We start from the raw sequence: 72089 nt of genomic DNA, 5'->3' as shown, positions 1-72089 counted from the left end.
ACCAGCTTCATAAGTCATAACCAGCTTCACACTTTTTTTTGGTTACTAAATGATTCCATATATGTGTTATTTTATAGTTTTGATGTTTTCACTATTATTCTACAATGTAAAAAATAGTACAAATAATGAAGAACCCTTGAATGAGTAGGAGTGTACAAACTTTTGACTAGTATTGTATATATACAGTGTGTGTATGTGCGTGTGTGGAGGGGCTCCTGAGGACTGTCTGATGACTGCGTCACTGATCGAACACAGACGATGTCCCCTGCAATGTTTGTGCATCATAAAAAATGTGTTTCTCCTTTTCCAGGAACTAAATACTGGCAAAGATTGAATCCAGGGTGCTGGCACAGTAGTTCAGTTGAAATATACATCTTGGAGTATATTGACTGTTAAATGTTCTCATCGTTGTTTGAATGCTGAGATGAGAGAGAGTTTTAATCTTGGAGGAACAGAGGAGAAAGAGAAAAGAGGAGGAAGCCAGAGATGAGAGGAGGCCAGATACAGTGGCTTGCGAAAGTAATCCCCCTCCCTGGCATTTTTCCTATGTTGTTACCTTACAACCTGGAATTAAAATAGATTTTTGGGGGGGTCTGTATCATTGGATTTACACAACATGCCTACCACTTTGAAGACGCAAAATATTTTTTTATTGTGAAACAAACAAGAAATAAGATAGAAACACAGAAAACTTGAGCGTGCATAACTATTCACCCCCCCAAAATCAATACCTTGTAGAGACACCTTTTGCAGAAATTACAGCTGCAAGTCTCTTGGGGTATTTCTTTATAAGCTTGGCACATTTAGCCACTGGGATTTTTGCCCATTCTTCAAGGCAAAACTGTTCCAGCTCCTTCAAGTTGTTGGGTTTGCACCAGACATAGCGTTTTCCTTGATGGCCAAAAAGCTCAATTTTAGTCTCATCTGACCAGAGTACCTTCTTCCATATGTTTGGGGAGTCTCCCACATGCATTTTGGTGAACACCAAACGTGTTTGCTTATTTTTTTCTTTAAGCAATGGCTTTTTTTCTGGCCACTCTTCCTAAAGCCCAGCTCTGTGGAGTGTAAGGCTTAAAGTGTTCCTATGGACAGATACTCCAATCTCCGCTGTGGAGCTTTGCAGCTCCTTCAGGGTTATCTTTGGCCTCTTTGTTTCCTCTCTGATTAATGCCCTCCTTGCCTGGTCCATGAGTTTTGGTGGGCGGCCCTCTCTTGGCAGGTTTGTTGTGGTGCCATATCCTTTCAATTTTTTAATAATGGATTTAATAGTGCTCCTTGGGATGTTCAAAGTTTCGGATATTATTCTATAACCTATCCCTGATCTGTACTTCTCCACAACTTTGTCCCTGACCTGTTTGGAGAGCTCCTTGGACTTTATGGTGCCGCTTGCTTGGTGGTGCCCCTTGCTTTGTGGTGTTGCAGACTCTGGGGCCTTTCAGAACAGGTGTATCTATACGGAGATCATGTGACAGATCATGTGACACTTAGATTGCACACAGGTGGACTTTATGTAACTAATTATGTGACTTCTGAAGGTAATTGGTTGCAACAGATCTTATTTATGGGCTTCATAGCAAAGGGGGTGAATACATATGAATACATATTTCCATTGTATTTAGTATTTATTTTATGAAGTAATTTTTTTTTCATTTTACTTCACCAATTTGGACTATTTTGTGTATGTCCATTACATGAAATCCAAATAAAAATCCATTTAAATTACAGGTTGTAATGCAACGAAATAGAAAAAATGCCAAGGGGATGAATACTTTTGCAAGGCTCTGTATAAGAGGGGAAGGCCAGAGATTTGAGGAGGAGGCCAGAGATGAGAGGAGGAGGCCAGGGCCACTGGCAGAAATGAGGAGCTGATTTTCTCTGGCCCTGGGCCAGAGACAGAAGACACTCATACACACTCACTCACACACATTCACACGTACACACACACACACACACACACACACACACACACACACACACACACACACACACACACACACACACACACACACACACACACACACACACACACACACACACACACACACACACACACACACGTACACACACTCACTTGAAACTTGTGAGAGACACCAGCCAGCCAGAGAATCCACGGCTTGGGAGTGAAGGCAGCAAGACGCTGTGCATCCCCCATCTTCCCTCCTTTCCTTCCCTCCTTTCCTTCCCTCCTCCTCCTCCTCCTCCTCCCCCCCCATCCTCCTCCTCCCCCACCTCCCCTCCAACTCTTTGAGTCAGTCACGGCTGTCAGGCAGCATCAGAGGGTTTAATGGCAGAAGTCCATTGTGACTAGCAGTCTCCTGAGCTGATGCAGCAAATCACAGAATGAGTGTTCCAAACAAGAAAACTCTGATCCCCTAATCCTGAAAGAAGCAGAGATGGAGGGAGGGAAGAAGAGATGGAGGGAGAGAAGGACAGATTGAGAGGGGAGGATAGATGGAGGGAGAGAAGGAGAGTTGGAGGGAGAGGAGAGATAGAGGGAGGGAGGGAGGGAGGGAGGGAGGGAGGGAGGGGAGGGAGGGGAGGGAGGGAGGGAGGGAGGGAGGGAGGGAGGGAGGGAGGGGGAGGAGAGATGGAGGGAGAGAAGGAGAGATGGAGGGGGGAGGATAGATGGAGGGAGAGAAGGAGAGTTGGAGGGGGAGGAGAGATGGAGGGAGGGAGGGAGGGAGGGAGGGAGGGAGGGAGGGAGGGAGGGAGGGAGGGAGGGAGGGAGGGAGGGAGGGAGGGAGGGAGGGAGGGAGGGAGGGAGGGAGGGAGGGAGGGAGGGAGGGGGAGGAGAGATGGAGGGAGGGAAGGAGAGATGGAGGGGGAAAGGAGAGTTGGAGGGGGAGGAGAGATGGAGGGAGGGAATGAGAGATGGGGGAGGATAGATGGAAGGAGAGAAGGAAAGATGGAGGGGGGAGGATAGATGGAGGGAGAGAAGGAGAGTTGGAGGGGGAGGAGAGATGAAGGGAGGGAGAGTTGGAGGGGAAAAGGAGAGATGGAGGGGGAAGGAGAGTTGGAGGGGAGGAGAGATGGAGGGAGGGAAGGAGAGATGGAGGGGGAGGATAGATGGAGGGAGAGAAGGAGAGATGGAGGGGGAGGATAGATGAGGGAGAGAAGGAGAGCTGGAGGGAGGGAAGGAGAGTTGGAGGGGGAGGAGAGATGGAGGGAGGGAGGGAGGGAGGGAGGGAGGGAGGGAGGGAGGGAGGGAGGGAGGGAGGGAGGGAGGGAGGGAGGGAGGGAGGGAGGGAGGGAGGGAGGGAGGGAGGGAGGGAGGGAGAGTTGGAGGGGGAGGAGAGATGGAGGGAGGGAAGGAGAGATGGAGGGGGAAAGGAGAGTTGGAGGGGGAGGAGAGATGGAGGGAGGGAATGAGAGATGGGGGAGGATAGATGGAAGGAGAGAAGGAAAGATGGAGGGGGAGGATATATGGAGGGAGAGAAGGAGAGTTGGAGGGGGAGGAGAGATGGAGGGAGGGAGGGAGAGTTGGAGGGGAAAAGGAGAGATGGAGGGAGGGAAGGAGAGTTGGAGGGGAGGAGAGATGGAGGGAGGGAAGGAGAGATGGAGGGGGAGGATAGATGGAGGGAGAGAAGGAGAGATGGAGGGGGAGGATAGATGAGGGAGAGAAGAAGAGCTGGAGGGAGGGAAGGAGAGATGGAAGGGGGAAGGAGAGTTGGAGTGGGAGGTGAGATGGAGGGAGGATAGATGGAGGGAGGGAGAGAAGGAGAGATGGAGGGGGGAGGATAGATGGATGTAGGGAAGGAAAGATGGAAGGAGGGAAGGAGCGATGGAGGGAGAGAAGGAGAGATGGAGGGAGAGAAGGTGAGATGGAGGCAGGGAGGGGGAAGGAGAGATGGAGGGAGAGAAAGAGAAATAGAGGAAGGGAAGGAGAGAGGAACGGAGGGATGGTGCGATGAAGACCATCTATAATTCTGGAAGAGGAAGTATTTCCACCTAGTGGGGGTGTCTAGTGGGTGTGCCTAGTGGGTGTGTGTGCCATTGGCGTTGAATGTTAGCCCTCCTCCTATAACAACAACAAAACTACTTGTGGAATTACAAGAGCAACACTGCACTCATTTTCAACGACTGTTATTTGCACACCATTACTCTGTCCCAAACTACTTACACATCTATGTAGTACTGTAAAGCTGCAGTAACTCTCTGTAGTACTAATCACTGTAAAGCTGCAGTAACTCTCTGTAGTACTAATCAGTGTAAAGCTGCAGTAACTCTATGTAGTACTAATCAGTGTAAAGCTGTAGTAACTCTCTGTAGTACTAATCACAGTAAAGCTGCAGTAACTCTATGTAGTACTAATCACTGTAAAGCTTCAGTAACTCTATGTTCTACTAATCCCTGTAAAGCTGCAGTAACTCTCTGTAGTACTAATCAGTGTAAAGCTGCAGTAACTCTATGTAGTACTAATCCCTGTAAAGCTGCAGTAACTCTCTGTAGTACTAATCAGTGTAAAGCTGCAGTAACTCTCTGTAGTCCTAATCAGTGTAAAGCTGCAGTAACTCTCTGTAGTACTAATCAGTGTAAAGCTGCAGTAACTCTCTGTAGTACTAATCACTGTAAAGCTGCAGTAACTCTATGTAGTACTAATCAGTGTAAAGCTGCAGTAACTCTCTGTAGTACTAATCAGTGTAAAGCTGCAGTAACTCTATGTAGTACTAATCCCTGTAAAGCTGCAGTAACTCTCTGTAGTACTAATCAGTGTAAAGCTGCAGTAACTCTCTGTAGTACTAATCTGTGTAAAGCTGCAGTAACTCTCTGTAGTACTAATCACTGTAAAGCTGCAGTAACTCTATGTAGTACTAATCAGTGTAAAGCTGCAGTAACTCTATGTAGTACTAATCAGTGTAAAGCTGCAGTAACTCTATGTAGTACTAATCACTGTAAAGCTGCAGTAACTCTATGTAGTACTAATCACTGTAAAGCTGCAGTAACTCTCTGTAGTACTAATCAGTGTAAAGCTGCAGTAACTCTATGTAGTACTAATCCCTGTAAAGCTGCAGTAACTCTCTGTAGTACTAATCCCTGTAAAGCTGCAGTAACTCTATGTAGTACTAAACCCTGTAAAGCTGCAGTAACTCTCTATAGTACTAATCACTGTAAAGCTGCAGTAACTCTCTGCAGTACTAATCACAGTAAAGCTGCAGTAACTCTATGTAGTACTAATCAGTGTAAAGCTGCAGTAACTCTATGTAGTACTAATCAGTGTAAAGCTGCAGTAACTCTATGTAGTACTAATCACTGTAAAGCTGCAGTAACTCTATGTAGTACTAATCACTCTAAAGCTGCAGTAACTTGCCCATGCACCATGAGTGGTGGTTGAATGACTGAACCCTAACTCTGCTCGCCTCAGTCATCCTGTAGATGTATATGGGCCGCTGGGAGTGTGTGTGTGTGTGTGTGTGTGTGTGTGTGTGTGTGTGTGTGTGTGTGTGTGTGTGTGTGTGTGTGTGTGTGTGTGTGTGTGTGAGAGAGAGATCAGGCCCAGCTTGAAGGCATTAAGGCCTGATGCAGCATGGATGTCTGCTAGTCACTCTTCTAGTGAGGCCTCCACAACCTCCAACCGCTGACCTCCAACCGCTGACCTCCAACCGCTGACCTCCAACCTCTGACCTCCAACCTCTGACCTCCAACCGCTGACCTCCAACTGCTGTTCTCCAACCGCTGAACTCCAACCGCTGAACTCCAACCGCTGACCTCCAACCGCTGATCTCCAACCGCTGACCTCCAACCGCTGACCTCCAACCGCTGACCTCCAACCGCTGACCTCCAACCGCTGTTCTCCAACCGCTGACCTCCAACCGCTGTTCTCCAACCGCTGATCTCCAACCGCTGACCTCCAACCTCTGACCTCCAACCGCTGACCTCCAACCGCTGACCTCCAACCGCTGTTCTCCAACCGCTGACCTCCAACCGCTGTTCTCCAACCGCTGACCTCCAACCGCTGACCTCCAACCTCTGACCTCCAACCGCTGACCTCCAACTGCTGACCTCCAACCGCTGACCTCCAACCGACACACACATACAGTACGTACATGATACAGTACATACATTACACACACACACACACACACACACACACACACACACACACGCACACACACGCACACACACGCACACACACGCACACACACGCACACACACGCACACACACGCACACACACACTGGCAAAATGACAGCATTTAAACACATTCAGTACACAGATTTCAACATGGCTGGAGCAAGATGATTGCTTTGTCTCGTCAGGATTGCATGGACTTCGGAGAATTTCAGAGGGAGAATTTAACAGCTGCTGCATTCTCCAAATATGTCACTTTCCCCCTCCCATATTGTCTCACTGCTGGGCTGAGTGGATGCCTTACTGCCTCAGATATAAACCATAGAGCAAGGCCCACTGCTGGGCTGAGTGGATGCCTTACTGCCTCAGATATAAACCATAGAGCAAGGCCCACTGCCGGGCTGAGTGGAGGCCTTACTGCCTCAGATATAAACCATAGAGCAAGGCCCACTGCTGGGCTGAGTGGATGCCTTACTGCCTCAGATATAAACCATAGAGCAAGGCCCACTGCCGGGCTGAGTGGATGCCTTACTGCCTCAGATATAAACCATAGAGCAAGGCCCACTGCCGGGCTGAGTGGATGCCTTACTGCCTCAGATATAAACCATAGAGCAAGGCCCACTGCCGGGCTGAGTGGATGCCTTACTGCCTCAGATATAAACCATAGAGCAAGGCCCACTGCCGGGCTGAGTGGATGCCTTACTGCCTCAGATATAAACCATAGAGCAAGGCCCACTGCCGGGCTGAGTGGATGCCTTACTGCCTCAGATATAAACCATAGAGCAAGGCCCACTGCCGGGCTGAGTGGATGCCTTACTGCCTCAGATATAAACCATAGAGCAAGGCCCACTGCCGGGCTGAGTGGATGCCTTACTGCCTCAGATATAAACCATAGAGCAAGGCCCACTGCCGGGCTGAGTGGAGGCCTTTCTGCCTCAGATATAAACCATAGAGCAAGGCCCACTGCTGGGCTGAGTGGATGCCTTACTGCCTCAGATATAAACCATAGAGCAAGGCCCACTGCTGGGCTGAGTGGAGGCCTTACTGCCTCAGATATAAACCATAGAGCAAGGCCCACTGCTGGGCTGAGTGGAGGCCTTACTGCCTCAGATATAAACCATAGAGCAAGGCCCACTGCCGGGCTGAGTACCAGTATCTTTAGCTAACATTCCACTCCTTGCCACTCCTTGTCATTGTCCAGTGTGTGTGTGTGTGTGTGTGTGTGTGTGTGTGTGTGTGTGTGTGTGTGTGTGTGTGTGTGTGTGTGTGTGTGTGTGTGTGTGTGTGTGTGTTTGTGTGTGTGTGTGTGTCAGCAGTACAAGGTGTCAGGAGGGATATAATACCATACCTTTCATTAGAGATGCCTGGCACTTACACATATACCCTTTTTACATTATCCTGGCCAACTGAGTTTATAGAGCATCTCAGATTAGGAATGCTTATTCTAGGATCAGATCCCCCAGTCCAGTCATTACAATTGAGAAGGCTAAACTGATCTAGGGTCAGGTCCCCCAGTCCAGTTATTACAATGGAAAAGGCTAAGCTGATCTAGGATCAGGTCCCCCAGTCCAGTTATTACAATGGAAAAGGCAAAAGAGATCTAGGATCAGATCCCCCAGTCCAGTCATTACAATGGAAAAGGCTAAACTGATCTAGGATCAGGTCCCCCAGTCCAGTTATTACAATGGAAAAGGCAATAGAGATCTAGGATCAGATCCCCCAGTCCAGTCATTACAATGGAAAAGGCTAAACTGATCTAGGATCAGATCCCCCAGTCCAGTTATTACAATGGAAAAGGCAAAACTGACTCTAGGATCAGGTCCCCCAGTCCAGTTATTACAATGGAAAAGACTAAACTAATCTAGGATCAGATCCCCCTGTCCAGTTATTACAATGGAAAAGGCTAAACTTATTCTAGGATCAGGTCCCCCAGTCCAGTTATTACAATGGAAAAGGCTAAACTAATCTAGGATCAGATCCCCCAGTCCAGTCATTACAATGGAAAAGGCTAAACTGATTCTAGGATCAGGTCACCCAGTCCAGTTATTACAATGGAAAAGGCAAAACAGTAAAATAATAATATTAATAATAACAATAATGTAAAAGGCTAATTAAAGTGATCACTCCTACTCAGAGACGCTTGATACAGTAAATATGGCCCCTGACCCGTAATGTGCTGGCCCAGATGATATCTTTCACATTGGCTTTTTCGGCACAGAACCAGCAACTAGAGTGGATGCATTAGCAGGTCGGCTCGGCTCGGCTCAGCTCAGCTCAGGTCAGCACAGCATTGGCTCGGCTCGGTTTAGCTCAGCTCAGTAGTGTGAAAGGGTATTACACTAAACAAAAATGTAAACACAACTTGCAACAATTTCAAAGACTTTAGTCTTTGAACTGAGTTACAGTTCATATGAGGAAATTAGTCAATTGAAATAATTTCATTAGGCCCTAATCTATGGATTTCACATGACTGGGAATACATATATGCATCTGTTGGTCACAGATACCTTAAAAAAAAAAAGTAGGGGCGTGGATCAGAAAACCAGTCAGTATTTGGTGTGACCACCATTTGCCTCATGCAGTGCCACCACACATGGAGGCGGCATATGGTAGAGAAATGAACATTCAATTATCTGGTAAAAGCTCTGGTGGACATTCCTGCAGTCAGCATGCCAATTGCACGCTCCCTCAAAACATAAGACATTTGTGCACATTTTAGAGTGGCCTTTTATTGTCCCAAGCACAAGGTGCACCTGTGTAATGATCATGCTATTTAATCAACTTCTTGATATTCCACACCTATCAGGCGGATGGATTATCTTGGCAAAGGAGAAATGCTCACTAACAGGGATGTAAACAAATTTGTGCAAAAAATGTAAGAAATACCTTTTTTTGCATATGGAAAATTTCGGGCATATTTTATTTCAGCTCATGAAACATGGGACCAACACTTTACATGTTGTGCTTATATTTTTGTTCAGTGTAGACAGACAGACTGACAGTGTTCTAGTTTATCTAGAGGAATGTGATAAATGATGGTAGCTGCATTCTGGCCAGCTGTTTCTTACAGACGGACTGACAGGCTGTGAGGTCATGGAGGAGAGCTGAGGTTGTTGACAGGTGGTCTGTCTGTCTGTCTGTCTGTCTGTCTGTCTGTCTGTCTGTCTGTCTGTCTGTCTGTCTGTCTGTCTGTCTGCCTGCCTTCCTGTCTGCCTGCCCTCCTCCATCCCTGTCTACCTGCCTGCCTGTCTGTCTATTTGTCTGCCCTCCTCCCTCCCTCCCTCCCTCCCTCCCTCCCTCCCTCCCTCGTGCATCCCTGCATCCCTCCATCCCTCCCTGTGATATCAGTCTTGCTCTATCTTATGAGTGCATTCCAGAACACACACACATGCACGTACACACGAAAGCACACACAAACTATCTTCTATCTTCTGAGTGCCACATACCACAGAGTTATTGACATGCTTGAGGATTCTAGTCTATCTGTCAGAGATAAGATTTAATGAAACTATGGACTTACTCTGGAGATAAAGCAGACTGTTAGGTGTTACAGGGGTTAGCCTACAGCAATACACCTGTTGTTGTTCATCAACCTGGGGGGTTAGAGTAGAGTAGAGTAGAATAGAGTAGAGTAGAGTACAGTAGAATACATTTGAGTGCAATACAGTATAGTATAGTATAGTAGAGTAGAGTAGAGTAAAGTAGAGTACAGTAGAGTAGAGTATAATAGAGTAGAGTAGAGTAGAGTAGAGTAGAGTAGAGTAGAGTAGAGTAGAGTACAGTACAGTACAGTACAGTAGAGTACAGTAGAGAACAGTAGAGTAGAGTAGAACAGAATACAGTAGAGTAGGGTACAGTAGAGTAGAGTAGAATAGAGTAGAGTAGAGTAGAATAAATTAGAGTACAGTACAGTAGAGTAGAGTAGAGTAGAGTAGAGTAGAGTAGAGTAGAGTACAGTAAAGTAGAGTAGAGTAGAGTACAGTAAAGTAGAGTAGAGTACAGTAGAGTAGAGTATAATAGAGTAGAGTAGAGTAGAGTATAGTATAGTAGAGTACAGTACAGTACAGTACAGTACAGTAGGGTACAGTAGAGTAGAATTTATCATCCCTATTGAACATACTATTCTCCGTCTTCAATTTGATTGTTTATTTAGATATTAGAGTACCTGAGGATTAATTAGAAACATCTTTTGACTTGTTTGGAGGAAATTTACCAGTAACTTTTTGGATTCGTTTGTACTGTATGCAAGTTGAACAAGTGGATTACTGAATCAAGTGCACCAACTAAACAGACATTTTTGGGATATAAAGAAGGACTTTGTCGAACAAAACAACCATTTGTTGTGTAGCTGGGACCCTTGGGATTGCAAACAGAGGAAGATCTTCAAAGGTAAGTGATTTATTTTATCGCTATTTGTGATTTTGTGACGCCTGTGCTGGTTTGGAAAAGTATTTTGATGTGGAGCGCTGTCCTCAGATAATTGCATGGTATGCTTTCGCCGTAAAGCCTTTTTGAAATCTGACAACATGGTTGGATTAATAAGAAGCTAAGCTTTGAAATGATGTAAGACACTTGTATGTTCATGAATGTTTAATATTACAATTTTGTCATTTGAATTTGGTGCGCTCCAGCTTCACCGGATGTTGTCGATTTTGATCCCGCTAGCGGGATCCAAGCCCTATTAATCAATATTGGCGTTCAGCAGATATACAGTGCCTTCAAAAAGTATCCATACCCCTTAACTTCTTCAAAAAGTTGTTGTTTTACAGCCTTAAATTCTAAATTGATTAAATATATGTTTTTCTCACTCATCTACACACAATACCCCATAATGACAAAGCAAAAACATGTTTTTATAAAATGGTTAAAAAATGTAATACAGAAATATCTCATTTACATAAGTATTCACATCCGAGTCAATACTTTGTAAAAGCACCTTTGGCAACTATTACAGCTGTGAGTCTTTCTGGGTAAGTCTCTAAGCGCTTTCTACACCTGGATTGTGCAACATTTGCACAGTAAACTTTCCATTATTCTTCAAGCTCTTTTCAATTGTTTGTTGACCATTGCTAGACGACCATTTTCAGGTCTTGCCATAGATTTTCAAGTAGATGCCTGTGCTTAGCTCCATTCTGTTTATTTTTCATCCTAAAAAACTCCCCAGTCCTTAACGATTACAAGCATACCCATAACATGATCCCTATGCTTGAAAATATGGAGAGTGGTACTCAGTAATGTGTTGTATTAGATTTGCCCCAAACATAACACTTTGTATTCGGGACAAAAAGTGAATTGCTTTGCCACTTGTTTTGCAGTTTTACTTTAGTGCTTTGTTGCAAACAGGATGAATAGTTTTATTCTGTACAGACTTCCTTCTTTTCACTCTGTCTTATCCATCCTCAGTTTTCTCCTCTCGCAGCCATTAAACTCTGCAACTCTTTTAAAGTCACCATTGGCCTCATTGTGAAATCCCTGAGTGGTTTCCATCCTATCCGGCCACAGAGGAAGGATAGGAAGGACACCTGTATCTTTGTAGCGACTGAGGATATTGATACACCACCCAAAGTGTAATTAATAACTTCACCATGCTCAAAGAGATATTCAATGTCTACTTTATTTTGACCAACCAATATGTGCCCTTCTTTGCGAGTCATTTGAAAACCTTCCTGGTGTTTGTGGTTTTAATCTGTGTTTGAAATTCACTGCTTGACTGAGGGAACTTACAGATAATTGTATGTGTGGGGTACAGAGATGAGGTAGTCATTCAAAAATCATGTTAAACACTATTATTGCACACAGAGTGAGTCCATGAAATATACAGAGCCTTGCAAAAGTATTCATCCCACTTGGCATTTTTTATATTTCGTTGCATTACAACCTGTAATTTAAATTGATTTTTATTTGGATTTCATGTAATGGACATACACAAAATAGTCCAAATTGGTGAAGTGAAATGAAAAAAATTAAGTTTGTGCATGTGTATTCACCCCCTTTGCTATGAAGCCCCTAAATGAGATCTTGTGCAACCAATTACCTTCAGAAGTCACATAATTAGTTAAATAAAGTCCACCTGTGTGCAGTCTGTGTCACATGATCTGTCACATGATCTCAGTATATATACACCTGTTCTGAAAGGCCCCAGAGTCTGCAACACCATAAAGCAAGGGGCACCACCAAGCAAGCGGCACCATGAAGACCAAGGAGCTCTCCAAACAGGTCAGGGACAAAGTTGTGGAGAAGTACAGATCAGGGATAGGATATAAAATAATATCCGAAACTTTGAACATCCCACAGAGCACCATTAAACCCATTATTTAAACATTTTAAGAATATGACACCACAACAAACCTGCCAAGAGAGGGCCGCCCATCAAAACTCACGGATCATGCAAGGAGGGCATTAATCAGAGAGGCAACAAAGAGACCAAAGATAACCCTCAAGGAGCTGCAAAGCTTCACAGCGGAAATTGGGGTATCTGTCCATAGGACCACTTTAAGCCTTACACTCCATAGAGCTGGGCTTTAGGAAGAGTGGCCAGAAAAAAAGCCATTGCTTAAAGAAAAAAATAAGCAAACACATTTGGTGTTCGCCAAAAAAGGCATGTGGGAGACTCTGGTCAGATGAGACTAAAATGTAGCTTTTTGGCCATCAAGGAAAACACTATGTCTGGCGCAAACCCAACACCTCTCATCACCCCGAGAACCACATTCCCACAGTGAAGCATGGTGGTGGCAGCATCATGCTGTGGGGATGTTTTTCCTCGGCAGGAACTGGGAAACTGGTCAGAATTGAAGGAATGATGGATGGTGCTAAATTCAGGGAAATTCTTGAGGGAAACCTGTTTCAGTCTTCAAGAGATTTGAGACTGGGACGGAGGTTCACCTTCCAGCAGAACAATGACCCTAAGCATACTGCTAAAGCAACACTCAAGTGGTTTAAGGGGAAACATTTCAATGTCTTGGAATGGCCTAGTCAAAGCCCAGACCTCAATCCAATTGAGAATCTGTGGTATGACTTAAAGATTGCTGTACACCAGCGGAACCCATCTAACTTGAAGGAGCTGGAACAGTTTTGCCTTGAAGAATGGGCAAAAATCCCAATGGCTAGATGTGCCAAGTTTATTGAGACATACCCAAAGAGACTTGCAACTGTAATTGCTGCAAAAGGTGGCTCTACAAAGTATTGACTTTGGGGGGAGAATAGTTATGCATTCTCAAGTTTTCTTTTTTTTTGTCTTATTTCTTGTTTGTTTCACAATCAAAAATATTTTGCATCGTCAAAGTGGTAGGCATGTTATGTAAATCAAATGACTCAAACCCCCCAAAAATCTATTTTTATTCCAGGTTGTAAGGCAACAAAATAGGAAAAATGTGAAGGGGGTGGATACTTTCGCAAGCCATTTTATTATGTGACTTGTTAAGGTCATTTTTACTCCTGAACTTATTTAGGCGTTTCCATAACAAAGGAGTTGAATACTTATTGACTCACATTTCAGCTTTTCATTTATTAATTCGTACACATTTCAAAATACATAATTCTATTTTGACATGATTGGGTATTGTGTGCAGGCCAGTGACAAAAAATAAATAAATGTAATCCATTTAAATTCAGGCTGTAACACAACACAATGTGGAAAAAGTCAAGGGGTGTGAATACTTTCTGAAGACTCTGTAGCTGAACAAACAGAAAACAATCTGATTCATTTTTGACTGGGATTCAAGTCCTTCTTTCTCACACACACAGACACACAGACACACACACACGCCTGTTTTCTCCTTTCACCACATACAGTGAACGGTCCGGGAGAAACCAGAAAAGCTACTTCTTCTCATAACTTTGAGGTGTTTAAGGATAGGCTTTGACAGAACACACACACACACTCACACACACACAGTCACATCCTGCCAGCGGTGCAATCCCGTTTACTGGTGCTTTCTCAGCTTGGGGCTGACTGTGGGCACAGTGACTCCCTCACAGTCACAGCAGGAGACAGCAGGACAACAACAGCTACCCTGAAATAACAACCTCCCCCCTCTCTCTCTGTCCCCCTCTCTCTCTCTGTCCCCCTCTCTCTCTGTCCCCCTCTCTCTCTCTGTCCCCCCTCTCTCTCTGTCCCCCTCTCTCTCTCTGTCCCCCTCTCTCTCTCTGTCCCCCCTCTCTCTCTGTCCCCCTCTCTCTCTCTGTCCCCCTCTCTCTCTCTGTCCCCGCCTCTCTCTCTGTCCCCCTCTCTCTCTGTCCCCCTCTCTCTCTCTGTCCCCCTCTCTCTCTCTGTCCCCCCTCTCTCTCTGTCCCCCTCTCTCTCTCTGTCCCCCTCTCTCTCTCTCTGTCCCCCTCTCTCTCTCTGTCCCCCTCTCTCTCTCTGTCCCCCTCTCTCTCTCTGTCAACCTCTCTCTCTCTGTCCCCCTCTCTCTCTCTGTCCCCCACTCTCCCGCTTTCTTTTTCTACTCCCCTCTCTCTCTCTCTCTCCCTCTCTATCTGTCCCTCTATCTGTCCCTCTCTCTGTCCCTCTCTCTGTCCCCCCCCCCCCTCTCTCTCTCTCTCTCTCTCTCTCTCTCTCTCTCTCTCTCTCTCTCTCTCTCTCTCTCTCTCTCTCTCTCTTTCCACACTCTCGCTCTGTCCTTCCTCTCTTTTCTCTTTCCTTCTCTCTCACACCTCCCCCAAACTGATCTGTTCCCCCTCTCCCCCTCCCTCTCACTACTCACAGCTAGTCAGAACTACATTGTTTTCCCCCCTGTCCTGTCCAGGCTACATCATATTAACCAAAACATGCCTACCTTCTCATGTATCCCTCATCACTACTCAATAGGAAGTCTGTGCTGCTCTGACAAGTTTCAGTCTACAACTACCAACAGGTAGTCATTAACTAGTTCTCTTTCTGTGCGTACTTATCCTTCTTGGTTTCTGTTTTTCCCTCGCTCTTGCCCAATTCTCCTACTTCCCTGCTCTCCTGCTCCTTCCCCCGCTCTCCCCTCCTTCCCTCTCTCTCCTCTCCTTCCCCTGTCTCCCCTCCTTCCCTCTCTCTACTCCTCCTTCCCTCTCTCTCCCCCTCCTTCCCTCTCTACCTCTCCTTCCCTCTCTCTCCCTCTCCTTCCCTCTCTCTCCCTCTCCTTCCCTTTCTCTCCCCCTCCTTCCCTCTCTCTCCCCTCCTTCTCCCTCTCTCCCCCTCATTCTCCCTCTCCTTCCCTCTCTCTCCTCCTCTCTACCTCTCCTTCCCACTCCTCCTTTCCTCTCTCTCCCCTCCTTCCCCCTCTCTCCCCCTCCTTCCATCTCTCTCCCCTTCTTCCCACTCCTTCCCTCTCTCTCCTCCTCTCTCCCCCTCATTCCCTCTCTCTCCCCCTCATTCCCTCTCTCTCCCCCTCCTTCTCTCTCTCTCCCCTCCTTCCCCCTCACTCCCTCTCCTTCTCCCTGTTAGAGATATGTGACAGGTGAGGGTTAGGAGAAAACCTGCCTTTCAGCTGCAGTATGTCAGTCAGTCAAAGGGAAAAGAAAAAAACAAACACAGGGAACTGAATGGAGATAACACAACTGGAATAACAAGACAAGAGGAGGAGGACGGCTAACTACTGTCCCACTTTAAACCAGTGAACTACTGTCCCACTTTAAAACAACTAACTACTATCCCACTTTAAACCAGCTAACTACTGTCCCACTTTAAAACAACTAACTACTGTCCCACTTTAAACCAGCTAACTACTGTCCCACTTTAAAACAACTAACTACTGTCCCACTTTAAACCAGCTAACTACTGTCCCACTTTAAAACAACTAACTACTGTCCCACTTTAAACCAGTGAACTACTGTCCCACTTTAAAACAACTAACTACTATCCCACTTTAAACCAGCTAACTACTGTCCCACTTTAAAACAACTAACTACTGTCCCACTTTAAAACAACTAACTACTGTCCCACTTTAAACCAGCTAACTACTGTCCCACTTTAAAACAACTAACTACTGTCCCACTTTAAACCAGCTAACTACTGTCCCACTTTAAAACAACTAACTACTGTCCCACTTTAAACCAGCTAACCTCTGTCCCACTTTAAAACAACTAACTACTGTCCCACTTTAAACCAGCTAACCTCTGTCCCACTTTAAAACAACTAACTAATGTCCCACTTTAAACCAGCTAACCTCTGTCCCACTTTAAAACAACTATCTACTGTCCCACTTTAAACCAGCGAACTACTGTCCCACTTTAAAACAACTAACTACTGTCCAACTTTAAACCAGCTAACCTCTGTCCCACTTTAAACCAGCGAACTACTGTCCCACTTTAAACCAGCTAACTACTGTCCCACTTTAAAACAGCTAACCTCTGTCCCACTTTAAAACAGCTAACCTCTGTCCCATTTTAAACCAGCTAACCTCTGTCCCACTTTAAAACAACTAACTACTGTCCCACTTTAAAACAACTAACTAATGTCCCACTTTAAACCAGCTAACTACTGTCCCACTTTAAACCAGCTAACTGCTGGCCCACTTTAAACCAGCTAACTACTGTCCCACTTTAAAACAACTAACTACCGTCCCACTTTAAACCAACTATCTACTGTCCCACTTTAAAACAACTAACTACTGTCCCACTTTAAACCAGCTAACTACTGCCCCACTTTAAACCAACTAACTACTGTCCCATTTTAAACCAACTAACTACTGTCCCACTTCAAAACAACTAACTACTGTCCCACTTTAAACCAACTAACTACTGTTCCACTTTAAACCAACTAATTACTGTCCCACTTTAAACCAACTAACTACTGTCCCACTTTAAACCAACTAACTACTGTCCAACTTTAAACCAACTAACTACTGTCCCACTTTAAACCAACTAACTACTGTCCCACTTTAAACCAGCAAATAGTTAAAGTACAAAAGGGAAAATAAATAAACATAAATATAGGTTGTATTTACAATGGTGTTTGTTCTTCACTGGTTTCTTGTGTCAACAGCTCACAAATATTGCTGCTGTGATGGCACACTGTGGTATTTCACCCAATAAATATGGGAATTGATCAATATTGGGTTGTTTTTTGAATTTTTTATGGGTCTGTGCAATCTGAGGGATATATGTGTCTCTAATATGGTCATACACTTGGCAGGAGGTTAGGAAGTGCAGCTCAGTTTCCACCTAATTTTGTGGGCAGTGTGCACATAGCCTGTCTTCTCTTGAGAGCCAGTTCTGCCTACGGCAGCCTCTCTCAATTGCAAGGCTATGCTCACTGAGTCTGTACATAGTCAAAGCTTTCTGTAAGTTTGGGTCAGTCACAGTGGTCAGGTATTCTGCCACAGTGTACTCTCTGTTTAGGGCCAAATAACATTCCAGTTTGCTCAGTTTCTTTGTTAATTCTTTTCGATGTGTCAAGTAATTATCTTTTTGTTTTCTCATGATTTGGTTGGGTCTAATTATGTTGCTGTCCTGGGGCTGTGTCGGGTCTGTTTGTGTTTGTGAACAGAGCCCCAGGACCAGCTTGCTTACGGGTCTCTTCTCCAAGTTCAGCTCTCTGTAGGTGAGGGCTTTGTTAAGGAAGTTTTGGGAATCGCTTCCTTTTAGGTTATTGTAGAATTGAACAGCTCTTTTCTGGATTTTGTTAATTAGTGGGTATCGGCCTAATTCTGCTCTACATGCATTATTTGGTGTTTTACATTGTACACAGGGGACGTTTTTGCAGAATTCAATATGCAGAGTCTCAATTTAGTGTTTGTCCCATTTTGTGAATTCTTGGTTGGGGAACGGACCCCAGACCTCACAACCATAAAGGGCAATGGGTTCTATAACTGATTCAAGTGTTTTTAACCAGATCCTAATTGGTATGTTGAATTTTATGTTCCTTTTGATGGCGTAGAAGGCCCTTCTTGCCTTGTCTCTCAGATCGTTCACAGCTTTGTGGAAGTTACCTGTGATGCTGATGTTTAGGCCGAGGTTTGTATAGTTTTTCATGTGTTCTAGGGCAACTTTGTCTAGATGGAATTTGTATTTGTGGTCCTGGCAACAGGACCATTTTTGGAACACCATTATTTTTGTTTTACTAAGAGTAACCGTCAGAGCTGCAGACTGTTCTAGTGCCCTCGCCAAGTCGTTGATATATACAGTTGAAGTCGGAAGTTTACATACACCTTAGCCAAGGACATTTAAACTGTTTTTCACAATTCCTGACATTTAATCCTAGTCATAATTCCCTGTTTTAGGTCAGTTAGGATCACCACTTTATTTTAAGAATGTGAAATGTCAGAATAATAGTTGAGAGAATGATTTATTTCAGCTTTTATTTCTTTCATCACATGTCCAGTGGGTCAGAAGTTTACATACACTCACTTAGTATTTGGTAGCATTGCCTTTATATTGTTTAACTTGGGTCAAACATTTCGGATAGCCTTCAACAAGCTTCCAATAATACGTTGGGTGAATTTTGGCCCATTCCTCCTGACAGAGCTGGTGTAACTGAGTCAGGTTTGTAGGCCTCCTTGCTCGTACACAATTTTTCAGTTCTGCCCACACATTTTCTATAGGATTGAGGTCAGGGCTTTGTAATGGCCACTCCAATACCTTGACTTTGTTGTCCTTAAGCCATTTTGCCACAACTTTGGAAGTATGCTTGGGGTCATTGTCCATTTGGAAGACCCATTTGTGACCAAGTTTAAACTTCCTGACTTATGTCTTGAGACGTTTCTTCAATATATCCACATAATTTTCCTGCATCGTGATGCCATCTATTTTGTGAAGTGTACCAGCCCCTCCTGCAGCAAAGCACCCCCACAACATGATGCTTCTACCCCCGTGCTTCACGGTTGGGATGGTGGTCTTCGGCTTGCAAGCATCCCCCTTTTTCCTCCAAACATAACAATGATCATTATGGCCAAACACTTATATTTTTGTTTCATCAGACCAGAGGACATTTCTCCAAAAAGTACGATCTTTGTCCCCATGTGGAGTTGCAAACCGTAGTCTGGCTTTTTTATGCCAGTTTTGGAGCAGTGGCTTCTTCCTTGCTGAGCGGCCTTTCAGGTTATGTCGATATAAGACTCGTTTTACTGTGGATATAGATACTTTTGTACCTGTTTCCTCCAGCATCTTCACAAGGTCCTTTGCTGTTGTTCTGGGATTGATTTTCACTTTTCGCAACAAAGTACGTTCATCTCTAGGAGACAGAATGCATCTCCTTCCTGAGTGGTATGACGGCTGCGTGGTCCCATGGTGTTTATACTTGCGTACTATTGTTTATACAGATGAACGTGGTACCTTCAGGCGTTTGGAAATCGCTCCCAAGGATGAACCAGACTTGTGGAGGTCTACAATTTCTTTCTGAGGTCTTGGCTGATTTCTTTAGATTTTCCCATGATGTCAAGCAAAGAGGAACTGAGTTTTAAGGTAGGCCTTGAAATACATCCACAGGTACACCTCCAATTGACTCAAATGATGTCAATTAGGCTATCTGAAGCTTCTAAAGCCATGACATAATTTTCTGGAATTTTCCAAGCTGTTTAAAGGCACAGTCAACTTAGTGTATGTAAACTTCTGACCCACTGGAATTGTGATACAGTGAATTATAAGTGAAATAATCTGTCTGTAAACAATTGTTGGAAAAATTACTTGTGTCATGCACAAAGTAGATGTCCTAACCGACATGCCAAAACCATAGTTTGTTAACAAGAAATTTGGGGAGTGGTTGACAAACGAGTTTTTATGTCTCCAACCAAAGTGTATGTAAACTTCCGACTTCAACTGTACATGTCGGTCTCTCACTCTTTCTAACCTCGGTTTCACACATTCATAATAGTTGTTAAAGCTATACAGGTGTCAGTGTGGCTGTGGAGGCAGGTGTCATTGTTGTGGGGTTGACTCCCAGACAGCGTGTCCCAACATGCATCATGGTTACATTACAACAGCTAGGGTCTAGTCAGTATGCCCTGACAACATGCTGCAACAATGTAGCAAGACCAATACAAATACTGTATTAATATAGAGGACACACACACACACACACACACACACACACACACACACACACACACACACACACACACACACACACACACACACACACACACACACACACACACACACACACACACACACACACACACACACACACACACATGTCCAAAGAAATCAGAGATTAAAAGTACCCTTTTCTCAAATAGCTCAAGTTTCCTTTTCTCAAATAGCTCTAGTTCCCTTGTCTCAAATAGCTCTAGTTTCCTTGTCTCAAATAGCTCTAGTTTCCTTTTCTCAAATAGCTCAAGTTTCCTTGTCTCAAATAGCTCTAGTTCCCTTGTCTCAAATAGCTCTAGTTCCCTTGTCTCAAATAGCTCTAGTTTCCTTTTCTCAAATAGCTCAAGTTTCCTTGTCTCAAATAGCTCTAGTTCCCTTGTCTCAAATAGCTCTAGTTCCCTTGTCTCAAATACCTCAAGTTTCCTTGTCTCAAATAGCTCAAGTTTCCTTGTCTCAAATAGCTCTAGTTCCCTTGTCTCAAATAGCTCTAGTTTCCTTTTCTCAAATAGCTCAAGTTTCCTTGTCTCAAATAGCTCTAGTTCCCTTGTCTCAAATAGCTCTAGTTCCCTTGTCTCAAATACCTCAAGTTTCCTTGTCTCAAATAGCTCAAGTTTCCTTGTCTCAAATAGCTCTAGTTCCCTTGTCTCAAATAGCTCTAGTTCCCTTGTCTCAAACAGCTCTAGTTTCCTGTCCAACGGGTTTCAGATAAAAAATATACATGATTGTGTGTGTGTGTGTGTGTGTGTGTGTGTGTGTGTGTGTGTGTGTGTGTGTGTGTGTGTGTGTGTGTGTGTGTGTGTGTGTGTGTGTGTGTGTGTGTGTGTGTGTGTGTAGTTCAGTGGAAAAACACAGTTATATCTTGTTTCAAAAGAAAAACTTCCCAGAGGACTATATTTATGACAGCCCATCAAATGTAACAGAACAATATAGTTGTACACACATATATTTATGACAGCCCATCAAATGTAACAACAATATGGTTGTACCCACATATGTCATCATAACGAATGACTGACAACAAATATCAAGTGGAATTGGAATGATGAGGGGCACTTTTGGAAAGGAAAACTGTGAGATAATGAACCACAGATTACTCAGTCAATTTACCCATACTTTCAATTTCTACATTTTAGTCATTCAGCAGACGCTCTTATCCAGAGCGATTTACAGTAGTGAATGCATACATTTCATTAATTTAATGAATTTTTTTGTTTTTTTGTACTGGCCCCCCATGGGAATCGAACCCCCAACCCTGGCGTTGCACACACCATGCTGGCGTTGCAAATACCATGCTCTACCAACTGAGCCACAGGGAAGACTATAGTAAGTAGATAGTAGCCTCGGTGAGATTTTGTAATTGTAGAAACACACTTCCAAGATCTATCCGAGAAGGCATTGCGCAGGCGTGCGGGTGTGCTTGGTGAAGGGGAGTGACGTGGAGAAGACCTCAGAGCAGAGAAATTCACTCTGAACTTCCACTAGAGGAATTCAAGAAGCCCCTGGCCGTTGTACGTTACGATATGGTGGATGGTTCTAAGTGAACTAACGCTTTTTCCACGGTTCTACTGGCTTTTACGGGAAGAAAACATTCGAAGACATTTCAACAGACGACCAGAACCGATGGGGACGTTATGTCGTTGGAGTTACGCGGGTGGATTCGGTTGTTTTAGTTGAGAAGAAGGAAAGTGTTGCGCTCGGAGCAACAGCGGTGGGATTAAACATGCTGACACCGACTTTAGCATACTTGTTATCGGTTCTCCTGCTGTGTCGGATAGCGTTCTCTCAATACTCCAGCGACCAGTGTAGTTGGAAGGGCAGGTGAGAGTTCTTCTTTATAACTTTCATTATTTCATGAACTGCTTGCTCATAATGGTCGAATTGAAGAGGAGCTGTGCAGACCAACTATTTGTAGGCTACCATTTAGATTTGAATGCTTGGTTTTGTGGAAATTAAAGTTACAGAACGGTCAGTGTTTTTATCCAAGGCCGACTGGTTTAGAGATTGTTAAAATGTAATAAACTAAATAGAGAATGAGTTATCTATTCTCTCCAGAGAGGTGAATTACACAAATGTTTCCCTCTTACTGAATGGTCACCTTGAGTCAGGTCTGAGGAATGCTACTTCTGTCAAGGACTCCAAGCGCGGAGATGTTTTTGTCTTTATTTTATGTTCACAACATGATCATGGTTTTGAGATTATTACTTTAAAACGAAATGAAATTATATTTTAAAGCATCCATATTCAACTGAAATGGACCCTTTTTTTCAACCGAAGCGTTCTAATAAGGAACACTTTTAGGATCACGTTTAATGTTGATACATTTGAATGATCAAGTGGAAATGTCTACATTGTTTCATGAATGAACACAGTGATAGCCTAGCCACCCAGCATCAGTAAAAGTACAGTTTGAGGTGGCTCCTCACAACGTCTATAACAGGCTACCTTGTATACATTTCTACATCTCAACTGAGCACACAAGGCAACTTTTCCCTTTCGGTTCTTACTTCCCTTCACTTGTTCTAAAATTCTAGTCACTCTTTTTAGAAGCATCACCATGGCTTAAATAGTGACATAGTAAGAGGCTTTAGTACTTGATTTTGGCAACTCATGAAGTTTGACACTTTGTTAATGCCTCTAATATTTTATTTATTTATTTTATTTAACCTTTATTTAACTAGGCAAGTCAGTTAAGAACAAATTCTTATTTACAATGACGGCCTACCAAAAGGCAAAAGGTCTCCTGTGGGGTTGGGATTAAAATTCAAATAAATTAAATAAAAATATAGGACCAAACACACATCACATCAAGAGAGACAACACAACAGTACATAAAGAGAGACCTAAGACAACAACATAGCATGGCAGAAACACATGACAACACATGACATTATGCTCAATGTAGGTATTAAATTACTGCTGGGGGTAGGTCGTCATTGTAAATAACAATTTGTTCTTAACTGACTTGCCTAGTTAAATAAATACAAATAAATGCTGATGTTATAGAGGTAAAAACATTATTTGTCATCATAAATAATTTATTACAGACAATCTAGTGGGTTAAATCATCTATTACAGACAATCTAGTGGGTTAAATCATCTATTACAGACAATCTAGATGGTTAAATCATCTATTACAGACAATCTAGTGGGTTAAAACATCTATTACAGACGATCTAGTGGGTTAAATCATCTATTACAGACAATCTAGTGGGTTAAAAATCATGTATTACAGACAATCTAGAGGGTTAAATCATCTATTACAGACAATCTAGAGGGTTAAATCATCTATTACAGACAATCTAGTGGGTTAAATCATCTATTACAGACAATCTAGAGGGTTAAATCATCTATTACAGACAATCTAGTGGGTTATAAATCATCTATTACAGACAATCTAGTGGGTTAAATCATCTATTACAGACAATCTAGAGGGTTAAATCATCTATTACAGACAATCTAGAGGGTTAAATCATCTATTACAGACAATCTAGTGGGTTAAATCATCTATTACAGACAATCTAGAGGATTAAATCATCTATTACAGACAATCTAGTGGGTTAAATCATCTATTACAGACAATATAGAGGGTTAAATCATCTATTACAGACAATCTAGAGGGTTAAATCATCTATTACAGACAATATAGAGGGTTAAATCATCTATTACAGACAATCTAGTGGGTTAAATCATCTATTACAGACAATCTAGAGGATTAAATCATCTATTACAGACAATCTAGTGGGTTAAATCATCTATTACAGACAATATAGAGGGTTATAAATCATCTATTACAGACAATCTCATTTTGTTTACCTGTTGGCCCCAGGCTGGAACTCAGGTCCTGTACGTACCTAACTGACCAGCTCTGCCCATTCTCCGTCATTTACCAGTTGTTGTCTTACCTCTCCTGATCAACACCTGTGATTGCTTTATGTCTCTCTCTAACGTCAATATGCCTTGTCTACTGCTGTCTTGGCTAGTTTTTATTGTTTTATTTCACTGTAGAGCCCTCAAACCCCCTCAAAATGCCTTAGATAGCTCTTTCGTCCCACTCCACACACATGCGGAGACCACACCTAGGTTAACTGATGCCTCCAGAGACTAAACCTCTCTCATCGTCACCCAACGCATAGGTTTACCTCCACTGCACTCACATCCTACCATACCATTGTCTGTACATTATGCCTTGAATCTATTCTACCACACCATAAATCTGCTCCTTTTATTCTCTGTTCAGAATGCACTAGACAACCAGTTCTTATAGCCTTTAGCCATACCCTTATCCTACTCCTCCTCTGTTCCTCTCGTGATGTAGAGGTTAACCCAGGCCCTGTAGCCCCCAGTACTACATCTATTCCCCAGGCGCTCTCATTTGTTGACTTCTGTTACCGTAAAAGCCTTGGTTTCATGCATGTTAACATCAGAAGCCTCCTCCCTAAGTTTGTTTTTTCCACTGCTTTAGCACACTCTGCCAACCCTTATGTCCTAGCCGTGTCTGAATCCTGGCTTAGGAAGGCCACCAAAAATTCAGAAATGTCCATCCCCAACTACGTTTTCCGCCAAGATAGAACTGCCAAAGGGGGTGGAGTTAGCCTGCAGAGTTTGGTCATGCTATCCAGGTCTGTGCCCAAACAGTTTGAGCTTTTACTTTTAAAAATCCACCTTTCCAGAAATAAGTCTCTCACTGTTGCTGCTTGTTATAGACCCCCCTCAACCCCCAGCTGTTGCCATGGACACCATATGTAAATGAACCACCCGCCGTTTATCTTCAGAGTTTGTACTGTTAGGTGACCTAAACTGGGATATGCTTAACACCCCGGCCGTCCGACAAATTAAGCTAGATGCCCTCAATATCACAAAAATTATCATGGAACCTACCAGGTACAACCCTAAATCCGTTAAACATGGGCACCCTCATAGATATCATCCTAACCAACTTGCCCTCCAAATACACCTCTGCTGTCTTCAACCAGGATCTCAGCGATCACTGCCTCATTGCTTGCGTCCGTAATGGGTCCGCGGTCAAACGACCACCCCTCATCACTGTCAAACGCTCCGGTAAAGCACTTCAGCGATCAGACCTTTCTAATCGACCTGGCCGGGTATCCTGGAAGGATATTGACCTCATTCCATCAGTAAAGGATGCCTGGTTATTCTTTAAAAGTGCTTTCCTCACCATCTTAAATAAGCATGCCCCATAAATTTTTTTTTTTAAACTAATAACAGATATAGCCTGTGGTTCACTCCAGACCTGACTGCCCTTGTATGCATCCAGTATACACAGGCAGTTAGGAAAGCAAAGGCTAGCTTTTTCAAACAGAAATTTGCATCCTGTAGCATAAACTCCAAAAAGTTCTGGGACACTGTAAAGTCCATGGAGAATAAGAGCACCTCCTCCCAGCTGCCGACTGCAACACTGTCACCACCGATAAAACTACGATAATCGAGAATTTCAATAAGCATTTTTCTACGGCTGGCCATGCTTTCCACCTGGCTACCCCTACCCCGGTCAACAGCTCTGCACCCCCCACAGCAACTTGCCCCAACCTCCCCCACTTCTCCTTCATCCAAATCCAGAAAGCTGATGTTCTGAAAGAGCTGCGAAATCTGGACCCCTACAAATCAGCTGGGCTAGACAATCTGGACCCTCTCTTTCTAAAATTATCCGCCGCAATTGTTGCAACCAATATTACTAGCCTGTTCAACCTCTCTTTCGTATCATCTGAGATCCCTAAAGATTGGAAAGCTGCCGCGGTCATCCCCCTCTTCAAAGGGGGAGACACCCTAAACCCAAACTGCTACAGACCTATATCTATCCTACCCTGCCTTTCCAAAGTCTTCGAAAGCCAAGATAACAAACAGATCACCGACCATTTTGAATCCCACCAGACCTTCTCCGCTATGCAATCTGGTTTCCGAGCTGGTCATGGGTGCACCTCAGCCACGCTCAAGGTCCTAAACGATATCATAACCACCATCAATAAAGGACAATACTGTGCAGCCATATTCATCGACCTGGCCAAGGCTTTTGACTCTGTCAATCACAGCATTCTTATCGGCAGACTCAACAGCCTTGGTTTCTCAAATGACTGCCTCGCCTGGTTCACCAACTACTTCTCAGACACAGTTCAGTGTGTCAAATTGGAGGGCCTGTTGTCCGGACCTCTGGCAGTCTCTATGGGGGTGGCACAGGGTTCAATTCTCCGGGCCGACTCTTTTCTCTGTATACATCAATGATATCACTCTTGCTGCTGGTGATTCTCTGATCCACCTCTACGCAGACAACACCATTCTGTATACTTCTGGCCCTTCTTTGGACACTGTGTTAACAACCCTCCAGACGAGCTTCAATGCCATACAACTCTCCTTCCGTGGCCTCCAACTGCTCTTAAATGCAAGTAAAACTAAATGCATGCTCTTCAACCAATCGCTGCCCGCACCTGCCTGCCGGTCTAGCATCACTACTCTGGACGGTTCGGAATATGTGGACAACTACAAATACCTAGGTGTCTGGTTAGACTGTAAACTCTCCTTCCAGACTCACATTAAGCATCTCCAATCCAAAATTAAATCTAGACTCGGCTTCCTATATCGCAACAAAGCATCCTTCACTCATGCTGCCAAACATACCCTCGTAAAACTGACCATCCTACCAATCCTCGACTTCGGCGATGTCATTTACAAAATAGCCTCCAACATTCTACTCAGCAAATTGGATGCAGTCTATCACAGTGCCATCCGTTTTGTCACCAAAGCCCCATATACTACCCACCATTGCGACCTGTATGCTCTCGTTGGTTGGCCCTCGCTTCATATTCGTCACCAAACCCACAGGTTCCAGGTCATCTATAAGTCTTTGCTAGGTAAAGCCCTGCCTTATCGCAGCTCACTGGTCACCATAGCAACACCCACCCGTAGCACGCGCTCCAGCAGGTATATTTCACTGGTCACCCCCAAAGCCAACACCTGCTTTGGCCGCCTTTCCTTCCAGTTCTCTGCTGCCAATGACTGGAACGAATTGCAAAAATCACTGAAGCTGGAGGCAGCTTACAGATCATTGCACCTGTACATAGCCCATCTGTAAATAACCCACCCAACTACCTCATCCCCATATTGTTATTTATTGTTTTGCTCCTTTTCACCCCAGTATCTGTACTTGCACATTCATCTTCTGCTCATCTATCCCTCCAGTGTTTAATTGCTAAATTGTAATTATTTCGCCACTATGGCCTATTTATTGCCTTACCTCCCTAATCTTACTCATTTGCACACACTGTATATAGACTTTTCTATTGTGTTATTGACTTTACATTTGTTTATGTGTAACTCTGTGCAGTTTGTGTTGCACTGCTTTGCTTTATCTTGGCAAGGTCACAGTTGTAAATGAGAACTTGTTCTCAACTGGCCTACCTGGTTAAATAAATAAATAAAACCTAGTGGGTGAAATTGGGTGAAGTGCAGTGGCATGAAGAGAAAGTTGTTTCCTCTTCTAAGCCAGCCGAGGAGTTGTCTTAATAAGCAGTTACTTTGAGCCTGTACCAATGAATCTGTTGCTCATTACCTCTCCTCTCAGCTAATCTCTTCTAATTACATGCAGACTAGAGACGGTGGAAGAGTTAAACTGAGTTAATTAAAGAGAATGTGGTGAGGAGAGGAGAGGCTGGTTGGGTTATGATGACCAACATGTGCCCTCCTTTGGTCCTCACTTCAATGGGCCTTATTCATATTTCACCATCTCGTTTTCATTTTAAATTGGGTCATTCCTACAAAGAACATCAAACCACCAGCCTGTTGCTGTTGGCATGGCGCCCACATGGTAATAGACGTATGCTGCTAGTTTCCTGCCTTATAGCTTGGCTTGGCTTTGAACGACAGACTTGGGCCTAGTCTAGGACTTCAGATTATGAATGACAGACTTGGGCCTAGTCTAGGACTTCAGATTATGAACGACAGACTTGGGCCTAGTCTAGGACTTCAGATTATGAACGACAGACTTGGGCCTAGTCTAGGACTTCAGATTATGAACGACAGACTTGGGCCTAGTCTAGGACTTCAGATTATGAATGACAGACTTGGGCCTAGTCTAGGACTTCAGATTATGAACGACAGACTTGGGCCTAGTCTAGGACTTCAGATTATGAATGACAGACTTGGGCCTAGTCTAGGACTTCAGATTATGAATGACAGACTTGGGCCTAGTCTAGGACTTCAGATTATGAACGACAGACTTGGACCTAGTCTAGGGCTTCAGATTATGAATGACAGATTTGGGCCTAGTCAAGGACTTCAGATTATGAATGATATGAACGACAGATTTGGGCCTAGTCTAGGACTTCAGACTATAAATGATATGAACGACAGATTTGGGCCTAGTCTAGGACTTCAGACTATAAATGATATGAACGACAGATTTGGGCCTTGTCTAGGACTTCAGACTATAAATGATATGAACGACAGATTTGGGCCTAGTCTTGGACTTCAAATTATAAATGATGTGAACGACAGACTTGGGCCTAGTCTAAGACTTCAACAATTATGCATTACATTCTGTGTTAGCATCCCAAATGGTTCCCTATTCCCTTAGAGAGCCCTGTGGGCCCTGGTCAAGACTAGTGCACTATATAGGAAATAGGGTTATGGGCCCTGGTCATGACTAGTGCACTAAATAGGGAATAGGGTTCCATTTTTAGACACTGACTGTCACTGTGTGTATGTATAGTGAGTGGTTTGGTGGTGCTGTCTGTCTGTTTGGCGCCAAGGGGTCGGTCCTGTCCAGAGTGCTGCCCGGACAAGTCTCTTCCAGTCCTTTTGTCCCGGCAGCAAGGGGAGGTTTGGCTGATTGACCTGCATTCAGCAGAGGCTCCTGGCAGCCTGGTTACTGTTGCTGCCGTTGGTTGTCTAAGTCAACTCCACTGTGTCCAAAATGGCATCGTTTTCCCTATACAGTTTACTACCTTTGACCAGGGCCTATGGCACTATATAGGGAATAGGGTGCAATTTGGGATGTAGCCTGTGAGTCTATCCCTCTCCTCTCCGTTCATCCACTTCTGTCTCTAGACTCCCCCTCCCCTCTCTCCGACCCTGAGGCAGCCTGCCAGGCAGTCAGTCGTGTGTTGCCAGAGCACTGAGTCCAGAAGGAACAATGTGCCATATAGACGTGTGTGTTGGGGCTGAGGTCAGTTGAGCCATGTTGAGGCAGGGCGGCTCGTGACTGGTCATGCTGCCGGCCGTGTGCAGCGCACGGAGCCGCAGGAGTCTTAACACTTTGTCTAAGGATATTAAACCACCAGGCAACACACACACTTAGCCTATTCCCTATGTAGTGCACTACTTTTGACCAGGGCCCCTATTCCCTATATAGTCCACTACTTTTGACCCGAGCCACTATTCCCTATACAGTGCACTCCTTTAGTCCAGAGCCTTATATAGGGAATAGGGTTCCATTTGAAGCACAGAGCTGCAGTCTGTAGTCTGCCTGTTGAGTATGATCAGCGGCAGGACATGATCACATGAAGAGCTGCTATTTCCCTTTGAAGCTGCGCTGGATTTCAGAAAAGGTTACCAGAAGAAAGCTGACATTTTCTGTTCTTTTGCCAAGTTATAGGCCTATTTTTTATTTTTTTGCTCGGTCCTTGGCTGGTGAACGACTGATTATCTTATGCTCTGTTCTATATTCATACAGACCCTTTCAGACTGTTGTACAGGCAGTCACAGACAGTGGTTCATGGTTGGCATTTCTCACCCCCCCCCCCCCCCCCCCCCAAAAAAAAACGTTTTTCTTCAGACCAAATGTATCATTCTTTCACACCTATCACAAGTGACCATGTCTCTGTGTATGATGTGTTGTTGACCTCTGCCCTCCCCTCCTTCCCTTCCAGTGGTCTAACCCATGAGGGCCACACCCGTGATGTGGAGCAGGTCTACCTACGTTGTTCCCAGGGTTCCCTCGACTGGCTGTACCCTACAGGGGCCGTCATCGTCAACCTGAGGCCCAACACCCTGTCCCCGGCAGCCGCCCGTCTCTCCGTCTGCATCAAGCCCTCTAGGGACTCCCACGGGGCTAACATCTACCTGGACCGGGCCGGGAAGCTGCGCCTGCTGCTGAGGGAGCAGGACCAGGCCCAGGGGAAGGTGACCTGCTTCAGCATCCAGGAGGGGTCTCTGTTCATAGAGGCCATACCTCACAGAGACATCAGTAAGAGGATCACCTCGTTCCAGTATGAGCTGGTTACAGAGAGGACCGGGGCTGGAGCTGGAGCCTTGACTGGGATGGAGCCACAAGCACTGTCTGGTAAGATACACTCTTATTGTTGTTGCTTTGGTCATTAAAGGGGAAGTTCAGTATGGCTAAAGCACTGTCTGGTAAGATACACTCTTATTGTTGTTGCTTTGGTCATTAAAGGGGAAGTTCAGTATGGCTAAAGCACTGTCTGGTAAGATACATTCTTATTGTTGTTGCTTTGGTCATTAAAGGGGAAGTTCAGTATGGCTAAAGCACTGTCTGGTAAGATACACTCTTATTGTTGTTGCTTTGGTCATTAAAGGGGAAGTTCAGTATGGCTAAAGCACTGTCTGGTAAGATACACTCTTATTGTTGTTGCTTTGGTCATTAAAGGGGAAGTTCAGTATGGCTAAAGCACTGTCTGGTAAGATACACTCTTATTGTTGTTGCTTTGGTCATTAAAGGGGAAGTTCAGTATGGCTAAAGCACTGTCTGGTAAGATACACTCTTATTGTTGTTGCTTTGGTCATTAAAGGGGAAGTTCAGTATGGCTAAAGCACTGTCTGGTAAGATACACTCTTATTGTTGTTGCTTTGGTCATTAAAGGGGAAGTTCAGTATGGCTAAAGCACTGTCTGGTAAGATACACTCTTATTGTTGTTGCTTTGGTCATTAAAGGGGAAGTTCAGTATGGCTAAAGCACTGTCTGGTAAGATACACTCTTATTGTTGTTGCTTTGGTCATTAAAGGGGAAGTTCAGTATGGCTAAAGCACTGTCTGGTAAGATACATTCTTATTGTTGTTGCTTTGGTCATTAAAGGGGAAGTTCAGTATGGCTAAAGCACTGTCTGGTAAGATACATTCTTATTGTTGTTGCTTTGGTCACACACAGCCTACATATCAATACCAACACACACAGCCTACATATCAATACCAACACACACAGCCTACATATCAATACCAACACACACAGCCTACATATCAATACCAACACACACAGCCTACATATCAATACCAATACACACAGCCTACATATCAATACCAACACACACAGCCTACATATCAATACCAACACACACAGCCTACATATCAATACCAATACACACAGCCTACATATCAATACCAACACACACAGCCTACATATCAATACCAATACACACAGTCTACATATCAATACCAACACACACAGCCTACATATCAATACCAACACACACAGCCTACATATCAATACCAACACACACAGCCTACATATCAATACTAATACACACAGCCTACATATCAATACCAATACACACAGCCTACATATCAATACCAATACACACAGCCTACATATCAATACCAACACACACAGCCTACATAGCAATACTAATACACACAGCCTACATATCAATACCAATACACACAGCCTACATATCAATACCAACACACACAGCCTACATATCAATACCAACACACACAGCCTACATATCAATACTAATACACACAGCCTACATATCAATACCAATACACACAGCCTACATATCAATACCAATACACACAGCCTACATATCAATACCAATACACACAGCCTACATATCAATACTAATACACACAGCCTACATATCAATACCAACACACACAGCCTACATATCAATACCAATACACACAGCCTACATATCAATACCAACACACACAGCCTACATATCAATACCAACACACACAGCCTACATATCAATACCAACACACACAGCCTACATATCAATACCAATACACACAGCCTACATATCAATACCAACACACACAGCCTACATATCAATACCAATACACACAGCCTACATATCAATACCAATACACACAGCCTACATATCAATACCAATACACACAGCCTACATATCAATACCAATACACACAGCCTACATATCAATACCAACACACACAGCCTACATATCAATACCAACACACACAGCCTACATATCAATACCAACACACACAGCCTACATATCAATACCAACACACACAGCCTACATATCAATACCAACACACACAGCCTACATATCAATACCAATACACACAGCCTACATATCAATACAATACACACAGCCTACATATCAATACCAACACACACAGCCTACATATCAATACCAACACACACAGCCTACATATCAATACCAATACACACAGCCTACATATCAATACCAACACACACAGCCTACATATCAATACCAATACACACAGCCTACATACCAATACACACAGCCTACATACCAACACACACAGCCTACATATCAATACCAATACACACAGCCTACATACCCAATACACACAGCCTACATACCAACACACACAGCCGACATATCAATACCAATACACACAGCCTACATATCAATACCAACACACACAGCCTACATATCAATACCAACACACACAGCCTACATATCAATACCAACACACACAGCCTACATATCAATACCAACACACACAGCCTACATATCAATACCAATACACACAGCCTACATACCAATACACACAGCCTACATATCAATACCAATACACACAGCCTACATATCAATACCAATACACACAGCCTACATATCAATACCAACACACACAGCCTACATATCAATACCAACACACACAGCCTACATATCAATACCAATACACACAGCCTACATACCAATACACACAGCCTACATACCAACACACACAGCCTACATATCAATACCAACACACACAGCCTACATATCAATACCAACACACACAGCCTACATATCAATACCAATACACACAGCCTACATATCAATACCAATACACACAGCCTACATATCAATACCAATACACACAGCCTACATATCAATACCAACACACACAGCCTACATATCAATACCAACACACACAGCCTACATATCAATACCAACACACACAGCCTACATATCAATACCAATACACACAGCCTACATATCAATACCAATACACACAGCCTACATATCAATACCAATACACACAGCCTACATATCAATACTAATACACACAGCCTACATATCAATACCAATACACACAGCCTACATATCAATACCAATACACACAGCCTACATATCAATACCAATACACACAGCCTACATATCAATACCAATACACACAGCCTACATATCAATACCAATACACACAGCCTACATATCAATACCAACACACACAGCCTACATATCAATACCAACACACACAGCCTACATATCAATACCAACACACACAGCCTACATATCAATACCAACACACACAGCCTACATATCAATACCAACACACACAGCCTACATATCAATACCAACACACACAGCCTACATATCAATACTAATACACACAGCCTACATATCAATACCAACACACACAGCCTACATATCAATACCAATACACACAGCCTACATATCAATACCAATACACACAGCCTACATATCAATACCAATACACACAGCCTACATATCAATACCAACACACACAGCCTACATATCAATACCAACACACACAGCCTACATATCAATACCAACACACACAGCCTACATATCAATACCAATACACACAGCCTACATATCAATACCAACACACACAGCCTACATATCAATACCAACACACACAGCCTACATATCAATACCAACACACACAGCCTACATATCAATACCAACACACACAGCCTACATATCAATACTAATACACACAGCCTACATATCAATACCAATACACACAGCCTACATATCAATACCAATACACACAGCCTACATATCAATACCAACACACACAGCCTACATAGCAATACTAATACACACAGCCTACATATCAATACCAATACACACAGCCTACATATCAATACCAACACACACAGCCTACATATCAATACCAACACACACAGCCTACATATCAATACCAATACACACAGCCTACATATCAATACCAATACACACAGCCTACATATCAATACCAATACACACAGCCTACATATCAATACCAATACACACAGCCTACATATCAATACCAACACACACAGCCTACATATCAATACCAATACACACAGCCTACATATCAATACCAACACACACAGCCTACATATCAATACCAACACACACAGCCTACATATCAATACCAACACACACAGCCTACATATCAATACCAATACACACAGCCTACATATCAATACCAACACACACAGCCTACATATCAATACCAATACACACAGCCTACATATCAATACCAATACACACAGCCTACATATCAATACCAATACACACAGCCTACATATCAATACCAACACACACAGCCTACATATCAATACCAACACACACAGCCTACATATCAATACCAACACACACAGCCTACATATCAATACCAACACACACAGCCTACATATCAATACCAACACACACAGCCTACATATCAATACCAACACACACAGCCTACATATCAATACCAATACACACAGTCTACATATCAATACACACAGCCTACATACCAATACACACAGCCTACATATCAATACCAATACACACAGCCTACATATCAATACCAATACACACAGCCTACATATCAATACCAACACACACAGCCTACATATCAATACCAATACACACAGCCTACATACCAATACACACAGCCTACATACCAACACACACAGCCTACATATCAATACCAATACACACAGCCTACATATCAATACACAGCCTACATATCAATACACACAGCCTACATACCAATACACACAGCCTACATATCAATACCATACACACAGCCTACATATCAATACCAATACACACAGCCTACATATCAATACCAACACACACAGCCTACATATCAATACCAATACACACAGCCTACATATCAATACCAACACACACAGCCTACATATCAATACCAATACACACAGCCTACATATCAATACCAATACACACAGCCTACATATCAATACCAACACACACAGCCTACATATCAATACCAACACACACAGCCTACATATCAATACCAACACACACAGCCTACATATCAATACCAATACACACAGCCTACATATCAATACCAATACACACAGCCTACATATCAATACCCACACACACAGCCTACATATCAATACTAATACACACAGCCTACATATCAATACTAATACACACAGCCTACATATCAATACCAATACACACAGCCTACATATCAATACCAATACACACAGCCTACATATCAATACTAATACACACAGCCTACATATCAATACCAACACACACAGCCTACATATCAATACCAACACACACAGCCTACATATCAATACCAACACACACAGCCTACATATCAATACCAATACACACAGCCTACATATCAATACCAACACACACAGCCTACATATCAATACCAATACACACAGCCTACATATCAATACCAATACACACAGCCTACATATCAATACCAACACACACAGCCTACATATCAATACCAACACACACAGCCTACATATCAATACCAACACACACAGCCTACATATCAATACCAACACACACAGCCTACATATCAATACTAATACACACAGCCTACATATCAATACCAATACACACAGCCTACATATCAATACCAATACACACAGCCTACATATCAATACCAACACACACAGCCTACATAGCAATACTAATACACACAGCCTACATATCAATACCAATACACACAGCCTACATATCAATACCAATACACACAGCCTACATATCAATACCAACACACACAGCCTACATATCAATACCAACACACACAGCCTACATATCAATACTAATACACACAGCCTACATATCAATACCAATACACACAGTCTACATATCAATACCAATACACACAGCCTACATATCAATACCAATACACACAGCCTACATATCAATACTAATACACACAGCCTACATATCAATACCAATACACACAGCCTACATATCAATACTAATACACACAGCCTACATATCAATACCAATACACACAGCCTACATATCAATACTAATACACACAGCCTACATATCAATACTAATACACACAGCCTACATATCAATACCAATACACACAGCCTACATATCAATACCAATACACACAGCCTACATATCAATACCAACACACACAGCCTACATATCAATACCAACACACACAGCCTACATATCAATACCAACACACACAGCCTACATATCAATACTAATACACACAGCCTACATATCAATACCAATACACACAGCCTACATATCAATACCAATACACACAGCCTACATATCAATACCAATACACACAGCCTACATATCAATACCAACACACACAGCCTACATATCAATACCAACACACACAGCCTACATATCAATACCAATACACACAGCCTACATATCAATACCAACACACACAGCCTACATATCAATACCAACACACACAGCCTACATATCAATACCAATACACACAGCCTACATATCAATACCAACACACACAGCCTACATATCAATACCAATACACACAGCCTACATATCAATACCAATACACACAGCCTACATATCAATACCAATACACACAGCCTACATATCAATACCAATACACACAGCCTACATATCAATACCAATACACACAGCCTACATATCAATACCAACACACACAGCCTACATATCAATACCAATACACACAGCCTACATATCAATACCAACACACACAGCCTACATATCAATACCAATACACACAGCCTACATATCAATACCAACACACACAGCCTACATATCAATACCAACACACACAGCCTACATATCAATACCAACACACACAGCCTACATATCAATACCAATACACACAGCCTACATATCAATACCAATACACACAGCCTACATATCAATACCAATACACACAGCCTACATATCAATACCAACACACACAGCCTACATATCAATACCAACACACACAGCCTACATATCAATACCAACACACACAGCCTACATATCAATACCAATACACACAGCCTACATATCAATACCAACACACACAGCCTACATATCAATACCAACACACACAGCCTACATATCAATACCAACACACACAGCCTACATATCAATACCAATACACACAGCCTACATATCAATACCAACACACACAGCCTACATATCAATACAAACACACAGCCTACATATCAATACCAACACACACAGCCTACATATCAATACCAATACACACAGCCTACATATCAATACCAACACACACAGCCTACATATCAATACCAATACACACAGCCTACATATCAATACCAACACACACAGCCTACATATCAATACCAATACACACAGCCTACATATCAATACCAACACACACAGCCTACATATCAATACCAACACACACAGCCTACATATCAATACCAACACACACAGCCTACATATCAATACTAATACACACAGCCTACATATCAATACCAATACACACAGCCTACATATCAATACCAATACACACAGCCTACATATCAATACCAATACACACAGCCTACATATCAATACTAATACACACAGCCTACATATCAATACCAATACACACAGCCTACATATCAATACCAATACACACAGCCTACATATCAATACCAACACACACAGCCTACATATCAATACCAACACACACAGCCTACATATCAATACCAATACACACAGCCTACATATCAATACCAATACACACAGCCTACATATCAATACCAACACACACAGCCTACATATCAATACCAATACACACAGCCTACATATCAATACCAATACACACAGCCTACATATCAATACCAATACACACAGCCTACATATCAATACCAATACACACAGCCTACATATCAATACCAATACACACAGCCTACATATCAATACCAACACACACAGCCTACATATCAATACCAACACACACAGCCTACATATCAATACCAACACACACAGCCTACATATCAATACCAACACACACAGCCTACATATCAATACCAACACACACAGCCTACATATCAATACCAATACACACAGCCTACATATCAATACACACAGCCTACATACCAATACACACAGCCTACATATCAATACCAATACACACAGCCTACATATCAATACCAATACACACAGCCTACATATCAATACCAATACACACAGCCTACATATCAATACCAACACACACAGCCTACATATCAATACCAATACACACAGCCTACATACCAATACACACAGCCTACATACCAACACACACAGCCTACATATCAATACCAATACACACAGCCTACATACCAATACACACAGCCTACATACCAACACACACAGCCTACATATCAATACCAATACACACAGCCTACATATCAATACCAATACACACAGCCTACATATCAATACCAATACACACAGCCTACATATCAATACCAACACACACAGCCTACATATCAATACCAATACACACAGCCTACATATCAATACCAATACACACAGCCTACATATCAATACCAACACACACAGCCTACATATCAATACCAACACACACAGCCTACATATCAATACCAATACACACAGCCTACATACCAACACACACAGCCTACATATCAATACCAATACACACAGCCTACATATCAATACCAACACACACAGCCTACATATCAATACCAACACACACAGCCTACATATCAATACCAATACACACAGCCTACATACCAATACACACAGCCTACATATCAATACCAATACACACAGCCTACATATCAATACCAATACACACAGCCTACATATCAATACCAACACACACAGCCTACATATCAATACCAATACACACAGCCTACATATCAATACCAATACACACAGCCTACATATCAATAACAACACACACAGCCTACATATCAATACCAATACACACAGCCTACATATCAATACCAATACACACAGCCTACATATCAATACCAATACACACAGCCTACATATCAATACCAACACACACAGCCTACATATCAATACACACAGCCTACATATCAATACCAACACACACAGCCTACATATCAATACCAATACACACAGCCTACATATCAATACCAATACACACAGCCTACATATCAATACCAACACACACAGCCTACATATCAATACCAACACACACAGCCTACATATCAATACCAATACACACAGCCTACATATCAATACCAATACACACAGCCTACATATCAATACCAACACACACAGCCTACATATCAATACCAACACACACAGCCTACATATCAATACCAACACACACAGCCTACATATCAATACCAACACACACAGCCTACATATCAATACCAATACACACAGCCTACATATCAATACCAATACACACAGCCTACATATCAATACCAATACACACGGCCTACATATCAATACCAACACACACAGCCTACATATCAATACCAACACACACAGCCTACATATCAATACCAACACACACAGCCTACATATCAATACCAACACACACACAAACTATCTAGGCACTCCTTTGATATAAAGTTGTTTTTGACCAATGAAAGTGTGTCAGTTTGTCACTTTCACAACGTTGGAGTAATAACATGTTCAACTATTTAAGACATTGTATCCAGTCTAGGTTGTGCCTTTAGATTTAGAGAAACAAAACCACAAAATGAACTTCTCATTGACTTCTCGAACCCCAAACCCCAAACCTGGTCTGTTTGGTCTGTTTCACAAGCATGCCCGGAAGTCTTGCGATGTTGCTCCTCTGGGTTTAGAAACTCTTTGGCTAAAGTTAACTGAAGTTTGTAGTGGCTGATGACAGACAACTGAACCATGGATGCTAGTTTCTCCTGGTCCACAGACTACTTTCAGAGTGAGGAACCAGCTAGCATCAAGGTGTAAAATCCTCAACTTCCCCTTTGATGGCAGTTGATGGCAGTGGCTAAGTAGACAAATCCTAACAGTGGATCAGACTCTCCTGGTTGGCCCAGAGACTACGTTCAAGGAAAGGAACCATCTAACTAATGTTGTCATTTTGGTGACCTATCCCTTTAAGTTTTGTTTCAATGACATTAGGCACCATATCCTGACTATTCCAGGTGAATTATCCAGACGGAGGTCGATCAGAGAGTCAACTGGCCATTCAGCTGACAGTTTAATTGACTGACTAGGAAGTGGTTTTCTTTGTCTTAGTGTCTGTAGTCAGGACGTAGTTCTGTACTGAATGCAGCCATCTGCTGGTGAAAACATCTCCATTTGTCTTAGTGTCTGTAGTCAGGACGTAGTTCTGTACTGAATGCAGCCATCTGCTGGTGAAAACATCTCCATTTGTAGATCTGTATTTACAAGAATAACTATTCCAAATCATTTTTGATATTCAATCTTCAGTTTATTTATCTTTCCACTGAAGAAAGTCTGAATCTCAGTGTTGTTTTTTGTAATATTATGTTACGCTGACAATTCTATGTTGACATTTCGCAGTTCCCTTCCCACAAGTCAGTCTTATGAAGCTGGTGTATCATGGCTGTGAGTTGACTTGGGGGGAGTGTTTCATAGCGAACCACTGACTCCCTACAGTACCCTGGTCTGTCTGTATAGAGGGCTACAGTCAAACGGAGAGGGCCTCACTCTAAAAACAGAGGCGTGTTTTCGTCATGCTGTGTACCTGCCAACCCTGCATGACTCCTGGCTGGGAGGAGATCCAGACCAGAGAGACTGGTCTTTTCTTCCACACTAAGGAGTCGTATGAGTTCTATCTACCTCACATCTGTTTCTACTGCTTTCTGGGGTCACATGTTCATATCCTGCATAACCAGCTGGCACAACGGGCAGATAGAGACTGATAAACAGTCAGGACCTAATGTAGGGGATCTAACACAGTGGTCTAATGGTTGTAGATAGTGTAGTTGGTCTTAATGTAGGGGATCTAACACAGTGGTCTAATGGTTGTAGATAGTGTAGTTGGTCTTAATGTAGGGGATCTAACACAGTGGTCTAATGGTTGTAGATAGTGTAGTTGGTCTTAATGTAGGGGATCTAACACAGTGGTCTAATGGTTGTAGATAGTGTAGTTGGTCTTAATGTAGGGGATCTAACACAGTGGTCTAATGGTTGTAGATAGTGTAGTTGGTCTTAATGTAGGGGATCTAACACAGTGGTCTAATGGTTGTAGATAGTGTAGTTGGTCTTAATGTAGGGGATCTAACACAGTGGTCTAATGGTTCTAGACAGTGTAGTTGGCTCAGGTTGGTCTTCATGTAGGGGATCTAACACAGTGGTCTAATGGTTGTAGATAGTGTAGTTGGTCTTAATGTAGGGGATCTAACACAGTGGTCTAATGGTTGTAGATAGTGTAGTTGGTCTTAATGTAGGGGATCTAACACAGTGGTCTAATGGTTGTAGATAGTGTAGTTGGCTCAGGTTGGGCTTAATGTCGTGCTTCTGGGTCCAGGTTCTAATATAGTAGTCTAACGCTCAGGGTTGTTATGACCAGCTTGGTTTCCTGCGCTCTGTGCTTCTGTGGTATGAGCTTGTGGTGCGATGTGGCGACAGGTCCCTAGCCCAGGGGGAGAGGGAGGGAGGGGGGAGCCCGGGGTCTTGTCGTCGACTCGGCAGCAGGGTCTGGAGGGCTTGGTGATCTGATTGCACTTGTTTGGCTCTGTTTTCTCTCGCTCTCTGGTCTCCTTCTCTCTCTCTGTCTCTTTCTCTCTCTGTCTCTCGCTCTCCTCTCTCTCTCTCTGTCTCTCTCTCTCTCGCTCTCTGTCTCTCTCTCTCTCTGGTCTCCCTCTCTGGTCTCCCTCTCTAGTCTCCTCTCTCTCTGGTCTCCTTCTTCTTCTCTCTCTCTGTCTCTCTCTCTCTGTCTATCTCTCTCTCTCTCTAGTCTCCTCTCTCTCTGTCTCCTTCTCTCTCTCTGTCTCTCTCTCTCTCTCTAGTCTCCTCTCTCTCTGTCTCTCTCTCTCTGTCTATCTCTCTCTCTATCTAGTCTCCTCTCTCTCTGTCTCCTTCTCTCTCTCTGTCTCTCTCTCTCTCTCTCTAGTCTCCTCTCTCTCTGTCTCCTCTCTCTCTCTGTCTCCTTCTCTCTCTCTGTCTCTCTCTCTCTCTCTCTCTCTCTGGTCTCCTTCTCTCTCTGTCTCTCTCTGGTCTCCTCTCTCTGTCTCTCTCTCTCTGTCTCTCTCTCGCTCTCTCTCTGTCTCCTTCTCTCTCTCTGTCTCTCTCTCTCTCTCTCTCTGGTCTCCTTCTTCTTCTCTCTCTCTGTCTCTCTCTCTCTCTCTGTCTATCTCTCTCTCTCTAGTCTCCTCTCTCTCTGTCTCCTTCTCTCTCTCTGTCTCTCTCTCTCTCTCTCTAGTCTCCTCTCTCTCTGTCTCCTTCTCTCTCTCTGTCTCCTTCTCTCTCTCTGTCTCTCGCTCTCTCTCTGTCTCCTTCTCTCTCTCTGTCTCTCTCTCTCTCTCTGGTCTCCTTCTTCTTCTCTCTCTCTGTCTCTCTCTCTCTGTCTATCTCTCTCTCTCTAGTCTCCTCTCTCTCTGTCTCCTTCTCTCTCTCTGTCTCTCTCTCTCTCTCTCTCTCTGGTCTCCTCTCTCTCTGTCTCTCGTTCTCTCTCTGGTCTCCTTCTCTCTCTCTGTCTCTCGCTCTCTCTCTGGTCTTCTCTCTCTCTCTCTCTCTCTCTGTGTCTCTCTCTCTCTCTGTCTCTCTCTCTCTCTCTCTCTGGTCTCCCTCTCTGGTCGCCTTCTCTCTGTCTCTCTCTCTCTGTCTCTCTGTCTCTCTCTCTCTCTCTCTCTGGTCTCCTCTCTGTCTCTCGCTCTCTCTCTGGTCTCCTCTGTCTCTATCTCGCTCTCTCTCTGGTCTCCTTCTCTCTCTCTGTCTCTCTCTCTCGCTCTCTCTCTGGTTTCCTTCTCTCTCTCTCACTCTCTGTCTCTCTCTCTGTCTCTCTCTCCCTGTTTGTTTTTCTCCACTTCTTTCCAGTTGTCTCTGTCAGACCTGCTCTGCTGGGATTGAGTTGCTCTCTCCATCTCTCTGGAATGTATCTCACACCAGATGTTGAGAGAAGGAACTTTATTCCTCACGCTTTCTCCCTTTTCTCTGCCTCCTCTCTTTCACTGCCTTCTCTCTCTCTATATATCTTTCCTACATCTATATTTCTCCCACTGTCTACTCTTGTATTTCATTCCTCTTCCCTTCATCTATGCGTCCTGTCTCCCCTCTCTTCCACCGTCCTACTGTAGTGGTTGTGATCAGAGAGGGGTGGTATTGCTGAGTTGCCCTCCATCAGAGGAGAATGCATCTGGGACCAGATGTTGCAGCTGGGGACACCATCTCCCCCTCTCCTTCCCTCCACCGCTCTTCCCATCCCTCCATCCCCTCTCTGTGAAGTGGTTGTGATGGGAGCAGTACAGCGTGTGTTTGGCTGGGTTGAGAAAGCTGACTCCGACTCAGATCATGCCAGGCCATTCCTGTGGCAACGTTTCATGTCTGACATCTGAGCCCCGACCAGAGAGAGAGAGAAGGATACCAGAGAGAGAGAGGAGGATACCAGAGAGAGAGAGGAGGACCGAGAGGGGGGTGCCAGGGGGGGCCAGAGAGAGAGAGAAGGATACCAGAGAGGGGGGGCCGAGAGGAGAGGAGGTACCAGAGAGAGAGAGAGGAGCCAGGAGGGGGTACCAGAGAGAGAGAGAAGGATACCAGAGAGGGGGCCAGAGAGGAGGGATACCAGAGAGAGAGAGGAACCGGAGGGGGGGTACCAGAGAGAGAGAGAAGGATACCAGAGAGAGAGAGAAGGATACCAGAGAGAGAGAGAGGATACCAGAGAGAGAGAGAAGGATACCAGAGAGAGAGAAGGATACCAGAGAGAGAGAAGGATACCAGAGAGAGAGAGAGGGATACCAGAGAGAGAGAAGGATACCAGAGAGAGAGAGAGAGGATACCAGAGAGCGAGAGGAGGATACCAGAGCGAGAGAGAGGGATACCAGAGAGAGAGAGAAGGATGCCAGAGAGAGAGAAGGATACCAGAGAGAGAGAAGGATACCAGAGAGAGAGAGAGGGATACCAGAGAGAGAGAGAAGGATGCCAGAGAGAGAGAAGGATACCAGAGAGAGAGAAGGATACCAGAGAGAGAGAGAAGGATACCAGAGAGCGAGAGGAGGATACCAGAGAGAGAGAGAAGGATACCAGAGAGAGAGAAGGATACCAGAGAGCGAGAGGAGGATACCAGAGAGAGAGAGAAGGATACCAGAGAGAGAGAAGGATACCAGAGAGAGAGAGAAGGATACCAGAGAGAGAGAAGGATACCAGAGAGAGAGAGAGGATACCAGAGAGCGAGAGAAGGATACCAGAGAGAGAGAGAAGGATACCAGAGAGAGAGAGAAGGATACCAGAGAGAGAGAGAGGATACCAGAGAGCGAGAGGAGGATACCAGAGCGAGAGGGGGATACCAGAGAGAGAGAGGGATACCAGAGAGAGAGAAGGATACCAGAGAGAGAGGGATACCAGAGAGAGAGAGAGGGATACCAGAGAGAGAGAGAAGGATACCAGAGAGCGAGAGAAGGATACCAGAGAGAGAGAGAAGGATACCAGAGAGCGAGAGAAGGATACCAGAGAGAGAGAGAAGGATACCAGAGAGAGAGAGAGAGGATACCAGAGAGAGAGAGAGGATACCAGAGAGAGAGAGAGAGGATACCAGAGAGCGAGAGAAGGAGACCAGAGAGAGAGAGAAGGATACCAGAGAGCGAGAGAAGGATACCAGAGAGAGAGAGAAGGATACCAGAGAGAGAGAGAAGGATACCAGAGAGAGAGAGAGAGGATACCAGAGAGAGAGAGGGATACCAGAGAGAGAGAGAGGGATACCAGAGAGAGAGAGAAGGATGCCAGAGAGAGAGAAGGATACCAGAGAGAGAGAGGGATACCAGAGAGAGAGAGGAGGATACCAGAGAGAGAGAAGGATGCCAGAGAGAGAGAGAGAAGGATACCAGAGAGAGAGAGAGAAGGATACCAGAGAGAGAGAAGGATACCAGAGAGAGAGAGAAGGATACCAGAGAGAGAGAGAAGGATACCAGAGAGAGAGAGAAGGATACCAGAGAGAGAAAAGGATACCAGAGAGAGAGAGAGGGATACCAGAGAGAGAGAAGGATGCCAGAGAGAGAGAGAGAAGGATACCAGGAGAGAGAGAAGGATACCAGAGAGAGAGAGAAGGATACCAGAGAGAGAGAGGACGGGAGGGGGTACCAGAGAGAGAGGGGGATCCGGGGGGGGCCAGAGAGAGAGAGAGAAGGATACCAGAGAGAGAGGGATACCAGAGAGAGAGAGAGAGGGATACCAGAGAGAGAGAGAGAAGGAGACCAGAGAGAGAGAAGGACACCAGAGAGAGAGAAGGATACCAGAGAGAGAGAGAAGGATACCAGAGAGAGAGAAGGATACCAGAGAGAGAGAAGGATACCAGAGAGAGAGAAGGAGACCAGAGAGAGAGAAGGATACCAGAGAGAGAGAAGGATGCCAGAGAGAGAGAAGGATACCAGAGAGAGAGAAGGATACCAGAGAGAGAGAGAAGGAGACCAGAGAGAGAGAAGGATACCAGAGAGAGAGAAGGATACCAGAGAGAGAGAGAAGGAGACCAGAGAGAGAGAAGGATACCAGAGAGAGAGAAGGATACCAGAGAGAGAGAAGGATGCCAGAGAGAGAGAGAAGGATACCAGAGAGAGAGAGAGAAGGAGACCAGAGAGAGAGAAGGATGCCAGAGAGAGAGAGAAGGATACCAGAGAGAGAGAGAGGGATACCAGAGAGAGAGAGAGGGATACCAGAGAGAGAGAAGGATACCAAAGAGAGAAGGATACCAGAGAGAGAGAGAAGGATACCAGAGAGAGAGAGGGATACCAGAGAGAGAGAGAGAGGGATACCAGAGAGAGAGAGAGGGATACCAGAGAGAGAGAGAGGGATACCAGAGAGAGAGAGAAGGAGACCAGAGAGAGAGAGGAGACCAGAGAGAGAGAGGGAGACCAGAGAGAGACCAGAGAGAGAGAGGGAGACCAGAGAGAGAGGGAGACCAGAGAGAGACCAGAGAGCGAGAGAGACCAGAGAGAGAGAGAGAGAGACCAGAGAGAGACCAGAGAGAGCGAGAGACCAGAGAGAGAGAGGAGAGCACCTAGCTGCAACAACTGGAGCTGCCTTGCAAATGGCAACCTATCCCCTAAGGGCCTGGTAAAAGTAGTGCAGTATAAAGGGAATAGGGTGCCATTTGGGATAGATCCCAGGGTCAGGGTTTGGAGCCTGTGGTGCACCATATCCTAGAGGTTCTCTGATGCTATGGTGGCAGTCTCAATCCTCTCATTAAAGGCCCTGCTCCCTACTCGTTGCTCTGGGGACGAGGGGGGTGAGGTCGGTACTCTGATGTCACCCTCCTCTCCAGCTGTTCCTAAGCCCCTGAGCCTGTGGCTGGGTAACCTCTGACCCCTCCTCACCCTCCCCTCAACCCCTCTTCAACTCACCCTCCCCTCACCCCCTCCTCAGTGACCTCAATCTGGACTTCAGACAAACCTGTCTAAAAAATAATCTCGCTGTCTGGAAACATGCCTCAGGGTCATGGTCTCTGTAAGTGGTTTGTGGACAGGTCAGAGGTGGCAGAGCAGCGCAGGGCTGTAGAGATGGGGCTCTCGTCTCAGTAACACCAAGGTCTACTTTATATAGGGCTTGTAAGTACTTTAAAGACTGCTAATCATTAGTTTTTATCCAGTATGTAAAGTGTTGTATAAAGTGTTACCATTTTTATATCTGAATGTAACAGATATATCTGTTCATGTGAATCCTTGAATTAGAATGTCTCCTTGATATTATTTCACTGGACTGTTTGAATAGAGAGTTGTTCTCAGCCCTGTGAGAGAGAGGAAGTGTTCAGTCCGCCTGGGCTAACAGACAGAATACACAGTCAGCCAGCTAGTCAGCTAGCCAGCCAGCCAGTCAGCCAGCCAGCCAGTCAGCCAGCATTGTGGATAACCGGACCACTACCCCACACTCTAAACGCTCCCTTTCTCTTTCCGTTTTGTTTACATGAGGTCGAAACCAGGCCTATAACCATGTTTACATGAGGTCACAACCAGGTCTATAACCATGTTTACATGAGGTCGAAACCAGGTCTATAACCATGTTTACATGAGGTCACAACCAGGTCTATAACCATGTTTACATGAGGTCACAACCAGGTCTATAACCATGTTTACATGAGGTCGACAACCAGGCCTATAACCATGTTTACATGAGGTCACAACCAGGTCTATAACCATGTTTACATGAGGTCACAACCAGGTCTATAACCATGTTTACATGAGGTCACAACCAGGCCTATAACCATGTTTACATGAGGTCACAACCAGGCCTATAACCATGTTTACATGAGGTCACAACCAGGTCTATAACCATGTTTACATGAGGTCGACAACCAGGTCTATAACCATGTTTACATGAGGTCACAACCAGGTCTATAACCATGTTTACATGAGGTCACAACCAGGTCTATAACCATGTTTACATGAGGTCAAAACCAGGCCTATAACCATGTTTACATGAGGTCAAAACCAGGCCTGTAACCATGTTTACATGAGGTCACAACCAGGTCTATAACCATGTTTACATGAGGTCACAACCAGGCCTATAACCATGTTTACATGAGGTCACAACCAGGTCTATAACCATGTTTACATGAGGTCACAATCAGGTCTATAACCATGTTTACATGAGGTCGAAACCAGGCCTATAACCATGTTTACATGAGGTCGACAACCAGGTCTATAACCATGTTTACATGAGGTCACAACCGGCCTGCCAGCGGGTCCCCGGTCATAACCATGTTTACATGAGGTCAAAACCAGGCCTATAACCATGTTTACATGAGGTCAAAACCAGGCCTGTAACCATGTTTACATGAGGTCACAACCAGGTCTATAACCATGTTTACATGAGGTCAAAACCAGGCCTATAACCATGTTTACATGAGGTCACAACCAGGTCTATAACCATGTTTACATGAGGTCACAATCAGGTCTATAACCATGTTTACATGAGGTCAAAACCAGGCCTATAACCATGTTTACATGAGGTCGAAACCAGGCCTATAACCATGTTTACATGAGGTCGACAACCAGGTCTATAACCATGTTTACATGAGGTCACAACCAGGCATATAACAATGTTTACATGAGGTCAAAACCAGGCCTATAACCATGTTTACATGAGGTCAAAACCAGGCATATAACAAATGTTTACATGAGGTCAAAACCAGGCCTATAACCATGTTTACATGAGGTCAAAACCAGGTCTACAACCATGTTTACATGAGGTCAAAACCAGGCCTATAACCATGTTTACATGAGGTCAAAACCAGGTCTACAACCATGTTTACATGAGGTCAAAACCAGGCCTACAACCATGTGTACATGAGGTCAACAATCGTAAACGTCTGTTCCCAGTGGACCTTGTAGAAAGACACCATGTGCAGCCAGCCAGCCAGCCAGCCAGCCAGACCAGGTCAGCTTAGCCTTGTCTTTCCTCATCCTGGGCATCTGGTTGTCATTGGTTTTGGAGTGTCAGGCAGGGTGTGTTGGGGGGGGGGGGGTTCTGTAGCCTGTGAGGTGCCTCCTGGGGCAGCCACCTCCCCCTCACACCTGTTCTCCCCTCACTTCCCCCATCCTACCTCCCCATCCTCCCTCCCCCTCACACCCCGTCCTCCCCCTCACCTCCCCCATCCTCCCCCTACCCCACACATCCCCCCCAGCACTAGGCCTGTTTAATGAGTAGCCCCTGTCCTGTACCTCAGACAGACAGACAGACAGACAGACAGACAGACAGACAGACAGACAGACAGACAGACAGACAGACAGACAGACAGACAGACAGACAGACAGACAGACAGACAGACAGACAGACAGACAGACAGACAGACAGACAGACAGACAGGAAGACAGACAGGACCAGGTCCTCTCTGATTGGTGTAAAGTCATAGTCCATGACAGGAGACTCCCGTCCTACTGCCTCCCTGTTGGCCTGCCTGTTCTGCCTGGGCTGCTGGGTAAATAAGCAACCATCTGGGAGAGCTGAAATGAATTACAGCACGTGCCTCCCTACGGGCCACAGCCCACTTCCTGTGCGTGTGCGGCACGTGTCTTCAATGACCTGCTGTGTGACTGTTTTTTGAAGTAGTTGGAAGTTAAGTGCTAGAGTTGATGGCTACTTTTTGATAGGGTTGTATGACATTAAATAATGAAGGCCTCACTTTGATCCCTGGTAGAACTGTCTGTCTTTTGTCCTGCAGCTCATCTCTTCTTTCTCTCTCTCTCTGTCTTTTGTCCCGGGACTCATCCTTCTCTGTCTCTTCTCTCTCCACAGCTCCCTGTCAGCCCTGCAGTGATGCTGAGGTGCTGTTAGCAGTCTGCACCAGCGACTTTGGTAAGAACAATTTACAAACCCTTTATGCATCCTTTTATGTATACTTATTAAAGGTACAGTAGGTTAAAATGACAGTTTTCTGGTTGCTAACTGATCTACTGCTTATTACACTTGCTTTCAATGAGAATGAGAGATCTATAATTCATATTTCTATGTGCATTTGGTTGGGTCGCACACAACGTTACAAACTTTAACCATTACATGTGAAATGTTACTCTTGTGGTTATGGCAGAGTTTGTATTGTACTGTAGTATTTGTTATACTTTATACTGTATCTGTATACTGTACTGTACTATTTGTTATACTGTACTGTAGAATTTGTTATACTGTATCAGTATACTGTACTGTAGTATTTGTTATACTGTATCAGTATACTGTAGTATTTTTTTATACTTTATAAGTATACTGTGCTGTAGTATTTGTTATACTGTATCAGTATACTGTACTGTAGAATTTGTTATACTGTATTAGTATACTGTACTGTAGAATTTGTTATACTGTATCAGTATACTGTACTGTAGTATTTGTTATACTGTATCAGTATACTGTAGTATTTGTTATACTTTATAAGTATACTGTGCTGTAGTATTTGTTATACTGTATCAGTATACTGTACTGTAGTATTCTAACATATATTATCACTCTCCTCTCCTCTCTGCAGTGGGGAGGGGCACCATCCAGGGGGTGGAGCAGGAGGCGGAGCAGTTGTCGGTCACCGTGGCGATAAGCCGCCTGTACAGACAGAAGACTCAGGTGTTTGTGTCAGGGGGAGTGAGAGTGAGGAGGTGGACAGGCAGGGTGAGGATGCCCAGGCAGTGTGGGGTGAGGCCCGGCCCGGGGAAGGGGGACGGAGACTTCCTGTTCACGGGGAGCGTAAGGTTCGGGGAGGCCTGGATGGGGTGTGCCCCAAGATACAAGGACTTCCTCAGACTGTACCAGGAGGCAGAGCAGAGTGGGACTAACCCCTGTCATGTGGACACAGACTGAGTGTCAGGGAGCTACCTGGCCACACCCACAACAACAGGCCTCTTCCGGAATGGACAGCAGACCCAGGTCTGAGCCTAACGTGGACACTAACTGAGAGGGGGGCAGACAGACAGATGGACAGACAGACTGGCCAACACACAGATACCTTCTGATCCTACTGTCTTCCTGCTCTGGTGCTCCTGAATGTTGCCAAGCAGCATTGCGACTGTTGGACTAATTTCTCAAAGCCAACATTGTTGTTGTTGTGGAATGTTCATAGCCTGTTCCAGAATGTCCTAAGACCGTTCTGGAATGTTCTAAAACTGTTCCATTGACGTTCCATTGGAATGTTCTCAGACTTCCATTCTCTGAGACGTACATCAACAGTCAGACGATGTGAGGTTTCTAATGTAGCAGACCCTCTCTGGAACTGATGTGTAGAAGATGTGAACGATGAACATTTCTGAAACAGAGGATCCAACTGCTTTGTGAAAAGCTTCATGTACAGTTTTGAAGATGTTTCTTATGAAAGAAATGTATACATTAAAAGCCTGCTTTTTATTTGTGATTTATTTTGTTTTTATGAAAATGTAGAAGTGCAATTTACAGTCTTTATTATGTCCTCAGGCTGTTGAATTATAAACCCCCTTTTTTGTGTGTGATTAAAAGTTGTATTCCTTGGAACATCGCGTTGTGTGTGTGTGTGTGTGTGTGTGTGTGTGTGTGTGTGTGTGTGTGTGTGTGTGTGTGTGTGTGTGTGTGTGTGTGTGTGTGTGTGTGTGTGTGTGTGTGTGTGCTGTGTGTGTGTGTGTGTGTGTGTGTGTGCGTGCGTGCGTGCGTGCACACACGTGTGTGTGAAGTGAATATATATATTTAAACAAACCAAATCATCAAGGACAAAACCAACCTAGAACGCCCACAGACAGACTTCAGTGTTCATGGCCATTTCCTATTGAAGACTTTCATTGTTCCTGTTAGGAATGTTTAGCCTCCTCACCTTGCAGGGCGGTGCAGTTACATGTCTACTCACAATTAAGGTCAGTGTGTTTACATGAGTAGAGGTTAAATCAGTGAACATTAGTAGACACTGATCACATTAGGGGCTGGATTCAATCTGTTTCGCTGAAGTTCAGCGTTACAGTGTGATTAAAATTGAAACGCAATGTTCCCGAGTTAACGGAGACTGCATTCACGGTAAACGCTGCTTATGTCGGCTCAGTAGGAAATGCACTTTAACCACTAGACGTCTAAGCCTTTTGGGGGTAGGATCATTTACCTATTTGATTTTCAATTGTAAGACCACTGTAGGTATCAAAAAATAATATAGAAAAATTATTTGACTAAATATTTAATTTGGCCTTTACTACTATAGCCCATAGAAACATATTGAATAACACATTTATAAATGTCAAACCAGACAGTCAAAAAATAAATCATAAGGAATACGAATTAAGTGTGTGTGCTGTATCTAGGAAAGCTCAGGAAATATTTGTTAAAAAAAATTGACACAGTTAAAGCTGCAATATGTATCTTTCTGGTTGACATGAACAAATTCACATAGAAATGTAGTTATAGATTTGTCGTTGAAAGCAAGTCTAAAAAAAACTGTAGATATGTTCTATGTGTGCTATTGCAGTGGTTCCAGTTCTTAAGTTTAGTTTTTTGCGTCTTTTACTTTCGGTTTTGTACACCAGCTGAAAATACAATATTTTTGGTTATGGAAAATATATTTCACAGCAGTTTGGATGGTACAAGAGCATCCTGTCGGGCTGTATCATCGTCTGGTACGGCAACTGCTCCGCCCACAACCGTAAGGCTCTCCAGAGGGTAGTGAGGTCTGCCCAACGCATCACCGGGGGCAAACTACCTGCCCTCCAGGACACCTGCACCACCCGATGTCACAGGAAGGCCAAAAAGATCATCAAGGACAACAACCACCCGAGCTACTGCCTGTTCACCCCGCTATCATCCAGAAGGCGAGGCCAGTACAGGTGCGTCAGGGACCGAGAGACTGAAAAACAGCTTCTATCTCAAGGCCATCAGACTGTTAAACAGCCATCACTAACACTGAGTGGCTGCTGCCAACATACAGACTCAAATCTCTAGCCACTTTAATAATAAAAAATTGGATGTAATAAATGTATCACTAGTCACTTTAAACAATGCCACTTTATATCATGTTTACATACCCTACATTACTCATCTCATATGAATATACTGTACTCTATACCATCTACTGCATCTTGCCTATGCCGCACGGTCATCGCTCATCCATATATTTATATGTACATATTCTTAATCATTCGTTTACACTTGTGTGTGTATAAGGTAGCTGTTGTGAAATTGTTAGATTACTTGTTAGATATTACTGCACGGTCGGAACTAGAAGCACAAGCATTTCGCTACACTCGCATTAACATCTGCTAACCATGTGTATGTGACCAATACAATTTGATTTGATTTGATTTATAATGATTTTTTTTTTTACAATATACTTGCATGTTTTGTCACAAACTGAAATTAGAAAAACTAAGATTTTTGCAACCAGGAATTGGCGGAGTGATTTCTGTCTACATAGTGCGCCTTAAACCCCTTTTTATTGTTGGCACAAAACTACTTTGATACCATTTTTTTTAACCAGTACTGGGTTACCTTCAGAGGTAAATTGTTAAAAGTAGCCCTTGTGCATAGAGTTGTATGGTTTGTTAAACTTCGAAATCAAAGGTTTTTGTTTGGCATACATTTAAAGTGAAAAATTGGAGTCTCTGTTACCGTAGAATTGCCCTTCAGATAACGTCACTTACTGGCTATTAGGCTCCTGTTGTGCTCTAAAGGAGCGACTGAGGCCCCTAAAGCAGCGATACCATATCAGGGAGATGCATTAAATGTCAAGTTGATGAAACTGTCCTGTGAAATTTTTGTTATCTGTCCAGGTGATAGAACTGTCCTGTGTTGTTGTTATCTGTCCAGGTGATAGAACTGTCCTGTGTTGTTGTTATCTGTCCAGGTGATAGAACTGTCCTGTGTTGTTGTTATCTGTCCAGGTGATAGAACTGTCCTGTGTTGTTGTTATCTGTCCAGGTGATAGAACTGTCCTGTGTTGTTGTTATCTGTCCAGGTGATAGAACTGTCCTGTGTTGTTGTTATCTGTCCAGGTGATAGAACTGTCCTGTGTTGTTGTTATCTGTCCAGGTGATAGAACTGTCCTGTGTTGTTGTTATCTCTCCAGGTGATAGAACTGTCCTGTGTTGTTGTTATCTGTCCTGGTGATAGAACTGTCCTGTGTTGTTGTTATCTGTCCTGGTGGTAGAACTGTCCTGTGTTGTTGTTATCTGTCCAGGTGATAGAACTGTCCTGTGTTGTTGTTATCTGTCCAGGTGATAGAACTGTCCTGTGTTGTTGTTATCTGTCCAGGTGATAGAACTGTCCTGTGTTGTTGTTATCTGTCCTGGTGGTAGAACTGTCCTGTGTTGTTGTTATCTCTCCAGGTGATAGAACTGTCCTGTGTTGTTGTTATCTGTCCAGGTGATAGAACTGTCCTGTGTTGTTGTTATCTGTCCTGGTGGTAGAACTGTCCTGTGTTGTTGTTATCTGTCCTGGTGGTAGAACTGTCCTGTGTTGTTGTTATCTGTCCAGGTGATAGAACTGTCCTGTGTTGTTGTTATCTGTCCTGGTGGTAGAACTGTCCTGTGTTGTTGTTATCTGTCCTGGTGATAGAACTGTCCTGTGTTGTTGTTATCTCTCCAGGTGGTAGAACTGTCCTGTGTTGTTGTTATCTGTCCAGGTGATAGAACTGTCCGATGTTGTAGAACTGTCCAGCCAGCCCGTCAGCCTGCCAGACAGCCAACCAGACAGCCAGTCAGACAGCCAGCCAGTCAGACAGCCAGCCAGTCAGACAGCCAGACAGCCAGTCAGACAGCCAGTCAGACAGCCAGCCAGACAGCCAGTCAGACAGCCAGCCAGTCAGTCAGCCAGCCAGACAGCCAGTCAGACAGCCAGTCAGCCAGACAGCCAGCCAGTCAGCCAGACCAGGTCAGAGATCAAATCAACTCAAATCAAATGTATTTATATAGCCCTTCTTACATCAGCTGATATCTCAAAGTGCTGTACAGAAACCCAGCCTAAAACCCCAAACAGCAAGCAATGCAGGTGTAGAAGCACGGTGAGGGGGATGTAGCAGATTTGCCTTTCCTCATTCTGCTCACCTGGCTCTCTTTGGTTTTGGAGTGTTGGGGGTGGTGTGTTGGGGGTGGTGTGTCAGGCAGGGTGTGTTGGGGGTGGTGTGTCAGGCAGGGTGTGTTGGGGTAGTGTGTCAGGCAGGGTGTGTTGGGGTGGTGTGTTGGGGGTGGTGTGTCAGGCAGGGTGTGTTGGGGGTGGTGTGTTGGGGGTGGTGTGTCAGGCAGGGTGTGTTGGGGGTGGTGTGTTGGGGGTGGTGTGTCAGGCAGGGTGTGTTGGGGAGGTGTGTTGGGGGTGGTGTGTCAGGCAGGGTGTGTTGGGGTGGTGTGTTGGGGTGGTGTGTCAGGCAGGGTGTGTTGGGGGTGGTGTGTCAGGCAGGGTGTGTTGGGGTGGTGTGTTGGGGGTGGTGTGTCAGGCAGGGTGTGTTGGGGTGGTGTGTTGGGGGTGATGTGTCAGGCAGGGTGTGTTGGGGTGGTGTGTCAGGCAGGGTGTGTTGGGGGTGGTGTGTTGGGGGTGGTGTGTCAGGCAGGGTGTGTTTGGGGTGGTGTGTCAGGCAGGGTGTGTTGGGGTGGTGTGTTTGGGGTGGTGTGTCAGGCAGGGTGTGTTGGGGGTGGTGTGTCAGGCAGGGTGTGTTGGGGTGGTGTGTTGGGGGTGGTGTGTCAGGCAGGGTGTGTTGGGGTGGTGTGTTGGGGGTGGTGTGTCAGGCAGGGTGTGTTGGGGGTGGTGTGTTGGGGGTGGTGTGTCAGGCAGGGTGTGTTGGGGGTGGTGTGTTGGGGTGGTGTGTCAGGCAGGGTGTGTTGGGGTGGTGTGTTGGGGGTGGTGTGTCAGGCAGGGTGTGTTGGGGGTGGTGTGTCAGGCAGGGTGTGTTGGGGGTGGTGTGTTGGGGGTGGTGTGTCAGGCAGGGTGTGTTGGGGTGGTGTGTCAGGCAGGGTGTGTTGGGGGTGGTGTGTTGGGGGTGGTGTGTCAGGCAGGGTGTGTTGGGGGTGGTGTGTCAGGCAGGGTGTGTTGGGGTGGTGTGTCAGGCAGGGTGTGTTGGGGGTGGTGTGTTGGGGGTGGTGTGTCAGGCAGGGTGTGTTGGGGGTGGTGTGTTGGGGGTGGTGTGTCAGGCAGGGTGTGTTGGGGTGGTGTGTTGGGGGTGGTGTGTCAGGCAGGGTGTGTTGGGGGTGGTGTGTTGGGGGTGGTGTGTCAGGCAGGGTGTGTTGGGGGTGGTGTGTTGGGGTGGTGTGTCAGGCAGGGTGTGTTGGGGTGGTGTGTTGGGGGTGGTGTGTCAGGCAGGGTGTGTTGGGGGTGGTGTGTCAGGCAGGGTGTGTTGGGGGTGGTGTGTTGGGGGTGGTGTGTCAGGCAGGGTGTGTTGGGGTGGTGTGTCAGGCAGGGTGTGTTGGGGGTGGTGTGTTGGGGGTGGTGTGTCAGGCAGGGTGTGTTGGGGGTGGTGTGTCAGGCAGGGTGTGTTGGGGTGGTGTGTCAGGCAGGGTGTGTTGGGGGTGGTGTGTTGGGGGTGGTGTGTCAGGCAGGGTGTGTTGGGGGTGGTGTGTTGGGGGTGGTGTGTCAGGCAGGGTGTGTTGGGGTGGTGTGTTGGGGGTGGTGTGTCAGGCAGGGTGTGTTGGGAGTGGTGTGTTGGGTTGGTGTATCAGGCAGGGTGTGTTGGGGGTGGTGTGTTGGGGGTGGTGTGTCAGGCAGGGTGTGTTGGGGGTGGTGTGTCAGGCAGGGTGTGTTGGGGTGGTGTGTCAGGCAGGGTGTGTTGGGGGTGGTGTGTTGGGGGTGGTGTGTCAGGCAGGGTGTGTTGGGGGTGGTGTGTTGGGGGTGGTGTGTCAGGCAGGGTGTGTTGGGGTGGTGTGTTGGGGGTGGTGTGTCAGGCAGGGTGTGTTGGGAGTGGTGTGTTGGGGGTGGTGTGTCAGGCAGGGTGTGTTGGGGTGGTGTGTTGGGGGTGGTGTGTCAGGCAGGGTGTGTTGGGGTGGTGTGTTGGGGGTGGTGTGTCAGGCAGGGTGTGTTGGGGTGGTGTGTTGCGGGTGGTGTGTCAGGCAGGGTGTGTTGGGGGTGGTGTGTCAGGCAGGGTGTGTTGGGGGTGGTGTGTCAGGCAGGGTGTGTTGGGGTGGTGTGTTGGGGGTGGTGTGTCAGGCAGGGTGTGTTGGGGTGGTGTGTTGGGGGTGGTGTGTCAGGCAGGGTGTGTTGGGGGTGGTGTGTTGGGGATCTGTGTGTGTTGGTTTCTGTAGCCTCTGAGAAGTACCTCTTGAGGCAGCCACCTCTCCTGACCTCCCCTCACCTCTCCTGTCCTCCCCCTCACCTCTCCCGTCCTCCCCCTCACCTCTATTCCGTCCTCCCCCTCACCTCTCCTGTCCTCCCCTTCACCTCTCCCGTCCTCCCCCTCACCTCTCCCATCCTTCCCCTCACACCCTGTCCTCCCCTCAACTCTCCCGTCCTCCCCCTCACACCCTGTCCTCCCCTCACCTCTCCCGTCCTCCCCTCACCTCTCCTGTCCTCCCCTCACCTCTCCCGTCCTCCCCCTCACACCCTGTCCTCCCCTCACCTCTCCCGTCCTCCCCTCACCTCTCCCGTCCTCCCCCTCACACCCATCCTCCCCTCACCTCCCCCATCTTCTCTCCCCCTCACACCCCGTCCTTCCCCTCACACCCCGTCCTCCCCCATCCTCCCCCTACCCCACACATCCCCCCCAGCACTAGGCCTGTTTAATGAGTAGCCCCTGTCCTGTACCCCAGACAGACAGACAGACAGACAGACAGACAGACAGACAGACAGACAGACAGACAGACAGACAGACAGACAGACAGACAGACAGACAGACAGACAGACAGACAGGACCAGGTCCGCTCTGTTTGGTGTAAAATCATAGTCCATGACAGGAGACTCCCGTCCTACTGCCTGCCTGCTTGGGCCACCTGTTATACTCCTGTTCTGCCTGCCTGCTGGGGCTGCTGGGTAAATAAACAACCATCTGGGAAACATGAAGTTAATTACAGCGCAAGTCTCCCTGCGGGCCACAGCCCACTTCCTGTATGTGTCGAGCACGTGCCTGGTGCCAATGACTGGCCTTGTGTGTGTCTGTTATTGAGGTAGTTGAAGCTGTAAAGTGCTAGAGAAAGTGGTAGAGTTGATAGTAAGTCTGTGACAGTAACTGTTGTATGACATAAAAGAGTAACAGCATCCATTTTGTCTCTTGCTGGACATGGTATACTACAGCTGTCTGCCTTTCTTTTGGCCTGTGGCTCATCCCTTCTTCTCGCTCCACAGAGGGGTGCAGACAGACAGATGGACAGACAGTCTGGCCCAGACACTTTCTTCCTGCTCTGGTGCTCCTGAATGTTGCCAAGCAGCATTGCGACTGTTGGACTAATTTCTCAAAGCCAACATTGTTGTTGTTGTGGAATGTTCATAGCCTGTTCCAGAATGTCCTAAGACCGTTCTGGAATGTTCTAAAACTGTTCCATTGACGTTCCATTGGAATGTTCTCAGACTTCCATTCTCTGAGACGTACATCAACAGTCAGACGATGTGAGGTTTCTAATGTAGCAGACCCTCTCTGGAACTGATGTGTAGAAGATGTGAACGATGAACATTTCTGAAACAGAGGATCCAACTGCTTTGTGAAAAGCTTCATGTACAGTTATGAAGATGTTTCTTATGAAAGAAATGTATACATTAAAAGCCTGCTTTTTAATTTTAATTTTAATAAAAATATAGAAGTATAAATTGCAGTCTGTATTATGTCCCTTAGGCTGGTGAATTATAAAAACGTTAGTTATTTATTTTTCTCCAGTGATTAAAAGGTTTTATTCCCTGGACCATTGTGTTTGTCTTGTGTGTGTGTGAAGTGACTGTATTTACACAAACCAAATCATCAAGGACAAAACCAACCTAGAACGCCCACAGACAGACTTCAGTGTTCATGGCCATTTCCTATTGAAGACTTTCCTTGTTCCTGTTAGGAATGTTTAGTCTCCTCACCTTGCAGGGCGGTGCAGAGCTCAACTTCTATTCACAACAGACAGGTCAGTGTCTTTGCATCACTAATGTTCAGCGTTACAGTGTGATTTACATTTAAACGTTAGCGGAATCTGTATTCACCGTGAATGCTGCATATGTCGGCTCGGTAATTTCCTACTTTTACATTTCTAGCAGGCAATCTGTAAGGCTTCAGTGATCCGGTTTGAATTGAGCCACTAGATCTTCTATCTGATTGGTTATTTAGCTCCAGTCTTCTGGTTTGAACAGATGCCCCCTACCCCTCCCATATGAAACATCCCTAATTCAAGGTTTCCCTCAGACTGTGGCTGCTGGGAGACACTGGTCACTCTGGGGGAGATTCATATCACTGGTTAGAATGAGAGAGAGAAACAGAGAGAGAGAAATGGAGAGAGAGAAACAGAGAGAGAGAAACAGAGAGAGAGAAATGGAGAGAGAAAGAGAGAAATGGAGAGAAACAGAGAGAGACAGAGAGAAAAGGAGAGAGAGAAATGGAGAGAGAGAGACAGAGAGAGAGACAGAAAGAGAGATGGAGAGTTGAGAGTGTTCTTCCTCTCCTCTGGTTCCTGTGGTGTTGGGGGTGGCAGTATTCCTCTCCCTGGTTCCTGTGGTGTTGGGGGAGACAGTATTCCTCTCCCTGGTTCCTGTGGTGTTGGGGGTGACAGTATTCCTCTCCTCTGGTTCCTGTGGTGTTGGGGGTGACAGTATTCCTCTCCCCTGGTTCCTGTGGTGTTGGGGGTGACAGTATTCCTCTCCTCTGGTTCCTGTGGTGTTGGGGGTGGCAGTATTCCTCTCCCCTGGTTCCTGTGGTGTTGGGGGTGACAGTATTCCTCTCCTCTGGTTCCTGTGGTGTTGGGGGTGACAGTATTCCTCTCCTCTGGTTCCTGTGGTGTTGGGGGTGACAGTATTCCTCTCCCTGGTTCCTGTGGTGTTGGGGGTGACAGTATTCCTCTCCTCTGGTTCCTGTGGTGTTGGGGGTGACAGTATTCCTCTCCCTGGTTCCTGTGGTGTTGGGGGTGACAGTATTCCTCTCCCCTGGTTCCTGTGGTGTTGGGGGTGGCAGTATTCCTCTCCCCTGGTTCCTGTGGTGTTGGGGTGACAGTATTCCTCTCCCCTGGTTCCTGTGGTGTTGGGGTGGCAGTATTCCTCTCCCCTGGTTCCTGTGGTGTTGGGGGTGACAGTATTCCTCTCCCCTGGTTCCTGTGGTGTTGGGGGTGACAGTATTCCTCTCCCCTGGTTCCTGTGGTGTTGGGGGTGACAGTATTCCTCTCCCCTGGTTCCTGTGGTGTTGGGGGTGACAGTATTCCTCTCCTCTGGTTCCTGTGGTGTTGGGAGTGACAGTATTCCTGTCCTCTGGTTCCTGTGGTGTTTGGGGTGACAGTATTCCTCTCCCCTGGTTCCTGTGGTGTTGGGGTGGCAGTATTCCTCTCCCCTGGTTCCTGTGGTGTTGGGGTGGCAGTATTCCTCTCCCCTGGTTCCTGTGGTGTTGGGGGTGACAGTATTCCTCTCCCCTGGTTCCTGTGGTGTTGGGGGTGGCAGTATTCCTCTCCTCTGGTTCCTGTGGTGTTGGGGGTGACAGTATTCCTCTCCCCTGGTTCCTGTGGTGTTGGGGGTGACAGTATTCCTCTCCTCTGGTTCCTGTGGTGTTGGGGGTGGCAGTATTCCTCTCCTCTGGTTCCTGTGGTGTTGGGGGTGACAGTATTCCTCTCTCCTGGCGCCCTCCCGGTTCCTGTGGTGTTGGGGGTGCAATATTCCTCTCCCTGGTTCCTGTGGTGTTGGGGGTGACAGTATTCCTCTCCCCTGGTTCCTGTGGTGTTGGGGGTGGCAGTATTCCTCTCCTCTGGTTCCTGTGGTGTTGGGGGTGACAGTATTCCTCTCCCCTGGTTCCTGTGGTGTTGGGGGTGGCAGTATTCCTCTCCTCTGGTTCCTGTGGTGTTGGGGGTGGCAGTATTCCTCTCCTCTGGTTCCTGTGGTGTTGGGGGTGACAGTATTCCTCTCCCCTGGTTCCTGTGGTGTTGGGGGTGCAGTATTCCTCTCCCTGGTTCCTGTGGTGTTGGGGGTGACAGTATTCCTCTCCCCTGGTTCCTGTGGTGTTGGGGGTGACAGTATTCCTCTCCCCTGGTTCCTGTGGTGTTGGGGGTGACAGTATTCCTCTCCCCTGGTTCCTGTGGTGTTGGGGGTGGCAGTATTCCTCTCCCCTGGTTCCTGTGGTGTTGGGGGTGACAGTATTCCTCTCCCCTGGTTCCTGTGGTGTTGGGGGTGACAGTATTCCTCTCCCCTGGTTCCTGTGGTGTTGGGGGTGACAGTATTCCTCTCCCCTGGTTCCTGTGGTGTTGGGGGTGACAGTATTCCTCTCCCTCTGGTTCCTGTGGTGTTGGGGGTGACAGTATTCCTCTCCCCTGGTTCCTGTGGTGTTGGGGGTGACAGTATTCCTCTCCCCTGGTTCCTGTGGTGTTGGGGGTGGCAGTATTCCTCTCCCCTGGTTCCTGTGGTGTTGGGGGTGGCAGTATTCCTCTCCTCTGGTTCCTGTGGTGTTGGGGGTGACAGTATTCCTCTCCCCTGGTTCCTGTGGTGTTGGGGGTGGCAGTATTCCTCTCCTCTGGTTCCTGTGGTGTTGGGGGTGGCAGTATTCCTCTCCTCTGGTTCCTGTGGTGTTGGGGGTGACAGTATTCCTCTCCCCTGGTTCCTGTGGTGTTGGGGGTGGCAGTATTCCTCTCCTCTGGTTCCTGTGGTGTTGGGGGTGGCAGTATTCCTCTCCTCTGGTTCCTGTGGTGTTGGGGGTGACAGTATTCCTCTCTCCTGGTTCCTGTGGTGTTGGGGGTGCAATATTCCTCTCCCTGGTTCCTGTGGTGTTGGGGGTGACAGTATTCCTCTCTCCTGGTTCCTGTGTTGTTGGGGGTGCAATATTCCTCTCCCTGGTTCCTGTGGTGTTGGGGGTGACAGTATTCCTCTCCTCTGGTTCCTGTGGTGTTGGGGGTGACAGTATTCCTCTCCTCTGGTTCCTGTGGTGTTGGGGGTGACAGTATTCCTCTCCTCTGGTTCCTGTGGTGTTGGGGGTGACAGTATTCCTCTCCTCTGGTTCCTGTGGTGTTGGGGGTGACAGTATTCCTCTCCCCTGGTTCCTGTGGTGTTGGGGGTGACAGTATTCCTCTCCCCTGGTTCCTGTGGTGTTGGGGGTGACAGTATTCCTCTCCCTGGTTCCTGTGGTGTTGGGGGTGACAGTATTCCTCTCCTCTGGTTCCTGTGGTGTTGGGGGTGACAGTATTCCTCTCCTCCTGGTTCCTGTGGTGTTGGGGGTGACAGTATTCCTCTCCCCTGGTTCCTGTGGTGTTGGGGGTGACAGTATTCCTCTCTCCTGGTTCCTGTGGTGTTGGGGGTGCAGTATTCCTCTCCTCTGGTTCCTGTGGTGTTGGGGGTGACAGTATTCCTCTCTCCTGGTTCCTGTGGTGTTGGGGGTGCAATATTCCTCTCCCTGGTTCCTGTGGTGTTGGGGGTGACAGTATTCCTCTCCTCTGGTTCCTGTGGTGTTGGGGGTGACAGTATGCCTCTCCCTGGTTCCTGTGGTGTTGGGGGTGACAGTATTCCTCTCCTCTGGTTCCTGTGGTGTTGGGGGTGCAATATTCCTCTCCCTGGTTCCTGTGGTGTTGGGGGTGACAGTATTCCTGTCCTCTGGTTCCTGTGGTGTTGGGGGTGACAGTATGCCTCTCCCCTGGTTCCTGTGGTGTTGGGGGTGACAGTATTCCTGTCCTCTGGTTCCTGTGGTGTAGGGGGTGACAGTATTCCTCTCCCTGGTTCCTGTGGTGTTGGGGGTGACAGTATTCCTCTCCCCTGGTTCCTGTGGTGTTGGGGGTGACAGTATTCCTCTCCCCTGGTTCCTGTGGTGTTGGGGGTGACAGTATTCCTCTCCCCTGGTTCCTGTGGTGTTGGGGGTGACAGTATTCCTCTCCCCTGGTTCCTGTGGTGTTGGGGGTGACAGTATTCCTCTCCCCTGGTTCCTGTGGTGTTGGGGGTGACAGTATTCCTCTCCCCTGGTTCCTGTGGTGTTGGGGTGACAGTATTCCTCTCCCCTGGTTCCTGTGGTGTTGGGGGTGACAGTATTCCTCTCCTCTGGTTCCTGTGGTGTTGGGGGTGACAGTATTCCTCTCCCCTGGTTCCTGTGGTGTTGGGGGTGACAGTATTCCTCTCCCCTGGTTCCTGTGGTGTTGGGGGTGACAGTATTCCTCTCCCCTGGTTCCTGTGGTGTTGGGGGTGACAGTATTCCTCTCCTCTGGTTCCTGTGGTGTTGGGGTGACAGTATTCCTCTCCCTGGTTCCTGTGGTGTTGGGGGTGACAGTATTCCTCTCCCCTGGTTCCTGTGGTGTTGGTGGTGACAGTATTCCTCTCCCCTGGTTCCTGTGGTGTTGGGGGTGACAGTATTCCTCTCCCCTGGTTCCTGTGGTGTTGGGGGTGACAGTATTCCTCTCCCCTGGTTCCTGTGGTGTTGGGGGTGACAGTATTCCTCTCCCCTGGTTCCTGTGGTGTTGGGGTGACAGTATTCCTCTCCCCTGGTTCCTGTGGTGTTGGGGGTGACAGTATTCCTCTCCCCTGGTTCCTGTGGTGTTGGGGTGGCAGTATTCCTCTCCCCTGGTTCCTGTGGTGTTGGGGGTGACAGTATTCCTCTCCCCTGGTTCCTGTGGTGTTGGGGTGACAGTATTCCTCTACCCTGGTTCCTGTGGTGTTGGGGTGGCAGTATTCCTCTACCCTGGTTCCTGTGGTGTTGGGGGTGACAGTATTCCTCTCCCCTGGTTCCTGTGGTGTTGGGGGTGACAGTATTCCTCTCCCCTGGTTCCTGTGGTGTTGGGGTGACAGTATTCCTCTCCCCTGGTTCCTGTGGTGTTGGGGTGACAGTATTCCTCTCCCCTGGTTCCTGTGGTGTTGGGGGTGACAGTATTCCTCTCCCCTGGTTCCTGTGGTGTTGGGGGTGACAGTATTCCTCTCCTCTGGTTCCTGTGGTGTTGGGGGTGACAGTATTCCTCTCCCTGGTTCCTGTGGTGTTGGGGGTGACAGTATTCCTCTCCTCTGGTTCCTGTGGTGTTGGGGGTGACAGTATTCCTCTCCTCTGGTTCCTGTGGTGTTGGGGGTGACAGTATTCCTCTCCTCTGGTTCCTGTGGTGTTGGGGGTGACAGTATTCCTCTCCCTGGTTCCTGTGGTGTTGGGGGTGACAGTATTCCTCTCCCTGGTTCCTGTGGTGTTGGGGGTGACAGTATTCCTCTCCCTGGTTCCTGTGGTGTTGGGGGTGACAGTATTCCTCTCCCTGGTTCCTGTGGTGTTGGGGGTGACAGTATTCCTCTCCTCTGGTTCCTGTGGTGTTGGGGGTGACAGTATTCCTCTCCTCTGGTTCCTGTGGTGTTTGGGGTGACAGTATTCCTCTCCCTGGTTCCTGTGGTGTTGGGGGTGACAGTATTCCTCTCCCTGGTTCCTGTGGTGTTGGGGTGGCAGTATTCCTCTCCTCTGGTTCCTGTGGTGTTGGGGGTGACAGTATTCCTCTCCTCTGGTTCCTGTGGTGTTGGGGGTGACACTATTCCTCTCCCTGGTTCCTGTGGTGTTGGGGTGACAGTATTCCTCTCCTCTGGTTCCTGTGGTGTTGGTGGTGACAGTATGCCTCTCCCCTGGTTCCTGTGGTGTTGGGGGTGACAGTATTCCTCTCCCTGGTTCCTGTGGTGTTGGGGGTGACAGTATTCCTCTCCCCTGGTTCCTGTGGTGTTGGGGGTGACAGTATTCCTCCCCCCTGGTTCCTGTGGTGTTGGGGGTGACAGTATTCCTCTCCCCTGGTTCCTGTGGTGTTGGGGGTGACAGTATTCCTCTCCCCTGGTTCCTGTGGTGTTGGGGGTGACAGTATTCCTCTCCCCTGGTTCCTGTGGTGTTGGGGGTGACAGTATTCCTCTCCCTGGTTCCTGTGGTGTTGGGGGTGACAGTATTCCTCTCCCTGGTTCCTGTGGTGTTGTATGTGGTGTGTCAAGGTCAACGTGAAAGGCCTCTTTGTTTCAGCGTAGAGCCCCAGTATGAGGACAGAGGAGAAGAGACTGACTGCACTGAATACACTACTCTGAATGACTGGCCACTGGACAGAGCACAGGAATCTGGAAATGGAGTTATAGCTTTGATTGGCATGTCAAATTCATCCGGTGTTCCCAGAGGACTCATTTTTCCATTTTCTTTTCCCCTCAAATTAAAGAGGGAGTCAAATGCTATTTATCTCTGAACTGTGTGTCACTGCCTATCACACTAGATGCTGCTGTTAATGCTACCCTGATATCCGTGTCTGTTAAGACAACATTCAGAGGCTGCTAATTCTACCCTGATAGCTGTGCCTGTTAAGACAACATTCAGAGGCTGCTAATTCTACCCTGATAGCTGTGTCTGTTAAGACAACATTCAGAGGCTGCTAATGCTACCCTGATAGCTGTGTCTGTTAAGACAACATTTAGAGGCTGCTAATTCTACCCTGATAGCTGTGTCTGTTAAGACAACATTCAGAGGCTGTTAATGCTACCCTGATAGCTGTGTCAGTTAAAACAACATCCAGAGGCTGCTAATTCTACCCTGATTGCTGTGTCTGTTAAGACAACATTCAGAGGCTGCTAATTCTACCCTTATAGCTGTGTCTGTTAAGACAACATTCAGAGGCTGCTAATTCTACCCTGATAGCTGTGTCTGTTAAGACAATATTCAGAGGCTGCTAATGCTACCCTGATAGCTGTGTCTGTTAAGACAACATTTAGAGGCTGCTAATTCTACCCTGATAGCTGTGTCTGTTAAGACAACATTCAGAGGCTGCTAATGCTACCCTGATAGCTGTGTCTGTTAAGACAACATTCAGAGGCTGCTAATGCTACCCTGATAGCTGTGTCTGTCAAGACAACATTCAGAGGCAGTCTTTTTGTCTCTCCTTTTCTCTCAAGACGGAAATGTACCTCGAATGTCTTTCAATAAGTTGACCCAAACAGACAATTGCTATTCCAGACTGCGCTGTGTGCTCAGTTGAATGTGTGAATTCCAGCTGAACGCCAGAGGCCCCAGAATCACTCACTGGGAAATGCAAACAGAGTTCCTATGGTTACACTGCTGTGCTGCAAACCTTCTCTCTCCCTCTCCCTGCCTCTCTCCCTCTCTCTGTCTCCCCTTCTCTCCCTTTTCAACTGTCTTCGTCTCGTCTCTCTAACTCTCTTTCTCTCTTACCCTCTCTCTGCCTCCCTTGCTCTATCACTCTCTCTCCCCCACTTACTCTCTCCCCCTCTGTCTCTCCTCTCTCTGTCTCTCCCCCTCTCTGTCTCTCCTCTCTCTGTCTCTTTCTTTGTCTCTCCATCTTCATCACTCTCTCCATCTCTCCTTGTGCTCCTGAGAGGGGAGAGCAGGAACAGAGGAAGAGAAGAGAAGGCAGGAGAGCTAACGGTTGGCTCTTTGCCGTTGACAATGTATTATCCTGCACAGCTGTCTGTCCTGTCAGGCTTCTCAGACCACCTTTCTCTTTGAGTGAGTGAGTGAGTGTCTGTGTGTGTCTGTGTATCACAGAGGGGTGAGCAGAGCAGCTGCTGGGTCCAGACGTTTTCAGTCCTCAGAGTTTTACTTGGCTTCTGAAGAGTGACGTCATTTCCTCCATAATGACCAGCTCACCTCAGCATAATGTTTAAATAGAACTTTGGGTCTCTCTCTCTTTCTCCTCTCTCCTCTCTCTCTCTCTCTCTCTCTCTCTCTCTCTCTCTTTCCCTCTCTCTCTCTCTGTGTGTGTTAGGTGGGCTACTTTACATCTTATTTTGGTAAAAAAATATATATTTACAATATCTTTTGTACAGTACTGTATTTTCCATACATTGTCGTACAACGCTTTGGCTGTCAGCTGAAGAATGAGTCAATACTATTACAATTCATTGCTGAATAATACTGTAGGGTTTACAGTAATCATTCCATCCAGATGGCATAGCAGTCAGACGTCCTTTGTCCTCGTCTTGTCGTGTCCCGTGTATATATATATTTACATATTTTCTTTGCATATCTTTTTATATATTTTTTTTCTTCTAAAAACTCAACTTCAAAACACTCTCCTGCAACCCGCCTCACCAATTGTTTTTTTTAAAAGTATTATTCACCTCAAATCTGAAATCCACAACAGAAGCTAGCCAGAAGTTAGCCAGTTCACTGACTAACGTTAGTATTCAGCTAACCACGGTTGGCGGTCATCAGCTATCCTTTAGCTCGAAAAGCTATCGCCAGTTTTTGTACAACGCGATTGAGACCAGAGCATACTGGACCTATTTTCTCTCCATATCCACGGATTTCTACCACAAGCTCTGGACATTTACACCTGGATCTCGCAGCTAGCTAGCTGCTATCCGAGTGACTATTGGCTAACGTCGGTCCCGGAGCAAACATCAATTATTCCGGAGCTAGCCAGCTGAAGAGTTCCATCAGCCACTCCTGGGCTACAATCACCTATCCGGACCTGTTTTACTGCCGATGCGGAGCCCCACCGGGCCTTCACGACTGGACTACTGACGTTATCTGCCCAAGGAAGTAATCCAACTGGCCCCTCCGTCGCGACGTAACCTGAACGCCCATCTGCAGCCCGCTAATCGTTAGCTGCCTTATCGGCTGCTATCTGAATAGGTCTATCGGACAATTTTCTTGGGCCACTATAAATATAACTATTTTGCCAATTTGATTGGTCCCCTCTACCACACGGAACCCCACTAATCTACCGACGGAAACGCACGAGGTGGCTAAAAACAGACCATCTTCTGCCAGCTTGCTACCCATTGCCCGGCTAGCTGTCTGAATCGCCGTGACCCCAACCAACCTACCCTTATGATCACTCGGCTACGCATGCCTCTCCTTAATGTCAATATGCCTTGTCCATTGCTGGTCTGGTTAGTGTTTATTGGCTTATTTCACCGTAGAGCCTCTAGCCCTGCTCATTATACCTTATCCAACCTTTCAGTTCCACACCCACACATGCGATGACATCACCTGGTTTCAATGATGTTTCTAGAGACAATATCTCTCTCATCATCACTCAATGCCTAGGTTTACGTCCACTGTATTCACATCCTACCATACCTTTGTCTGTACATTATACCTTGAAGCTATTTTATCGCCCCCAGAAACCTGCTCCTTTTACTCTCTGTTCCGGACGTCCTAGACGACCAATTCTCATAGCTTTTAGCCGTACCTTTATCCTACTCCTCCTCTGTTCCTCTGGCGATGTAGAGGTGAATCCAGGCCCTGCAATGCCTAGCTCCACTCCTATTCCCCAGGCGCTCTCATTTAATGACTTCTGTAACTGTAATAGCCTTGGTTTCATGCATGTTAACATTAGAAGCCTACTCCCTAAGTTAGTTTTATTCACTGCTTTAGCACACTCTGCAAACCCGGATGTCCTAGCCGTGTCTGAATCCTGGCTTAGGAAGACCACCAAAAACTCTGAAATCTCCATCCCTAACTACAACATTTTCAGACAAGATAGAACGGCTAAAGGGGGCGGTGTTGCAATCTACTGCAGAGAGCCTGCAGAGTTCTGTCCTACTATCCAGGTCTGTACCCAAACAATTTGAACTTCTACTTTTAAAAATCCACCTCTCTAAAAACAAGTCTCTCACCATTGCTGCCTGCTATAGACCACCCTCTGCCCCCAGCTGTGCTCTGGACACCATATGTGAACTGATTGCCCCCCATCTATCTTCAGAGCTCGTGCTGCTAGGTGGCCTAAACTGGGACATGCTTAACACCCCAGCCATCCTACAATCTAAGCTTGATGCCCTCAATCTCACACAAATGATCAATGAACCTACCAGGTACAACCCCAAAGCCGTAAACACGGCACCCTCATAGATATCATCCTAACCAACTTGCCCTCTAAATACACCTCTGCTGTTTCAACCAAGATTTCAGCGATCACTGCCTCATTGCCTGCATCCGTAATGGGTCTGCAGTCAAACGACCACCACTCATCACTGTCAAACGCTCCCTGAAACACTTCAGCGAGCAAGCCTTTCTAATCAACCTGGCCCGGGTATCCTGGTAGGATATTGACCTCATCCCGTCAGTAGAGGATGCCTGGTTATTTTTTTGAAATGCCTTCCTCACCATCTTAAATAAGCATGCCCCATTCAAGAAATTTAGAACCAGGAACAGATATAGCCCTTGGTTCTCTCCAGACCTGACTGCCCTTAACCAACACAAAAACATCCTGTGGCGTTCTGCATTAGCATCGAACAGCCCCCGTGATGTGCAACTTTTCAGGGAAGTTAGAAACCAATATACACAGGCAGTTAGAAAAGCCAAGGCTAGCTTTTTCAAGCAGAAATTTGCTTCCTGCAACACAAACTCAAAAAAGTTCTGGGACACTGTAAAGTCCATGGAGAATAAGAGCACCTCTTCCCAGCTGCCCACTGCACTGAGGATAGGAAACTCTGTCACCACCGATAAATCCACAATAATTGAGAATTTCAATAAGCATTTTTCTACGGCTGGCCATGCCTTCCACCTGGCTACCCTACCCCGGTCAACAGCACTGCACCCCCCACAGCAACTCGCCCAAGCCTTCCCCACTTCTCCTTCTCCCAAATCCAGTCAGCTGATGTTCTGAAAGAGCTGCAAAATCTGGACCCCTACAAATCAGCCGGGCTAGACAATCTGGACCCTTTCTTTCTAAAATGATCTGCCGAAATTGTTGCAACCCCTATTACTAGCCTGATCAACCTCTCTTTCGTATCGTCTGAGATTCCCAAAGATTGGAAAACAGCTGCGGTCATTCCCCTCTTCAAAGGGGGGGGACATTCTTGACCCAAACTGCTACAGACCTATATCTATCCTACACTGCCTTTCTAAGGTCTTCGAAAGCCAAGTCAACAAACAGATTACCGACCATTTCGAATCCCACCGCACCTTCTCCGCTATGCAATCTGGTTTCCGAGCTGGTCATCAAATCAAATCAAATGTATTTATATAGCCCTTCGTACATCAGCTGATATCTCAAAGTGCTGTACAGAAACCCAGGCTAAAACCCCAAACAGCAAGCAAAGCATGTGAAAGAAGCACGGTGGCTAGGAAAAACTCCCTAGGAAAAACTCCATAGAAAGGCCAAAAACGTAGGAAGAAACCTAGAGAGGAACCAGGCTATGAGGGGTGGCCAGTCCTCTTCTGGCTGTGCAGGGTGGATATTATAACAGAACATGGTCAAGATGTTAAAATGTTCATAAATGACCAGCATGGTCAAATAATAATAATCATAGTAGTTGTCGAGGGTGCAACAAGCACGTCCGGTGAACAGGTCAGGGTTCCATAGCCGCAGGCAGAACAGTTGAAACTGGAGCAGCAGCACGGCCAGGTGGACTGGGGACAGCAAGGAGTCATCATACCAGGTAGTCCTGAGGCATGGTCCTAGGGCTCAGGTCCTCCGAGAGAAAGACAGAAAGAGAGAAAGAGAGAATTAGAGAGAGCATATTTAAATTCACACAGGACACCGGATAAGACAAGATAAATACTCCAGATGTAACAGACTGACCCTAGCCCCCCGACACATAAACTACTGCAGCATAAATACTGGAGGCTGAGACAGGAGGGATCAGAAGACACTGTGGCCCCATCCGATGATAACCCCGGACAGGGCCAAACAGGCAGGATATAACCCCACCCACTTTGCCAAAGCACAGCCCCCACACCACTAGAGGGATGTCTCCAACCACCAACTTACCGTCCTAAGACAAGGCCGAGTATAGCCCACAACGATCTCTGCCATGGCACAACCCAAGGGGGGGCGCCAACCCAGACAGGAAGACCACGTCAGTGACTCAACCCACTCAAGTGACGCACCCCTCCCATGGATGGCATGGAAGAACACCAGTAAGCCAGTGACTCAGTCCCTGTAAAAGGGTTAGAATCCCAGTGGAAAGAGGGGAACCGGCAAGGCAGAGACAGCAAGGGCGGTTCGTTGCTCCAGCCTTTCCGTTCACCTTCACACTCCTGGGCCAGACTATACTTAATCATAGGACCTACTGAAGAGATAAGTCTTCAGTAAAGACTTAAAGGTTGAGACTAAGTCTGCGTCTCTCACATTGGTAGGCAGACCATTCCATAAAAATGGAGCTCTATAGGAGAAAGCCCTACCTCCAGCCGTTTGCTTAGAAATTCTAGGGACAATTAGGAGGCCTGCGTCTTGTGACCATAGCGTACGTGTAGGTATGTACGGCAGGACCAAATCGGAAAGATAGGTAGGAGCAAGCCCATGTAATGCTTTGTAGGTTAGCAGTAAAACCTTGATATCAGCCCTTGCCTTAACAGGAAGCCAGTGTAGGGAGGCTAGCACTGGAGTAATATGATCAAATTTTTTGGTTCTAGTCAGGATTCTAGCAGCCGTATTTAGCACTAACTGAAGTTTGTTTAGTGCTTTATCCGGGTAGCCGGAAAGTAGAGCATTGCAGTAGTCCAGCCTAGAAGTAACAAAAGCATGGATTAATTTTTCTGCGTCATTTTTGGACAGAAAGTTTCTGATTTTTGCAATGTTACGTAGATGGAAAAAAGCTGTCCTTGAAACAGTCTTGATATGTTCTTCAAAAGAGAGATCAGGGTCCAGAGTAACGCCGAGGTCCTTCACAGTTTTATTTGAGACGACTGTACAACCATCCAGATTAATTGTCAGATTCAACAGAAGATCTCTTTGTTTCTCGGGACCTAGAACAAGCATCTCTGTTTTGTCCGAGTTTAAAAGTAGAAAGTTTGCAGCCATCCACTTCCTTATGTCTGAAACACAGGCTTCTAGCGAGGGCAATTTTGGGGCTTCACCATGTTTCATTGAAATGTACAGCTGTGTGTCGTCCGCATAGCAGTGAAATTTAACATTATGTTTTCAAATGACATCCCCAAGAGGTAAAATATATAGTGAAAACAATAGTGGTCCTAAAACGGAACCTTGAGGAACACCGAAATTTACAATTGATTTGTCAGAGGACAAACCATTCACAGAGACAAACTGATATCTTTCCGACAGATAAGATCTAAACCAGGCCAGAACGTGTCCATGTAGACCAATTTGGGTTTCCAATCTCTCCAAAAGAATGTGGTGATCGATGGTATCAAAAGCGGCACTAAGATCTAGGAGCACGAGGACAGATGCAGAGCCTCGGTCTGACGTCATTAAAAGGTCATTTACCACCTTCACAAATGCAGTCTCAGTGCTATGATGGGGTCTAAAACCAGACTGAAGCGTTTCGTATACATTGTTTGTCTTCAGGAAGGCAGTGAGTTGCTGTGCAACAGCTTTTTCAAAAAATTTTGAGAGGAATGGAAGATTCGATATAG

At 45.9% G+C, this 72089-nt stretch overlaps 1 protein-coding gene across 1 annotated transcript; it reads left to right on the top strand.

Moving 5' to 3' along the window:
- The first annotated feature begins 21499 nt into the window (after positions 1-21499).
- Positions 21500-51286, top strand: LOC106606275 (meteorin-like protein). Its single transcript, XM_045719714.2, has 4 exons — positions 21500-21878; positions 29939-30351; positions 49577-49636; positions 50298-51286. Exons 1-4 carry the CDS (start codon positions 21781-21783, stop codon positions 50621-50623), a joined length of 897 nt encoding a protein of 298 aa, XP_045575670.2. The 5' UTR covers positions 21500-21780; the 3' UTR covers positions 50624-51286.
- Positions 51287-72089: the final 20803 nt, after the last annotated feature.

This window comes from Salmo salar, chromosome 06, assembly GCF_965601325.2.
Source record: "Salmo salar chromosome 06, fSalSal1, whole genome shotgun sequence".
NCBI classification, from domain to species: Eukaryota; Metazoa; Chordata; class Actinopteri; order Salmoniformes; family Salmonidae; genus Salmo; species Salmo salar.
Note: the sequence above shows the minus strand (reverse complement) of the source record. Positions and strands in the feature narration are given on the sequence as shown.

What these genes read in the sequence shown, in the direction of transcription:
- LOC106606275 (XM_045719714.2), top strand. Translation starts at nt 21,781, where the DNA reads ATGCTGACACCGACTTTAGCATACTTGTTATCGGTTCTCCTGCTGTGT. An exon ending in CAGTGTAGTTGGAAGGGCAG is followed by an intron (nt 21,879 to 29,938) that starts GTGAGAGTTCTT and finishes CTTCCCTTCCAG; the next exon opens with TGGTCTAACCCATGAGGGCC. An exon ending in GGAGCCACAAGCACTGTCTG is followed by an intron (nt 30,352 to 49,576) that starts GTAAGATACACT and finishes CTCTCTCCACAG; the next exon opens with CTCCCTGTCAGCCCTGCAGT.